At 43.9% G+C, this 68,619-nt stretch overlaps 1 protein-coding gene across 1 annotated transcript; it reads right to left on the reverse strand.

Moving 5' to 3' along the window:
- Nucleotides 1-6,751: 6,751 nt before the first annotated feature.
- mchr2b (melanin concentrating hormone receptor 2b) lies at nucleotides 6,752-40,552 on the reverse strand. The gene is made up of 2 exons (XM_029257318.1): nucleotides 39,965-40,552; nucleotides 6,752-7,400 (listed from the first exon to the last, which is right to left on the reverse strand). The coding sequence occupies exons 1-2, from the start codon at nucleotides 40,360-40,362 to the stop codon at nucleotides 6,752-6,754; spliced, it is 1,047 nt and encodes a 348-aa protein (XP_029113151.1). The 5' UTR covers nucleotides 40,363-40,552.
- Nucleotides 40,553-68,619: the final 28,067 nt, after the last annotated feature.

Here is a 68,619-nt window from a genome sequence, read left to right on the forward strand (position 1 = left end):
GTTGTACATGCAGTGCATGGGAGTCACTGTCAGACACAGAGTGAATAGATTGAGGGCGTTTGAGGACACCTTTGAAGAAAGCTGTGGAAAAAGCAGAGATGGCAAACAAGCAGTCCACAGTCTCGCCAGTGGTTCCAAATTGGCCAGCGGCGTTTCAAGTCCCATGGGGGAGCTCATCTAGGGCAGCATGAAGTCAAACAACTATTCAAGCAAGGCATGCACGCATGTTTGTCTGGCTGTTTGTATGTGAGAACATCACATGTTCAAGAAAAAGCAAGAATTACAGCACAATGGAAAATAATTAGTTTAATTAGCCTTTAGCCTACAACCTTTACCTAAGGAATGAGATATCAGTCCAAGAATAGGTGAGCTTCTAGTATCCAAGCACTTGTGAGAGCCATTCTCTTGAAGAACACTGAAAAATGTAAAGAATCACTCTGTAAAAATGTGAGGAGCATGAACTAAATTCAGTGGATATGTGTACAGAGTTATGATTTATTGATAACTACATTTACAGATTTATATATATATATATATATATATATATATATATATATATATATATATTGCTACAATTGTTGATACAAATACTATGTGGTGCGGTCAATAAATTCCAAGACTGGCCACTGCATGGTATTCCTTCAGTTAAACCATCAACGACCATGAATATACCCTTCTTTCATACAATGGGCTTATTATTCAATACAAAGGCATTTTGTTACAAGGTCCTTTATTCTGTGCTATGGTATTGCCACATGTATTAGACATTTTGGGACACACTTAGTGTCTCAAAATCAAAATGTTTTTGTCCTGCAGTGGTGTCAATCTGATTATTTTCTGTAGTATATTAACCTCTACATGAAAACATTGACAACTTATGTACAGGTAGGGTTTCAGTGGTGTTGTCGGGACTCTCTTTTAGTATAACCACTGAATGTAGACAGATGTTCCATTGAGCAGTTTAAAATGATCAGACCTCTTCCACAACAAAACCAGCTACTGTATATAGTTCATTTTGTCTTTGTCCTAATGACAGAATCAACTAACCACAATCATTATGTAAGGTAAATATAAATCACCACGGAAAAAAAAGATTGAGTACTATGATTATTATGTGTCGCATTTCGGAGTGGGGTGACCGTGCTTCCTCTCGGGTATTTTCTTTACCCTTTGGTATGTTGCAACAACTCTAAGTGCCAATGTAAGTGTGGAAAAGGAAATAACATCCGATATTTAGGTGACAATCCACAATTAATAAAAACAAAATTATTACAGACTTCCCCAATGATGAATTTTCATCTGAAAACAACTGAGAACGTGTACTACAGAAACAAGCAATATTAACTAAACTAACTAAAAGCTTCTTTTTTCCAATGGTGCTGATTGATAAGTAAAAGACAAGTAACATTCAGGTTTTGTACAACAGAGCAGAGGGGTGTTTACTGTATGTATGCCATGTAAATGTCATCAACGAAGTGTGTGTGAAGCATTCAAAGTGTGGTCACTTTGAGACATCTGTTAATAACAGTACACTGTACCATAGTATTTGTGTGTTTAGGCAGTGATGTTGATCACTCTTGTTACAGCTTTACTGATGGCCTCGTTCATTCGCTGGCCTCAGAGGTGCCATGAAAAGATTTTTTTTTTTTTTAAAATGAGCACACAAATTAGTAAAAGATTTAGTTTTCTCATGTGCACTATTTTTTTTGTGTGCACACTTTACCTTTCTCATAGGCATTATTTACTGTACTATCTCCTGCACAGGTCCATCTATCTCCATCTATATGGGCATAACTATTTATTATTATTCCGTGACTTGCTTCTGTTTTATAATTTAAGTGTATTGAGTGTTTTTAAGTTTATTGTCAGCCAGTCGGTGCCTGCTGTGTGGTGGGTCTAGGGTTCTAGCCCTGCTTGGGATGTATTGTGACGGACTAGTGTCCCGTCCTGGGTGTGTCCCTTCAGCCTTGCACCCTGTGTTGCCTGGTAGGCTCTAGCTTGCTGGGACAAGCGGTTGTTGTTTTAGCATGTTAATATTAAGTTAAACATCACATAAATTAAATACACCAAAAGTATTATTGGTCTCAAGTGTCATAGTTTGCATATAACTGCTGGTGCAGAGTTGTGAGAGAACATTTACATTTACATTTATTCATTTAGCAGATGTTTTTGTCCAAAGCGACGTACAACTCAGTAAAAGTACAACTTATGCATTACATTAAGAGAAGGAGACACAGCTGCAGATGTGTAACTCAAGCAAACCTAGTTTGTTACCTACCACTTGCTTCACCAAGGTTTATCTTTTGAGTACGTGCATAAAAGAGTAGAATTCAGTGGTTGACTGTGTCAAATGCCGCAGACAGATCGAGGAGGATGACAACTGAGGAGAGGGAGGCGGCTCTAGCGGCATTTGCTGATATTTCCTATTACTGAGTCCTCTAAAGTTTGGAAATGTATATTAATTTGAAATTATATGTATGATATGATCTATTAACACGGCATGGCAATACACAGATTTTTTGGATGGTAACTTTATTTCATTTTATTTTTTTTGTATTGGTTCATAAAATGAAAATGCTTACTTTGAATCAAAGTTGCTTGATACTTGAGTATTTTTTGACATTATACTTTTTTGTTTTTACTGAAGTAAATTTCTGTATTTTTTAAGTTTACAGTACTTTTACTTGAGTAATTTGTTTTGATACCAGTCTTTACACTATTTTTATAAATCTTATAGATCATTGTATTTTTCATAAACAATGTAAAACATTGTTACCCTTTGTTCCTGAACATCTTGGAAGTTCAGAGTATATTTTCTCAGTATTTGCTGAACAAAAGAGGATGCTGAATTCCAGGAAGTACAAAAGACTGTGTTGTTTATGTCTTGGGTTGTTTCTCTGTCTTTAGTCTAAATGAAGACCCTGCTCACAGTGTTGATTGTTTTAAACTTTCCAGTTTTCCAGTCAAGGCCTCTAGACATTTTAACAGCCCAAAGCAAGTCAGTATTTTCCCTTCCTCATAGAGTTCTACAAGTCATTGCTGCTGCATGAAATGCTAATGGTGCTGCTGAAGAGCTGAGTGTCTGCCGCAATTTATATTTCAAGCAATGCAATAATGTGACTCTTGCATTTGTTTTCTTAAAATATGACTTGTAAAATGCTGTTTAATTGTGCAAGTAATACAGTATTAGCCCACTTCACCTTTTTTGTCTATCATTTTGTTTGAAGATGGTGACTTTGATGTTTATAAACACACAATTTATTGGGCAGCTGAAACACAAATTAACCAGATATTAGAAACAGGAAAGAAAATCGCTATTCTAACACACCAAAAAAAAACCTTTTGGGTGTCTTTTTCATAAGACAACTCACAAAGTAATTATATACACACACACACACACATTTTCAGAACTGCTTGTCCCATACAAGGTTGCGGGGAACCGGAGCCTACCCGGCAACAGAGGGCGCAAGGCCGGAGGGGGAGGGGACACACCCAGGACGGGACGCCAGTCCGCCGCAAGGCACCCCAAGCGGGACTCGAACCCCAGACCCACTAGAGAGCAGGACCCGGTCAACCCACTGTGCCACTGCGCCACAGCGCCCCCAGTAATTATATATATATATATATATATATATACAACAAAATACACATATACACACAGTACAATACAGTATACACACACACACACAGAGTCTAAAGCTGCTTTGGACAAATGGCTTCAGACAGTGTGTGTGTGTGTGTGTGTGTGTGTGTATATATACCCTGCAATAGGTACACAAACACACACTGCAATGTATATGTGTATACTCTCCGGGATAGGCTCCGGCTCACTGCAGCCCTGCTCTGGACAGGTGGTTCATGGAATTGGTTGGTTGGTTATGTTGGGTGTCTTTTACACAGTTCCCAAAAGCACTCAAGCACTTGTTCCAATGTTCTAGTCTCCTCCATAATTAGAAGCACAAGGTCAGCACTGAAATCTGGTATGATAATATTGATTTATTTAGCTATTAGGACTGAAAATGCTGCTTGTGAACAAAAACGTATACAAAAGAAAGTGTGGATGGCAATGAGATTTTCAAAAAGATAGTGTCTGTTTCCATGGCATTGTTCTGCATGACTTGCTTTTGATGTCAGTTCAGCATTTCAAAAAAGGCTGACAATAATAATGAAAATACGAGAAAACTTGGACAGTTACAATGTTATATCCTTTTATAATAACTCAGATAATTATTTTAAATTTTAATTTTATTACAGAGATCCAAACCAAGCTTTTTTATCTTCTCTTGCCCAATATTTCTTCAAATTATTTTGTCATGTTTGCAGATTTTGTATTGATGGAGAAAACATAAATTCATTTATAATATGTAACATAATATTTGGCAATTGTAAGAGGCTGTAATATTTTATGATATATGTATAAATATACTTAGTTGTCAGTGTTTGTAAAATAATTTGGAGAAAGCCGAGAGACTTCTTGCTCTGTTGAATTGCACCATAATGTTACGTGATTTGTGCTATGAAAAAACCATGCTGCAGAGAGTGAATTACAGTAATGCATGTCAACTGGCATTGCAGTCAACTAAGTATAATATATTACTGAAAATATTTACACTGCACAAAACATCAGCAGTAATGTGAAAATATAAACATTACACTTAAAGTGAATGCAAAAGTATTTTTTGCATTTTGAAAATGTATGATGACCAAACTCAAATAATTGTAAAATGTAAAACAGACAACTTGACAATAAATCAAACCAGGAAATTATTACATCTTTACTCCAGGCTCGTAACAGAACCATTTCAGTTTGTCTTCCCTAATACTCAATTATTATCTCAAATTAAATACATTTAAATTAATTTAATTTATTTTTCCCCTACTTTATGGGCTTGGTATTGAAAAATATAAAGACCTTTGGCTTAAACAGGATATGAGGTTGATTGTATTGTTTGCGTATAGCGTAACATTTTTTTCTCCGAAGTGTATTGCAGTTTCACTTGCTATGCTGCAATTCATCTGTTGTTTTTGTTGAATTTAGTTTTAAAGGGTTATGCTTTACGTTTTCAAATACAACAGAAAGGAAAGTTAACTCCAACATGTACATACACAAGTCATGCTTGTGGGGAGAACTGCAGCTACACGAACACTGAGAACAGCTGGCAGATGTAACCACAGGGCCACCTGGAGCACTGAAATAAAAGGGCAAATTATATATTAAATAGTTATTACCCTTGAAAAGCTTCAGTGTTATTCAGGATCACTGTCAGTGTAGAACTTGGTTTAGAAGTAAGAGGTGATATTCTCAGAGTAGCCAGTCATATTATTAAAATATGCATAAAAAACAGAATCCTATGCATACAACAATATATGATTGAACAATAACAAATCATTCCCTAAAAATCTGTTACAAAAGGACATTTTCTCTGTAATCTGTAGCTATTTTAACAGAATGACAGTAATTCTAGGCAGGTACAAGTGAACCTGATCTCAAATAATTTTCACACAAGTAATTGTTAATTTCTTTACTGTTGTATCAAATAAATATAGAAACACAAAACTGTAAACAAAGTTTAAGCTTTAATCATCCTACAGGTAATGATCTGCCATTAACTTACAGCATGTAAAAATGTATAATACTATAATCATTTTACTGTGCAGCTTTAATTCTCAAGTGTGCACAGAGATATTTGTATACATAGCTCATGTATTCTTGACCACACAAAACAGGAAAAAATACAACAATCATTCCTGCTAGAAATCACAGATGAAGACGTTCACCAGCGCACAGTAATCACAGCTTTCACAGCATTAGCACTTGCACAAAAGTACAGTGTATATTTTCGTTTATTTCCAGCTGAAGCGTGTTGCACACCATGTAGTTTGGTATGTATTTCTGTATTTTTAAATGTCATGAATGGTTAGATTGCATGTTTTGACACAAATGTGCCCCAAGTGATCTGTTTCAAGCTATCTGAAAAATTCAAGCAAACCGTACATATACATGATTTTCAATACAAAGTGTACATTCTGTTTATATTAGATAATGTATGTATACATTCACACATTCTGTTTAATACTCTTAGTCACTGTGTTGCATCTTTTTTGATGCAGTTCAAAAATAAATTTTGTTCTTTGAAAGCTTGAAAATCAAATCTGATTTCACTTTGCTGTGTGCGCTTTCCAGTACAATCTCCCAGTCACTGAATATGTTTAATGTATGTGACTCATTCTCTTTAATTTGTAGTTTTTCATGTTTGAATCCTACTCTGTAAAATACTTTATTATGTTTCTGCATGTGTCTGTGTAACTCTTCAGTTATATACAAAGCAGACACATCATGCAGACTATAGTTTTCAACACAGAAACTTTCATACTGATTAGAATCCAGTGCACATTACAAATGGCAACTGTTCAGATCTCTCCCAAGGCAGACAAAAATTATGAAGATGTACCATTTACTATGGTTTATATGCCTGCGTGAGCTGTTGTAATTGTCTGTCCCCACAGCTGCACTACCAAAAAAGGAAACAAAAAATGTGAATCAATAGACTACTCAAAGCATTTCTACTTATACACATGTGCATTTTTTACTGGACCTATTCTTTGGCTTCTGATATATTTTTGCCTTCCCAGTAACACCACATCACTTCCAGGTGCTGCTTTCTGCGCACTGTTCTCATGTACACAAAAAGCATGAAGCAATATCTACATTCACTTGTCCAGCAATGAGGAAGAGGCCAGAGGGATTTGATCAAATGACTGTGCTGATCTCATTGGAGTCAGCAATGACAGTTGTGCCACCCTCAGTCTTGACCACTGTGGTCTTCGAAGAGCTCTGGTTGCTGCTGCGGAACTCCTTCTTCCTGCAGATTCGCTCGCGGTAGTTCTGCGCAAACATTAGCAGCATGAGTGGGTTAATGCAGCTGTGTGAGTAGCTGAGACAGATGGTGATATTGTAGGCATAGATGAACGTGCTGGTTGGCTGAGCCACACTCAGGTTTACCACCTGGATTATGTGGTAGGGTGACCAGCACAAGAGGAAGATGGCAATGACCATGAGCACCGTCTTGGTGGCCCGCTTGGCCCACACCGACTGCTTGCGCTTTACCCGGCGCACTGAGCGAAAGACATGGTAAAGGGTGAGTGAGTAGAAGGTGCTGATGATGATAAGAGGGATGATGAAGCCAATAGTGGACTGGTAGAGTGTGTACCAATACATGTCCTGTGGGCCTTGTGGGAGGTCCAGGATGCACACCTCCATCTGCTTCCTGCGCACAGTTCTCGTGTACATCATGACCGGAATGGAGGACAGCAGGCTGCCCACCCACACCATGGCGTTGATGACAATTGTCCACCGAATGGTCCTCTTTTCTGAGGTGGGGTGGACAATGGCAATGTACCTGAAATACAGAAATCTAGTTCTAGAGCTTGTAACAGAACAGTTAATGCTGCAATAACCTTCACTTATTGAGTTTTACTAAAGTTTATCAAACATTAGAAAAATTAATATGCATCATAATAATGGAGAAACATCAGCAAATGAAAATCTCTCCACTGACTTCTCTTATAGCTTCATCTTACTGGGAAGAAACCTAATGAAAATATTTTCTTTACAGTATTAAAATATTCATACATACTTTATTGAATATCAATCAATGAAATAATCAGCAATCTATTAATTAAAACTGATTTTGAGGAGGAAATTAAAACTGGGGAATCTCCCTACTGCCACTGCGACCCTAATGGACAAGCAGCTATGAAAATGGATGGATGGATGGATGGATTGATGGATGGAAAACTGAAAATAATTCTGTGACCATAAAGGCAGGTAGGGGTCAGTAGGTTTGCGGTTCAATTCACACCTCCACCTGTAGTACCTTTTAGCAATGTACTTACCTTGAATAACTCCAGTAAATATCATAAATAAAATATAATGCTCAAAATACAAACTAGAAGTAAGAAATGGTTTCTTAATGCAATCTGATTTACACCAATGATTTGGTTTCAATAATTTGTTTTTGCAAGCTTACAAAGCCTTGCATCACCTTGAAAAAATGGCACACTATGAAATCAATATACGTATGAAAGCTTGTATTTTGTACAGCTTCTCAGAATGTAAAGGTAGTCTGCTGCCAGTAGTTTCAAACTGAATTCATTATAATGTAATTTTTATAACTTTACTATTTTTTTTTATTATTTTGACCAAAATAATTTTTGTAAAATTTACACAAAATTCCTGCAACACAACATACTCTATTAAGGATAAGGAATTACATTTAAGGACCTGTCCCTTTCTTTTGTATAAAATAACTGCTTGATATTACCTATGCTACATTCTTAATCCTAAAAAAATAAATCTTAAATTTTTCCCCACATTCTGTATCCATTTCAGGTAGCTCTTTGACAACTAAGCACATTATTTTGAGGACCTCACAAAACAAGATTAATAAATAACCATGATAAAACATAATAATGAATCTTTTAATTATGCATTTATAATTTCATGCGTTACATTATAGAAACTTTGTCTCACATTGTTATAATTACACACACACACACACATTTTCAGAACCGCTTGTCCCATACGGGGTCACGGGGAACCGGAGCCTACCCGGTAACACAGGGCGTAAGGCCGAAAGGGGAGGGGGACACACCCAGGACGGGACGCCAGTCCGCCACAAGGCACCCCAAGTGGGACTCAAACCCCAGACCCACCGGAGAGCAGGACTGTGGTCCAACCCACTGCGCCACCGCGCCCCCTTGTTATAATTATTGCACTGATTTTCAGACCCTAACTTTATAATATGTATGATGAGCATTATGCTAGGTGATATTGGTTGTACACACTTGTTAACCTAATGTAACCACACACACACACACACACACACACACACACACACACACACACACACACACACACACATCTTCAGAGCCGCTTGTCCCATATGGGGTCACGGGGAACCGGAGCCTACCCGGCAACACAGGGCGTAAGGCCGGAGGGGGAGGGGACACACCCAGGACGGGACGCCAGTCCGTCGCAAGGTACCCCAAGCGGGACTCAAACCCCAGACCCACCGGACAGCAGGACTGTGGTCCAACCCACTACGCCACCGCACCCCCTAAGGTAACCAATAAAGTAGTAATTAACAACAAACATAGAAATCTTATATTTGCAGCTAGTAGAGATAACTGGTATTATAAAATTTGAATGCCTTTTTCCTTCTTAGATTTTTTTCCTCTCACCTCTTTATGCCGGATTAGTCTTCAATAATGCAATCTTTGTACCAATATTTGAGAGTGCTAATTATGAAAAAAATTACTGTTAGAAATATGTTTTTTTTTGTTTGTTTACATTAACATTAATTCATTTAGAAGATGCCTTTCTCCAAAATGACGTACATCTCCTAGAACAATACAAAAAGTGCATTACACCAACAGAAGGACAGATTGGGAGCGAGGGTCCATGGGCGTAGTCAGGAGACAAAGCAAATGGTCAGAAGCCGGGGATCGAAGAATAGGAGCTAGGGACGAATGAGACCGGGACATAGATGCAAAAGAGACGGTTGTCTCAGTGAGATTCCATGAGCTTGAAAGGGTTGAGGAGGGTCTTCTAAAGGACAGCGCTTTGATTATCATGCAGTGCTTGATCTGCGTCAGGTGCTGTCGATTGTGGTGCGGGAGTGGATGTAACAGATGCAGACATTCTTGACTATGATCACTTTGTCACATACCCTCCTATAAACCAGTATACATTACATAAGTAGCTGCATATACATTTTTATTCATTTTTTAAATGTATTTGCTTATTTATGTTTTATTAAATAGATAACATATAACACATTTATCAAGCACATAGAAGATCATGGGAGAAGTGAGCCCAAAAGAGGTGACTTTTTAGACCCTTCTTGAATGTGAAAGGAGATTCAGCAGTTCTGAGTAAATGGGGGGGGGGGGGGGGCATTCCACCACATAGTATAAAATGTCATTGAAACTTTTTAAAATAGATTACTTTTCTGATTAAATATTTATCAGATATAACTCTACCTGAATCCATATTTATTTTGTATGAATCATCTAAAACAGAACAAATAATTGGATTACCTCTCTTACACAGTCTATCCTGGAAATAGAGGCCTTGAGGCAGCATACACTATGAACAAAATGCTGGTTTGTCACAGCACTTTTATTGTCTTTTATTAGCCTGAAGCAACATTGAAACGACTGCAAATAAAATTCTCCACAACCTTCTAACCTGCTGGTTATTCTATGCTATAACACGAAACGTATACTATAGTGTATAAACCTATAACACTTTATACACACAAAAGTGATATCCTGCTCAAAAGGTGCCACCGAAGAATCAAAAAGTGGACTACAGTAAGGAGAATGAGCTGGAGTGTACTGAAAGATTGCATCAGGAGAATATATTTAAAAGTGGATCACAAAGAGATGTGCAATGTTCATCAGCATTTGGTCACTTTCAGTTTGATTTATTTTCTGTGCCAGAGTTCTGTACTTTCTCATGAAGGCCAGATTATGCAATGTAAAATCTTGGGAGGGCAAAATGTTTTTTAGAGTAACTCTCAAATCTCAGCATTTACATGTAAAGAAGAAAAACCAAGAGTAATTAAAATACTTTGTATCAAAGGGTGTTTATTAACATTAATATAGATATATGAAATGATTACACACAAAAAAAATCTTGAAAAATCTACTAAGAGATGCCATGTAAGTGCATAAAAATGATCTGGCCTGTCTTGCCCTTGATAAATTGCTTTTTATTGCATTTTTATCATTTGTGATTTGTTAAAAATCACTCTTCATTTTAAGAGAACAGAACATATCCACAGGAGTACAGACTACCTAACAAAATGATCCAATCTCTGTCGACCTTCATTCACATTTTTACTTCGATTTGTCTTGTTCACGTGAGGTACACATCTGAAAACCAGTGCTCTGTTTGTCTTGTAACGAGATTACACTTGTTTGACTTAGCAAGAGCTGTAAAGTGTGCTTCATATTAAATAATAGCACTCTGCAGATACTGAATGAGGGAGGAACAAGTTCTCATTTTTACTGCATTCATGTGCCGAATGCTTGACTCACATACATATGGCATAACAAACACAGAAGAAAAAGCACTGAGCTTCTCGTTTTTGGGAACTAGACCTGGTCCATTTCTGCCCAAAACTGCTCACACCTCACAGATTGAAGTGCCTGCTTCAGTTCATATGGCAACTGGATGTCTGTCAGTTCTAACTGCAGGGAACCTTCATCCAGTGACCTGCTTTGTTTTTGCTGCAAACGCTCCTACCACATCAATCATAAATGGGTCCTTCAGCAATTACCGCACCTCAGTGGGAATATCAAAGGTGTAAAACCTTGCAGAAAAGTCAATTTGTCTAAGCATGCTGCTATTGCTATACTAATATGTGCAGATGACAAATCATTTATCAAGTCACACAGTGTTGGAAACTTAAATTTTTCCTGGTAGTAAAATCAATTGCAAACTAGTCCAGTTTCTTTTTAAATCCATGAAGTTTCCTCACAAGAGTTGAAGTTTATTCTCTTATTACTTATGACCGCCAAACACTTCTGCAAATACATGAAACAGTGCGATTAGAAGCAATTTTTAGCGTTAGAGAGCTGAACTCGCTACCTTCACTCTGCCACGAACAACATCATGACCATGTCCCACCTGAGACCGCACAGAAGACGCGATCTCGGAAATGGGGCTGCAGGGCCGACGTTCAGGTGAGAGCGAAATGCCACGGGCTACGACCTCCGATGCCCAGCATTTTCCTGTCCAACGTTCAGTCTCTGGACAACAAACTGGACGATCTCAGAGGGCAACTGGACCAGGCGGAATTTCAGGACGTTTTAAAAACATGCACTGAGCAACTGGCTATTGTCTTCAGGGACATATTTAACACCTCCTTAAAAAGCTCAACTGTACCCACTTGTTTCAAAAACACCACCATCATCCCTGTTCCTAAGAAGAACAAAGTGAGCTGCCTTAATGACTATCGCCCAGTGGCACTGACCCCTATTGCAATGAAATGCTTTGAGAGGCTGGTGCTGGGACACATTAAGGACACCATCCTAGACACTCTGGACCCACTGCAGTTTGCCTACCGCCACAACAGATCCACTGAAGACGCAATATCACACACACTTCATACCATTCTGTCTCACCTGGATAATAAAAACTGCTATGCAAGGCTATTGTTTGTAGACTGTAGCTCAGCATTTGACACTGTCATCCCAACCAAGCTGATCCAGAAACTACTAGGGCTGGGACTGAGTGCAGCATTGTGCAATTGGATCCTGGATTTCCTCACCAACAGACCCCAGCGTGTGCGGATTGGCAGTGATACTGTTGTATTTTTATTGTTTGAGTTGGTGTTGTTGGTGTTGTGTGGAAAGGTGTTGTTTATATTTGGTTGTCAACTTGTAATTGCTGATGAATGATTGGCATTGAGTTTAATTGTACAATTTGAAATGCGATTTATAGAACTGCCACTAGATGTCCATACGTTAATTACGTTCCTTGGTCTTTTTCCGTAAAATGAAAAAAGAAGTAGTGAAGAAGAGTCTGCCTCAGAGTGTACAAGTGGAGCGACGGATATTTTTGGTATTTTAATTAAATGTAATGTTTTATTAGAAACCCAGGAGTCGGTCTCGTCATTTGCGAACTTGAAAAGCTGCAACGTGGTTCGTGACAACAACATTTTTTGGTGCCGAAACCCGGGAAGAGGCGAACTAAACGGATAGCTCGTTGCACCTAGCCGCGAAGTAAAAGGTGAAAGAGAAAATGTCGGACCGACTACAGAGGCTGAAACATAAACGCGGAGTTTTGCAGGCATCCACAACGAAACTACTGCGGTCTCTAGAAGAAGAAACATGTAAGAACAATGTGAATTGTGACCGTTTGAGAGAGTTGTTGTCCATGCTCTCCATTAAGGAGGAGAATCTCCGCGAATTGGATAAAGACATAGAAGACGAAATACCAATAGACGAGCTAGATGCCGATGTCGCGAAAACCGCAGACTATCAGGACCACATCACTCCGTGGAAAACCCGTGCTGCCAGGCTGATTGAATGTCAGACTGAAGCGGCGGAGGGAGTAAGGGCGGCCCGGCGAAGTGATGTGAGTACGCATGCAGACAGATTAACTAATAGATCATCGGTGAAATTACCGAAGCTGTCTATAAGTAAATTTAACGGAGAAGTATGTCTTTGGCAAGAGTTCTGGGATCAGTTTGAAACTGCTATCCATGAAAACAGAGAATTAAGCAAAACTGAGAAATTTGCTTACTTGAAGTCATACCTCGCTGGACCTGCTGCCCGAGCTGTTGCAGGATTAAAGATATCGGACAGCAATTATGACACAGCAGTTGATATGCTGAAGGAAAGATTTGGAAGAAAGGACCTTGTGGTGAGTGCGCACATGTCCAAATTATTGAAATTGACTCCAGTAAAGAAATCTTCCGACGTTGAAGCATTAAGACAACTGTATGACGAGTGTGAGGTACAGATCAGAAGTTTAGAATCCTTAGGTGTAGTATCAGACACTTATGGAGGATTATTGTGCCCCATACTGCTTCAGATGATACCAGATGATCTTGCCCTTGAGTACACCCGCAAAATGAGTCCAGGTCATGAATGGAAGGTTCTTGAGCTTGTTACTTTTCTGCAACAGGAGGTTGAAAGTAGAGAGCATGCGATGCACTTGACTAACACAGGAACCATAACCAAGGATGCACAGGCTTCTCACAAGCAACACTGTAAAGTAGATGTACGGAGCGAGACAAGGGTCAGAAGGGCAAATGTGCCTACAGCCGCAGCTCTCCACACAGGCAGTTCGACCGCACCTCTTACTTGTATATTCTGTGATGGCACAAGCCACAAATCAGAAGCGTGCACGGATGACACAGTGAACACCCGAAAAGAGAAATTAAAGAAAATGGGGAGGTGTTTTATTTGCCTACGACCACGACACATCGCAAAGGTTTGCAAAACAAAGGGTGTGTCATGCACTGCTTGTGGCAGAAGACACCACGCTACATTGTGTGACAAGGCCCCCAACAAAGCAGAAGCCCCCAATGACACTGAAGGTTCTACAGATGCACTAATTTCATCCGTTATGCCCCGTATTGCAAACACACACACGAAGGGTCAGAACACTGTGCTGTTGCAAACAGTGAGAGCATGGACTGAAGGACCCAGCAGACGGAAGGCGGTGCGCTGTTTAATGGATGGTAGGAGCCAACGAAGTTTCATCCACGAGAAGCAGATAAAGATTTTGGGTCCGCCAGTTCAAAGGAGGGAGACTCTAAAGTTGCATACTTTTGGTTCTGAGAACCCGGTAACGGCTGTGAGAAATGTTGTAAAATTAGTGCTGGAGAATGTCTGGAATAAGGAACAGAAAATAGAGATTGAAGCCATTGAGACACCGCAAGTGTGCACTGCAATTATGAAGGTGCCTGGTGAACACATTCAACACCAGCTAGAGAAGAGGGGCCTACCACTAGCAGATGTCTCAGTCGATAGCAGGGAGGAGCCAGAAATATCCGTACTGATTGGCGCCGATTACTACTGGAGGATATTGTCAGGAAGAGTAGAGCGAATATCAGAAGCCCTAGTAGCTGTAGAAACAATATTTGGCTGGGCAGTACAGGGACCAGTCTCTGCTTCAAATATGGGCGAGGTTGCTTGTATGAACATTGGAATAAGTGAATGCAATGAAGTCTCAAAGCAGCTGCGCATGTTCTGGGAATTGGATTCCCTTGGCATAACACAGGGAGATGGGGACAGCGCAGATGACCGCGAAGCTAAACAGAGCTTTGAGGAGTCAGTCAAATATATTAGAGGGCAATATGAGGTAGGGTTACCGTGGAAGCAAAATGCCCCACACCTCCCAGACAATTTCAGAATTGCCCAGAAAAGACTCGATGGACTGCAAAGGAAACTGAAAACAGATGTAGTATTGTTCAAGAGATACAATGATGTCATTGAGGATTATCTACAGCAGGGGGTGTGTGAAGATGTCCCAGAAGACGACTGTTCACAGGTGACGGAGGACAATGTGATGTATTACTTGCCCCATCATGCTGTTATCAGAGAAGACAAAATGACAACTAAACTGAGAGTGGTCTTTGATGCCTCCTCTCATGAGCGTGGCAGTCCATCTCTTAACGATTGTTTACTGACTGGTCCAAACCTTAATCCAGACCTTTTAAGCATTTTAATGAAATTTAGACTGCATCCAGTTGCATTCACAGCAGACATTACAAGGGCTTTCCTACAGATATCCATTGCAATGAAAGACAGAGATGCCTTAAGATTTTTATGGATAACAGGACCACCTGACACTGAGAACACAAGGCCACGCAAGATGAGGATGACTCGTGTCGTGTTTGGGATTTCTTCAAGCCCATTCCTGCTGGCAGCCACGATCCGGCATCATCTACAAGGGTACAGAAACAGCCATCCACATGCTGTTAACATTCTAGAAACCTGCCTTTATGTAGATGATCTGATTGCCAGCGCAGAGGATATCGACGAGGCTTATATGTTGACATCAGGAGCAAAGGAGATCTTGTCCACAGCCAGCATGAACTTGTGTAAGTGGACGACGAATTCCGCAGAACTGAAGGCTAAGTGGCTGAATGGTGGATTTGAATGTATGCCAGAACCTGAAGCACATGGTTGCGTGCTAAAGGTGCTTGGGTTGGTGTGGAGGCCAGATAGTGATGATTTTGTCTTTGACCTTAGACAACTGATGAGCATCTTAAAGGAGCAGGGTAACACGAAAAGAAGCGTCCTAAAATCATCAGCTAGAATATTCGATCCCATAGGTTTCCTGGTACCATTCACTATATGAGTTAAGTGCCTTTTCCAAGACATGTGGCAAAGGGGCTTAGGATGGGACGAGGAGCTGCCAGAAGACCTCAGTCATAAGTGGCAACAGTGGTGCATGGAGCTCCCACAGCTGCATCAGATTGCCATTCCGAGGTGGTACGGAGTAAGCGACTGGCAGAATGAGCAATCCCCACTTCTTCATATCTTCAGTGATGCCAGTGAAAGGGCATATGGAGCAGTTGCATACCTCCAAGGACGAACTAAGGATGGAAGAACTGTCACCAGTTTTGTTGCATCCAAATCGAGAGTGGCTCCCATAAAGAAACTAACTCTACCATGTTTGGAGTTGATGGGAGCTTTAGTTGGAGCTAGAGTAGGGAGCAACTTGTTAAAGATTCTGAACATGATGCCATCCCAGCTTTGTTTGTGGTCAGATTCCATAATAGTTATTCAGTGGATTCGTGGCTCAGCACAAAAATGGAAGCAGTTCGTTGCGAACAGAGTCACAGAAATACAGTCACTGACAGCACCAGAATCATGGTCACATTGTTGTGGTAAGCTCAACCCAGCGGACCTCATCACAAGAGGACAGATAGCATCCAAGCTGAAAGGAGATGGGTTGTGGTGGTCAGGTCCACCTTTCCTAACATCACCAACACAACCAGAATCAACAGTGGAAGGGTGTTCTGAGGAAGAATTGAAGTCTGAGATGAAGCCATGTCAAGTGACAGTCCAGCTTAGCAACACTGAAGTGACTCAGTCTGAACCACTACTACAACTAGAAGCATTCAGTAAGCTTACCACTGTTTTAAGAGTCACTGCTTGGATCAGACGATTTGTCCATAATTGTCGTGCTCAAGACAAGAAACGAGGAGACCTCACAGCAGAGGAGCTGTCAGAAGCTGAAAGATTGTGGATTCAGGAGGCACAAGGCAAGGTGTTTGCCAGAGAAATAAATGAATTGAATACAGGGCAGAATATTCACAAGGACTCAAAAAGCAGAGACCTTAACCCTTTCCTTGATGAGTATGGAGTAATATGTGTGGGAGGAAGGTTGCAACAGTCAAGACTGAGTGAGAGAGAGCAGCATCCATGGCTGCTACCTACCAACCACCGACTGTCTGACATGCTGGTTATGTGCTGCCACAACAAGGTAATGCATTCAGGGGTCAGGGACACATTGGTCCAGCTGAGAGAAAGATACTGGATCCCAGGTGCCAGACGGAAGGTAAAGAAGATCATATCTGCCTACATGATCTGCAAAAGGTTCACAGCAACCCCAGCTCAGCAGGTGACTGCACCCCTACCGAGGGACAGGATTGTTGAAGCGCCTCCATTTGAAATTATAGGCATTGACTTTGCTGGCCCTCTTTATGTGAAAACTCGGACCACCGTAGAAAAGGCATACATTGCATTGTTCACTTGTGCTGTGACACGAGCGGTACACTTAGAGTTGGTGTCAGACTTGTCCACAGAAAAATTCCTCCTGGCTCTAAAGAGGTTCGTGTCCAGGCGTGGCCTCTGCAGAGTCATCTACTCAGACAATGCTCAAACCTTCAAAAGGGCTGATCATGATCTCAGAGAACTCTGGGCAGCAATTAAAGAGCCTGAGCTTCAGGAATATTTTTCCTCAAACAGCATCAGGTGGAAGTTCATTGCAGAAAGAGCACCTTGGTGGGGTGGATTCTGGGAACGGTTAATCCGATCAGTGAAAACAAGCCTGAAAAGAGTGATGGGGAGAGCTTCACTGAGTTTTGAAGAATTGTCTTCGTTGTTGACAGAGGTGGAGGCTATAGTCAATTCAAGGCCGCTCACATTTGTGTATAGTGAGTTGGAAGACCCGTCCTGGGTGTGTCCCCTCCCCCTCCGGCCTTACGCCCTGTGTTACCGGGTAGGCTCCGGTTCCCCCGTGACCCCGTATGGGACAAGCGGCTCTGAAAATGTGTGTGTGTGTGTGTGAGTTGGAAGAGCCTCAACCGTTGACACCCGCACATTTTCTTGTTGGGAAAAGACTTACTTCTTTACCACCAAAGTCTTTCCACATTGAGAGTCAAGCCACCAACGTTGGCAAAGAGGAACTCACACGAAGATGGAAATATCGTCAGAGACTTCTGAATGAGTACTGGAAGCGATGGAGAACGGAGTATCTGTTAGACTTGAAGTCTGCACATGCCAATAAGATACCCCCTCCTACTCCACTAAAGGAAGGAGATCTGGTCTTGGTTGGAGACGACCGAATGCCACGACAGATCTGGAAAACTGGGATAATAAAGGAGCTGATCCCAGGCAGAGATGGACGTGTGAGGTCGTGCACTGTGCATCTTCCAGCTGGGACTGTGTTAAGAAGACCTGTTCAGCCTTTATATCCTTTAGAAATTTGATGGTGTTACGGTCTTCATGAGGGGGGAGGATGTTGTATTTTTATTGTTTGAGTTGGTGTTGTGTGGAACGGTGTTGTTTGTATTTGGTTGTCAACTTGTAATTGCTGATGAATGATTGGCATTGAGTTTAATTGTACAATTTGAAATGCGATTTATAGAACTGCCACTAGATGTCCATACGTTAATTACGTTCCTTGGTCTTTTTCCGTAAAATGAAAAAAGAAGTAGTGAAGAAGAGTCTGCCTCAGAGTGTACAAGTGGAGCGACGGATATTTTTGGTATTTTAATTAAATGTAATGTTTTATTAGAAACCCAGGAGTCGGTCTCGTCATTTGCGAACTTGAAAAGCTGCAACGTGGTTCGTGACAACAACAGATACCTCCTCCCCACTGATCCTCAACACTGGCACTCCACAGGGAAGTGTCCTGAGCCCAGTGCTATACTCCCTGTTCACACATGACTGTGTGGCCAGTCACAGCTCCAACACCATCATAAAGTTTGCTGACGATACCACCATTGTGGGTCTGATCATCAACAACGATGAGACGGCCTACAGAGAGGAGGTGAGGCTCCTGGAAGAGTGGTGCCAGGACAACAACCTCTCAATGTCAGTAAAACTAAGGAGCTGGTGACTGACCTCAGGAAACAGGATACAGTTCAGGCACCCATCTACGTAGGAGGTGACATGGTAGAGAGGGTCAACAGCTTCAAATTCCTCGGGGTCACCCTCACTGCCAAACTCACGTGGACTGAGCACACAGCATCGACCATCAAAAAAGCCGATCAACACCTCCACTTCCTCAGGCGTCTGAAGAAAGCCCGGATGTCCACTACAGTCCTCACCACTTTCTACAGGTGTGCTGTGTAGTCCGTCCTCACAGGATGTATTACATCCTGGGGTGGCAGCTGCTCCATACAGGACAAAAAAACCCTACAGAGGGTGGAAATCATCGGCACACAGCTACCAACAGTCAAGGACACCTACACTACATGCTGCCTCAGAAAGATGATGCGCATCATGAGAGATCATAATCACCCCGCACGGGCACTTTTCTCTTCCCTGCCGTCTGCAAAATGGCTTAGGTCTATTTGAACCCGCACAGCTAGGTACAGGAACAGCTTTTACCCCACTGCTGTAAGAGTATACAACACTAACCAATGTGCCACCTTTAGTAACTAGAGTTGGACTGCTCCTCCCAAGCACATTGGTAAATTACCCTGCCACTTTAAGCATTCTCATTCTCTCGTGAGTTCTCTGGCTGTCAACTGGTATTATTGTTATTACTGTTACCATTATTTGTTGCTTTTGCTGCTCTTGTTATTTACTGTCATTGACACTGTTTTGTTTGTCATTGTTTTGTTTGTGCAATATTTCTATTGTCTTTGTCCATAGTCTGTGGAGAAGCATTCAGGAAGATTTTCATGATACATGTCCATGGTACTTGTATCTATGACAATAAACTTGAAACTTGAACTTGAAGGCAACTGTCCCTTATGCTCTCTACAACTTACCTCACCTTGCTTTTCCCACATCCTGTTCCTCTTCGTTCCCCACTCTGTTTGGTAACAACTACCTGCCATATTCCTCGACCATGACATCAGATCTCTGCTTCTGTCCTGTTCACCAATTGACTGACCATTTGCCTGTCCGCAATGAGAACAAGTCTAACCCCTTGGTTTTCATTAAACGATTCTGGATTTGGGCCCAGCTCCCTCCGTGTCCTCTGTGCGCCATGACATCAACAACTACCAGAAACATTTAGTTACAGTTATTGATGCACAAGGGGGTCACACCAGTTATTGTACGCAAAGGTTCACCTAATTTACCACACACGGGTATGGAATGTTGGATCATTTTCCTCAATAAATAAATGAACAAGTATAATGTTCTTGTCTCGTTTGTTTAAATGGGTTCTCTTCATCTAGTTTTAGGAATTGCGTGAAAATCTGATCATGTTTTATGTCATAAGTATGCAGAAATAAAGGAAATTTTAAAGGGTTTACAAACTTTCAAGCACCACTGTATGTTTTACACAGCAATCTGAAGCAGACTTCACTGAGCTATTAACTTGTTTTTGAGTATTAAACCCTTTCAACATTTGACATGTGGCTTGTACATGAATGACAGCCAACTTCAAATCTGAGCAAATTTTCAGGAAAATTTGTGTTTATAACATTGACAAATACAAAGCTGAAGTGTTAAGTTAAAATCATTTGGAATGTTTATGCAGAATCATACAGATAAATATGACTAGGCAGTATTTTTACTTTTTTGGTGACCACCAACGTGTAACTAAAGATTTTGCAGAGAAGGTGGCACTGTGCAAGATGTTAGGTTGTGTCTTTATGGAATGTAACAGCTATGTCACAGCAGTATTTCTAAAGACTGAAAACGTAAGTGATGAATTTGTGTAACTTTCCATTTTTGCCGTAATGAAAGCCAGGCTCATTCCTCAGAGGGGGTGGAGGTAGTGTGTAAATGGCTGAAGCATTACTTCAAATTGGAATCAGCTGAGCCAGCCCATAAGGCACCAGCTGGAAAACAATCAAGAAGTATGTGAGGCCTGGCCTCTGGGAAAAGGCTATGAAAACAGCCATAAATATGCAAACCAGGAAACAATGCACAATGCATTTTGCTGCAAATATTAACTGTGCCAGTTTTTTTTCATAATGTATCACATATGCAGTAAACTAAAGCAGTAAATTAAACCTATAGCAGTAAACTGGTTATTATTAGACAGCTTTGACATGCATGTAAATAAATCATCCATTAAAACACTACCATTTGTTTATGGCAAAGGAAAAAAGGTTATGATTATGTTTTGCTTGTGGTGTTTTAAGTTTGCAGTTCTTGACACCTGAAATTGTTTTTGTTTTCCTTTGAATTTCATGTCTTTTGTTCATCTTAGAGCCAGAAGGGTTTCTTTGTTATTCTTGCTATTTTGCTCTGTTACCGTAGATTTTTGTTCGGTATTGAAAAGAACCCATAAGTCTACCTATTGCTGTCTCACACCTTCAGTACACCACCATGTCACATGTATGCATGGATTGATCACCAAAGTACTTTCGTTTCGTAAAAGATGGAATACGTAAGATATCATTTTTGGACTTCTACTATGAAGTAGAAGCCCTTGCATATACTGACTGTGTCACGCCCCTCCTCTGCACACCCCTCCTCTGCACCTGTCGGCGATCATCATCAGGCGATAAGAGGAGCAAATCGCTAGAGGACAAACCGCGGAACCTACTTTGGACACTGCTCTCACACCACCTGCGTTCTCTAAGCCTTGTTGTTTCCCTGTTATCCCGCTCCTGTTCCCTCGGCTCTCTGACCTACTGCTCTCACCTTCCTGATTTCTGAGTATTGCTAATTCCCCTGGACAACGTCTGCACATCGGTTGACCCCTGCCTGTACTTTGAGCATTCTTCTGTCTCGCCCTTTAATCAATTATAGCACCTCTATGTGAGTCCAGTCTCCTGTCCCATCCTACGCAACAATGACAGAAGGTTCTGCCTCTAACCTGGACTCAGCAGTGCTGGATCACTTGCACCATGCTGTCTCTGCCCTAGATGCCCTGCTTGGATCCCACTAGCAGTCCCTGCACCGAATTGAGGAGACTCTCTAGGGGCTCGTCACCATTCTGGAGGCTAGTGGTATTGTGCAGACCACCACCTCGACCACGGAGCCCTGACATGCCGAATCACCCGCCGCTGCGACTCCCGTCCCGACGCACGTACCACCCCCAGAGGGGCTCCACCTAGCAACTCTGGAAAGATACGACGGCTCCCCCAAACACTGCCAAGGTTTTTTGATGCAATGCGAGCTTGTGTTTACCAGCTTGCCGTGTCTCTTTCCAGACAATGAGAGAAAGATTGCTTACCTGCTTTCCCTGCTCACGCCCCCGTTCCAGTGCGTACTCGGTTACCAGCCAGTGATGTTCCCTTGGCATTCCCAACAAAGCCAGAACCTGGTAGTGGAGGACTGATACAAGAACAGCGGCGACACCTGGCGTACGGTCAGGCAGCAATTCCAGCAGAGTTCCAACAGGTACAAGCAGCAGGCAGACCAGACTGTTCCCCTATTGCCACCTAGTCCTCCACCCAGGGCAAAAAGTATGGTTGTCAACCCAGGACCTCAAGGTACCTCCCCCCATGAAAAAACTGAGTCCTCATTTTATCAGCCCCTTCAAGGTCCTCCACAAGGTCACCCCAGTGATGTACACATTACTCCTGTCCCCGAGGTGGTGGATCAACCCAACCTTCCATGTGTCCCTGCTCAAGCCCTGTAGCACCTCCCTCCTTCAGGTTGCTACTCCTGTCCAACCGCCTCCTCCGGTCCAGGTTGTCAGGGGTCCCACATACAAGGTGAAAGCCCTGCTTGACTCCCACCTTAGACAGGGGAGGCTCCAGTTTCTGGTGGACTGGGAGGGGTATGGGCCAGAGGAACAGTCTTGGGTATCGACCCGTGATATTCTTGATCCCTCACTCATCTCTGATTTCCATACTGACCATCTGGATTGGTTGGCATGGGATTGTGGCGGCCGCCCGTCGGGGGGAGGGTACTGTCACGCCCCAGGCAATTACAGCAAGAAACTTTAGCTAGTTCCTGTATTAGTTATCTGTGCTGGTTACAAAAAAGTTACACTTTTAGTTGGCTTTATTTGGGATATAAATTTGTGCATACTTTTGTGCAAGCATATTGGCTTATGTTCTCCTTTATGAGCTTGGTAAGTCATTTATATTTATTTATTTTTTTTTTATTTTTTATTTATACCAGTCATGTGCTTCCAACTAAAAGCTTAAAAGTGACAATAGCTGAAAAGAAGACAATGGCCGGCAGAAATCAACTGCCTTGATAAAAATGTGCAAATATAGTTACTAAAATGCGTCATCTAGCTATGATGGTTGGACTTACCATTTTTCGAAGTTACGATGGTATCATAGTGATAGGCATTTGGTAGAATCAGTACTTCAGATTCTGAATTTCAATCTGTTCCCTCGCTTGCAATATGCGGTATGATACTCTCTCCTGATGCTGGGCAACGGCATCGAGCCGCAGCATCCACTCAACCATGCTCGCAGTTTCTGCAGCGATCATGTGAATAAGTGTAAACAACCACAAGTGGAAACAACCGATACTGTGTTGAAAGCATTTTTTTATTTTGTGTTTTCGCTTCCCGTCATGTCTATTAAACATCCATGTGTATCTCTTGCTTAATTTTGCCCAGCTGTAGAGTATGGTAAGTGTTCTGAGCATGTTTAAAGTAGGCTAGGCTATGATGTTTTGATAGATGCGATACTGTATTTTTTTTTTGACATAGCATTTTTCCACTTACGATGGGTTTATCTAACATCCTAGTTATTGACTAACCCCATCGTTAGTCAAGGATCATCTGTAGTCTGTTTTTTTCATTAATTTCAACTGCTTTAATATTTGCACTAGCTTTAAATAGCAGCTATTCTGAGGAATTTTGGTACTGCAAGAGGTAACCATGCTTGATGTAGAGTAATCGCTGAATTAATGTTTTTGTTACAGAAATGAACTTTTTACGATTCTTGATTTTTGGTAAAATAACATTTAAAGCCTGAACAGCAAAACCATGCAAATATAGTTATGAAATTTACCCTGAATGAGCTTGTCTCTGAGGAAAAAATTATGGTGATACAATAACAATGATGGATCAGGGCCTTGGGGTGGCGGAAGGGCTTGTGTGATCTAGAGATCTTCAGAGCTGTGTCGTTGGGAGCAGTATGCTCCTGGTAGGGTCTCCCAAGGCGAACAGGTCTGGAGTGAATATCCTGAGTAACATTATCTGAAAAACCTCCATGGGAAAAGTGAACAAGAGAACGTTCACCTGCCCGGAATAGGGTCACCAGGACCTACCCCTGGAGCCAGGCCTTGGGGTAGTGTTCCTAGGCGAGCGCCTGGTGGCCAGGCAGCCCACGTAACCCGGCAGGGCTCAGCCCAAAAAGGCAATGTGGGGGGGTCATGTGGGCCTACCACCCGCAAGGTCCAACATGGGGGTTGGGTGTGATGTGTATCTGGCGGCAGGAGTGGGCAGGGTGGCACGTGGCATCGCAGCCCCTCGTGACAGAAACTGGCTCCTGGCACGTGGAATGTAACCTCCCCGGGGGGGAAGGACCCGTAACTGGTGCAGGAGGTTGAGAGATACCAATTAGACATCGTCTCACTTCCATTCACAGTGTTGGCTCTGGAACCAAACTCCTCGAGAGGGGGTGGTCTCTCTCCTACTCAGGAGTTGCACAGGGTGAGAGGCGCCGGGCGGGTGTGGAGATACTCACAAACCCCCGACTGGCTGCCATGCAGTTCGAGTTTATCCCGGTGAGCGAGAGGGTCACCTCAATGCGACTTAAGGTCGCAGAGAGAAAAACTTTGACTGCTGTGTGTGCTTATGCACCAAACAGTAGTTCAGAGTATTCAGCCTTCCTGGAGAGGGTGGGTGGAGTTCTGGACAGAGCCCCACCTACAGACTCCAAAGTCCTGCTGGGAGACTTCAAAGCTCATGTTGGCAATAACTGGTAAATCTGGTGGGGGTGATTGGGAAGAACAGCTTCCTCGATATGAACCAGAATGATGAAATGTTATTGGACTTCTGTGGTACTCATGTTTGTCCATAACAAACACCATGTTCGAACACAAGAATGTTCATAAGTGTACTTAATACGAGAGCTCCTTAGGCCAAAGGTCAATGATTGACTTTGTAGTCGTTTCATCTGACTTGAGGCCACATGTTCTGGACACTCAGGTGAAGAGAGGTGCTGAGCTGTCAACCGATCACCATGTGGTGGCAAGTTGGATCAGATGGCGGAGAAAACTGATGGACAGACCGCGTAGGCCCAAACATTTAGAGAGGGTGTGCTGGAAATGACTGTTGGAGGACCCTGTCTGGAATAATTTTAACTCACACCTCCAAGAGAGCTTCTCCCACGTCCCGGAGGAGGTAGGGGACATGGAGTCTGAATGGACCCTGTTCAAAACCTCCATTGTGGAAGCAGCCAGGCACAGCTGTGGCCAAAAGCTTGTTGGTGCCAGCCAGGGCGGCAACCCGAGAACCCGCTGTTGGACACCGGTGGCGAGGGAAGCCGTCAAGCTGAAGAAGGAGGCCTTTAGGACCTGGTTGGCTCTGGGGACTCCTGATTCAGCAGACAGGTACCGGCAGGCGAAAAAGGCAGCAGTGGCTGCGGTTGCAGAAGCAAAATCCCAGGCATGGGAGGAGTTTGGAGAGGCCATAGAAAACGACTATCGGTCGGCTTCAAAGAGGTTCTGGAGAACCATCCAACAGCTCAGAAGGGATCGGAGGAGTTTCGCTCAGGCTGCATTTAGCAGGAGTGGAGAAACTCTGACCTCTGATGAGGACATCATTAGGAGGTGGAAGGAGCACTTTGAAAAACTCTTAAACCCGGGTGATATGCCTCCCTTACAGGAGTCAGGGCCAGAGGCTTTCGAGCTGTCAGAGTCCATTTCCCTGGTGGAAGTCACTGAGGTAGTTGGTAAGCTCCACAGTGGCAAAGCACCGGGGGTGGATGAGATCCGCCCGGAAATGCTTAAGGCCCTGGATGTTGCACGCATCTGCAATGTTGCATGGACCTCGGGGACAGTGTCCTTGGATTGGCAAACTGGGGTGGTGGTCCCTATCTTTAAGAAAGGGGACCGGAGAGCGTGTGCTAACTATCGGGGCATCACACTTCTCAGCCTCCCTGGGAAAGTCTATGCCGGGGTGCTGGAGAGGAGGCTCTGGCCGATAGTTGAACCTCAGATTGAAGAGGAACAATGCAGATTCCGCCCTGGCCGTGGAACAGTGGACCAGCTTTTTACCCTCTCAGGGATCATTGAAGGGGCATGGGAATTTGCTAATCCAGTCTACATGTGTTTTGTGGACTTGGAGAAGGCCTATGACCGTGTTCCCCAGGAAATTCTGTGGGAGGTGCTTCGGGAGTATGGGGTGCCGGGGCTACTGCTGCAGGCCATTCGGTCCCTGTATGCACGGTGCGAGAGCTGTGTCCACATACTTGGCATTAAGTCATGCCCGTTCAATGTGGGTGTTGGACTCCACCAAGGTTGTGCCTTGTCTCCACTCCTGTTTGTGGTTGTCATGAACAGGATATCAAGGCACAGTTGAGGTCATTCGGTCCACACTGAATTTGGGTCCAGCCTCCTGAGTGTCCTCTGTTCACCATGACACTGCAAGCATTTCTTCTAAACACTTCCCTTTTTAAGCAGATCCTGATAGTTACCTTAGCTACAGGTGTGGTCTCTCCAGTGCTGCAGATGGAACCCCATACAGGTTGTCCATGGTAACAGAGTCAGAGGATGTAACAGCTTATTTTTTTGTAGATCTTTTATGTTCTCTGTTCACTTCTTTCTAAGATCATAATCTTTCTGGGTTCTGTCTTTTCATCTGGACAATCAAACTCTTTTGTATCTTGCTATTAAGGATGTATTCAATCTGATTTTTGTGTGCTCCATCAGGTAATGTACAAGGGTGCAAATGGCCCTTTGGTTATTTGAAGAAAGTGTTAAACACAAATTTTAGAAGTGAATAAGTTTTTATTCTTCCATGTTTGTTATCATGACCCTTAGGTCTAGCTATTTTCTCCTTCTATTACCAAATTTGGCATTCAACTCTACAATAATGAGAACCACATCAGTTGTATCAGTTCTGGTTTGGGCTGAATCATAAAATCTGTTGACTTCTTTATCGCTCTGTTGTTGGTGGTTTAAAAAAACAAAAAAAAAAACAATCTTGATAGTCATGTTGAAAGGCTTTCCATGATGTCTAATCAGTACAACTTAGTCACTCACTGACTTGTATCTATTTACTGTGTTTATGATATTGTTTTGTTAAATGAGGTCTACGATATTTCTTTTCATTCTGTCATTCTGTCAACAGTATTTGGAATGATTTTTGGCTCTTTTCTGTAGTTTGTTGATTGGCTTTTCACCTGGGGGTATAATCTACCAGCATTATACACTGGTGTTCACTCTGATCCATCTATTACCATGGTTTCCTTGTAGAGTGTGAATGAAGCCTGCATCATTTTATTTCATGGAGTGTCAGATAATTTTTTGTTTTGACATGATCATCTATCACCAACACCATTGTTTATTACTGCTGTCTGATTTAGGCAGAGGACAATATTTTTCCCTCTCAAGAAAATTTCAGATAGTAAAAATTACATAAAATTAAATACAACCACTGTCACACCCTCCACCTTGGCGCAATTAAGAACACCTGCGGCAGATCAGGGGACGAGTGTATAAAAGGAAAGCGTGGAACCTTGTTCAGCCTTGTTACTCACTTGTGTTTCTTGCCTTAGCTATCCTAACTTCCCTGATTCCTCGCCCTCGTCCTTGTCCTCCTCCTCCTCCTCGCCTGCATCCTCATCCTCACCCTCGCCCTCTTCCTTGTTTCCCTGTGCCCGCTCCTGTATCTCCACAACTTACTGGTTTACCACAACTTCTCGCCTGTTTACTGGATTACGACTCTCGGATTCTCCCTTCGGATTTCGTTCTCACATCGGTGACCATTTGCCTGTTTATTCGACCATGTCTTGTGGATGACCCCTTGAGAAACCTTCCTGTGCTCCGCACTTGGGTCCGGAGCTTCCGCTCTGGGAAGCCATCCTTACAAATACTCAAACTCACACAGCAAAGTCAAATACAATGGATAAGCTAATATCTGGACAAAATGTTCAAAACTCTATCAAGATAACCATCTACAAACACAAAGAGGCCACCAAAATTGAACAATTAAAGAAAAGACACCAAATAAAATTCACAATCAATGATATAATGGCAGAAGGAAAAGTAAAAAGTTGTAGTTAGCACATCCCATGTTCTAACAAGAAGAATGCGTCAATATCGCCAACTTCCAATGTATTGTAAATGACCCACTTGTTGATTAAATTAATCAGCATTAAGCCCCAAACACACACACATTTCCAGAACCGCTTGTCCCTTACGGGGTCGCAGGGAACCAGAGCCTAACCCGGCAACACAGGGCATAAGGCCAGAGGGGGAGAGGACACACCCAGGACGGGACGCCAGTCCATCGCAAGGCACCCCAAGCGGGACTCGAACCCCAGACCCACCGGAGAGGAGGACTATGGTCCAACCCACCGCGCCACCGCACCCCCACTAACATGATTACATTTACATGTATTCACTTAGCAGACACTTTTGTCCAAAGCAACTTACAACAGATACTATGTAGTGTTACTAGCCCACACACCTTATTCACCAAGGTGACTACATTGCTAGATACACTACTTACAAGGGGTTACTCATCCATACATCAGTGAAACACACTCACTCCATGACATTCACACACTATGGGGGAACCTGAACAGCATGTCTTTGGACTGTGGGAGGAAACCGGAGCACCTGGAGGAAACCCACGCAGACACGGAAAGAACATGCAAACTCCACACAGACTGAACAGGGATCAAACCCACGTTCTCTTGCACCACCCAGGCACTGTGAGACAGCAGCGCTACTCGCTGTGCCACCATGCTTTGGCACCATATTTTTAATTAATTCAAATTATAATTAAGACTTTGTTTTACAAGACATCATCTTATGACCAGACTTGCAGGAACAAATCATGTTCTTTATGTGAAGCAGGCCTGTAATTATAAATGGGTAAACCTAAAAAGCACATATTAACTTATGATGTGGTTAAATGTCTTAGAACCCAAAGTCTGTGTTGTATCGGGTCTATTGTGAATTTGCTATTACATTATATTTGCATTTATTCATTTAGCAGGCCTTTCTCCAAAGCAACATCCAGTGAACTCTATGTAGTGTTATCAGCCCATGCACTTTATTCACCAAGGTGACTTACACTGCTATATACACTACTTACAATGAATCAGTCATCCATACATCAGTGGGAGACACTCTCTCTGTCACTCACACACTATGGATGAACCTGAACAGCATGTCATTGGACTGTGGGAGGAAACCCACACAGACAAAGGAAGAACATGCAAAGTTCACATAGACTGAGCAGGGATTGAACCCACATCCTCTTGCACCACCCAGACACTGTGAGACAGCAGCACTACTCACTGTGCCCCCCACAACAGCATACAAACATGCAACAAGATTTTTAAATACAGACCTGTGATTATAACAGCACATCTAGTTTTTCTGATAGAACCGTTATCTGACACAAATTAATAAAATAGCTGTCTGGAAAAATAAGAGTCACATAGGAAATGTGTTGATGATTATGGCAGGAAGAGTGGTGTGAATTTACATACTGTAACATTGAGGAGACCTGGGGAGAAGTGAGTTCAAATGAGGTGAATTTTTAGCAGCTATAGAAAACAAATAATTACAACCTTGATATCTTTTTCTAAAACAGCATGAGTTTGCAAGCAGCCAACTAGTGAGTAAAATAGTGTATCTAGTCTGTCTAGATCAGTGTCACCAGCCATCTGTCTAGTAATTTATCTAGCAGTGTAAGTCACCTTTGTGAATAAGATGTGTGGGCTGATAACACTACATAGAGTTCATTGGAAGTCGCCTTTGGGAAAAGTGTTTGCTAAATGAATAAATGTAAATGTAAAATTTGGAAAAAATGCACTGAACAGGGGGGTGCGGTGGCGCAGTGGGTTGGACTGCAGTCCTGCTCTCTGGTGGGTCTGGGGTTCGAGTCCCACTTGGGGTGCCTTGTGACGGACTGGCGTCCCGTCCTGGGTGTGTCCCCTCCCCCTCCGGCCTTACGCCCTGTGTTGCCGGGTAGGCTCCGGTTCCCCGTGACCCTGTATGGGACAAGCGGTTCTGAAAATGTGTGTGTGTGTGTGTGTGCACTGAACAGTGGTCACATGTCAAACTTCAGCAATATAAAAAGCCAAGCACTTAATATGATAGCTGTTAAGAACCACAGATGAACGACCTGGAAAATTAATAGGAACTGAACCAATATCTGTGACAGTTTGAAAACACAGCTAGTACTGATGGCAGGGCTGCTGTTCAGCAATTTCACTCATTCAAATACATTCAAGGATGATGAAAACTCCTGGTAATATGGTCTTGTAGGTCATTTTTTCATCATTTTTTTCTGGATCCTGATCAGTTTATATCTGATGGAAGCCAGGAGATGTCTTCAGCCCACATTTTCTGCTGCCATCTGTTAAACGCAATAGTGGTTGTGGTGTAATGTCGCAAGCTGTTCTGTTATGAGGAATGATGATTGTTCTGCATGGTCATATAATGGCCAGTTTATATGAAAAAGCTGCATGCACCAAAAGTTCCTATTAATGTTTCCATATTGCATAATATTGCCACTGTACATTAATGTTACAAAATAATCAAAAGCAGTTTCCTGAATACCAAGATCAAGTCAAACATACTGAATTCCTTCCCCAATGTTAAGAGCTAAAGATGAAAGAAACCTTTGAGGATGGAATGTGAATTATGCAGTGCAGAGTCCATTTGCACTGTTTCCACCCCTGAGAGATTATAAAGCTCTCTGTCTTTAAGAATGGTCTTGTCACCTAGCGTTCGCACACACACACACACACACACACACACACACACACACACACACACACACACACACACACACAGACCAGCACTTACATGTTATCACTGAAAGATTGACTGCAGCTGTACTGAAAGCTGTACTAAACTGTCTTTATCATTTTCTTTATATATTCATACAGTACATTCATATACTATTTCCTGTTGCCCCATACCTGGCTGGGAGCAACTATTTTTCAGCTGTTCAATCCTATACAATTTTCAAAGGCTGGTCATAGTAGGCTCAGTCAAAGTTTAAAGGTTTTGTGGCCCCATTTCTTACATCAAACTGCAATCAGGTTCTAAGGTGCTCCAGCATTTATTCATCTCAAAACTTGTCCTAGAATAGAACCTGACTGCCTGTGGGTCCCTTACGGTGGAACAGACACACAGACAACCCTAAAGGCCAAAGCTACACAGCACATGACTGTTAAAAACATGCGTGCACTTCTTTAGACCTTTCTAACGAAGGCAAAATCATCTTTGGATAAGGACACATCTACTATTAGAGGACATTTTCCAAAAGAAAAAAGCCATACTTTCATTGACAGACGTGTGTGTGTGTGTGTGTGTGTGTGTGTGTGTGTGTGTGTGTGTGTGTGTGTGTGTGTGTGTGTGTGTGTGTGTGTGTGTGTGTGTGTGTGTGTGTGTGTGTGTGGATAGTGTAGTGGTGAGATTGCTGCCTTTCACATGGGAGACTGGGGTTTGAATCCTGGTCATGGCCTACCTCTAGTAGGGGGTCCTAAGCAAGACCTCCTTATGCTTGGCTCTGCCTACCTTGGATAAGAGAGCAAAATAAAGAGAGTCATGCCAGCTCAGACATCGCCTGGATTAACAAGGTCTGCGCCAGATGTTGGGGAACCAGGACATACTGACAATAAGTGGGCTACTGGAACTAGAACAAGGCATGCATGGACAAGAGATGAGAATAGGGAACTGTTGGAATGCTACTACACAAGTAACCCCAGTGAAAGGGGTTACATGAAGAGGATGTGGGACCTATGGATACTTCGAAACCCAACATCAAGACTAACACCTAAACAACTAGTAGCTCAGTGTTCCAACATCCGCAAGAAACAACTGCTATCACAACTAGAGATTGATGAGGTACAACACAAATGTTACGGCAAGGGGGAGCCAGGACAGGTCGGGGGGAGATATCATCATCCCCACACTCTGAGATTGGGTACCAAGCCCCAAGAACAATGAGCCCTTGTAAGCTGAATGCAAGAGCAGCTGACCTAAGAGATAAGATCATGGCTAAGAAGGACAATCTGGAGCCCCTGTGGCCGATTACCAAGACCAAGTGAAGTACCTCCTGAAAGTCAACTAGAAGATGTGAATGCAGCACTACAAACAATCCCTACTGAGACCAACCAGCTGATGTACAACACAGCAACAGTGATCCTTGAGATGCTTGGATACAAGATGAATACCGAGCATAAGAAGCAGTATCCTTCATGGAAAAGAAGGCTAAAGGCCAAGATCAAGGCAGCACGAAGGGAAGTTAGCCAACTATCGGAACTGCAGAAAGGCGTGATGAAGGCCCTGCCTAAGAAGTACAGCAAGCTGTCTATACCTGAGGCCTTAGAAACTGCCAAGCAAAGACTCACAGCCTTGGCTAACTGCCTGAAGAGGTACACAAGAGAGATAGAGGGCAGAAAAATAAACCAGATGTTCTCCACAGAACCATCCAAAGTGTACTCTCAGTGGCAGGGTAATAACATGAGAGCATACCCACAAAGGTTGGAGACTGAGCAATACTGGAAAAACATATGGGAGAAGGAGGCATCACATAACAACGCCCAGTGGCTAGTGGATCTAAGAGCAGACCACAGCAACCTCCCTGAACAGGATCCAGTAACCATCACAGTGGCAGACATCCAAGGAAGAGTCTCAAGTATGAAGAACTGGACAGCACCAGGCCCTGACATGATCCACGCCTTCTGGCTAAAGAAGCTAACTGCACTCCATGAGCACCTGGCAACACAAATGAACCAGCTGCTAATGGATGGGACCCATCCGGAATGGTTAAGAGAAGGCCAGACAGTCCTGATCCTGAAGGACCCCCAGAAAGGAGTGATCCCATCCAACTATCGCCCGATAACCTGCCTCTGCACAACATGGAAGCTGCTCTCAGGTATCATAGCGGCTAAGATGAACAGGCATATGGCTCAATACATGGTAGAAACACCAGAGGAGCAAAACACCAGCTACTGGTAGACAGAACAGTCACTCGAGACTGCAAGACCAGACAGACCAACCTGTGCACTGCCTGGATTGACTACAAGAAAGCCTATGACTCGATGCCTCACTCATGGATCCTGGAGTGCTTAGAACTATACAAGATCAACAGGACACTAAGAGCCTTCATCAGGAACTCAATGGGACAGTGGAAAACAACCCTAGAGGCCAACTCCAAGCAAATTGCGCAAGTCACCATCAAGTGCGGCATCTACCAAGGAGATGCATTGCCCCCACTGCTGTTCTGCATAGGCCTCAGCCAGATTATCACCAAGACTGGCTACGGATACCGACTACGGAATGGAGTAAACATCAGTCACCTCCTCTACATGGATGACATCAAGCTGTATGCCAAGAGTGAACGAGACATCAATTTCCTGATCCACACCACCAGGATCTACAGCAATGACATCGGAATGTCATTCGGATTGGATAAGTGTAGCCGGATGGTAACAAAGAGATGGAAGGTAGTCAGAACTGAGGGGATTGTACTACCAGAAGGCAACATAGCAGATGTTGAGGATAGCTACAAGTACCTTGGAATCCCGCAGGCGCATGGGAATCATGAAGAGGCCGCAAGGAAAGCAGCAACCGCCAAATACCTGCAGAGAGTAAGGCAAGTCCTGAGAAGTCAGCTAAATGGGAAGAACAAGGTCCGGGCTATCAACACCTACGCCCTGCCGGTCATCAGATACCCTGCTGGCATAATAAGCTGGCCAAAAGAGGAGATAGAAGCCACTGACATCAAGACAAGGAAGCTCCTGACAATGCATGGAGGGTTTCACCCCAAATCCAGCACCCTGAGGCTGTACGCTAAGCGGAAAGAAGGAGGCCGAGGACTAGTGAGCGTCAGGGCCACTATCCAGGATGAAACAACAAAGATCCTTGACTACATCAGGAAGATGGCCCCGACTGATGAGATACTTAGTGAATACCTCAGGCAGCAGAAACCCGAGAAGGAGGACGAGGAAGAACAGGAACCATCATGGAAGGACAAACCCCTACACGGTATGTACCACCGGCAGATTGAAGAAGTGGCTGATATCGAAAAATCATACCAGTGGCTGGACAAAGCTGGACTGAGAGACAGCACAGAGGCACTAATCATAGCAGCACAGGAACAAGCTCTAAGTACAAGATCAATAGAGGCCGGGGTCTACCACACCAGGCAGGACCCCAGGTGCAGGCTGTGCAAAGATGCCCCTGAGACAATCCAGCACATAACAGCAGGGTGTAAGATGCTAGCAGGCAAGGCATACATGGAACGCCATAACCAAGTGGCTGGCATAGTGTACAGGAACATCTGTGCTGAGTATGGGCTGGAAGTCCCAGGATCAAAGTGGGATACACCCCCAAGGGTGGTCGAGAATGATCAAGCTAAGATCCTGTGGGACTTCCAGATTCAGACTGACAAACTGGTAATGGCTAACCAACCGGACATAGTAGTGGTGGACAAACAGAGGAAGAAAGCCGTAGTGATAGATGTTGCCATCCCAAGCGATGGCAACATCAGAAAGAAAGAACATGAGAAGCTTGAGAAATACCAAGGACTGAGAGAGGAGCTAGAAAAGATGTGGAAGGTGAAGGCAACAGTGGTCCCCGTGGTAATCGGAACACTTGGAGTTGTGACCCCTAAGCTGGGAGAGTGGCTCCAGCAGATCCCGGGAACAACATCCGAGATCTCTGTCCAGAAGAGTGCGCGGTCCTAGGAACAGCTAAGATACTGTGCAGAAGCCTCAAGCTCCCAGGCCTCTGGTAGAGGACTCGAGCTTGAAGGAGTAAGACCGCCCGCAAAAAAGTGGGCGAGTGGGGAATTTTTTTTATATATACATTAAAGGCCCATATGGAAACATTATGTATCTTGGTTATAGCTGAGATTAAAAGTAGACAAAAAAAAATACACTGCTTTTCAAAAGAACACACATATTCCTACTGAGAACTTAATTCTAAGGCAGAAAGGTGGCAAAAATTACATATATGGCAAAGAAGCTGGTTTAGTAGATGAAATCTCTGATAATGCAGATGTCAAGGCTGATTTTTGTTGTTGTTGTTGTTGTTGCTCAGTAATTGTGGTTTTTTCTATATAAACATTAGCACAGCATGGTTAAAAGGATGAAAAGAAGGAGGCAATTCTATACTGCAGTAACAATGGCCTTGAGCTTGGAGAGGGAGGTGACAGTCATAAATGATTTTCTTCTGAATCCTAGTGCAATATGTATTATGTGCTATATATTCAGTGGACCCCTCCGCGAACCGCCACTTTACCGAGGTGGAGGGGTTCGAGTGCCTGAATGACTCCAGGAGCTATGTTGCCTGGGGCAATATGCCCCTGGTAGGGTCTCCCAAGGCAAACAGGTCCTGGGTGACAGACGAGACAAAGTGCGGTTCAAAATCCCCTTATGACTATTAAATCAAGGATCTCGTTCACCCCGCCTGGTATGGGGTCACCGGGGCCCCACCCTGGAGCCAGGCCTGGGGAGGGGGGAGCTCGCATGCGAGCGCCTGGTGGCCAGGTCTATGCACACGGGGCCTGGCCGGGCTTAGCCCAAAGCCACTCTTCGGTGGGCTCACCACCTGCCGGAGAGGACATAAGGGGCCAGTGCGTTGTGATTTGGGCAGCGGTTGGGGCCGAGAGCCTGGCCGACCCAAACCTCGGGCGCCAACTCTGGTTTTTGGGACTTGGAATGTCACCTCACTGGGGGGGAAGGAGCCTGAGCTAGTGCAGAAAGTTGAGAGATACCGTTTAGATATAGTCGGGCCCACTTCCACTCACAGCTTGGGTTCTGGAACCGCTCTTCTCGACCAAGAGTGGACTCTCCACTATTCTGGCGTTGCCCAGGGTGAGAGGCGGCGGGCGGGTGTGGGCTTATTAATAGCCCCCAAGTTCAGCTGCCATGTGTTGGAGTCTACCCAGGTGAATGAGAGGGTCGTCTCCCTACGCCTTCGGGTCAGGGAACGGTCTCTCACTGTCGTTTGTGCTTATGCGCCTAGCGGCAGTGTAGAGTACCCGGCCTTTTTAGAGTCCCTGGGGGGCGTGCTGGAAAGCGCTCCCACTGGGGACTCTGTCGTTCTACTGGGGGACTTTAACGCCCACGTGGGCAGCGACAGTGACACCTGGAGGGGCGTGATTGGGAGGAACGGCCTCCCTGATCTGAACCCTAGCGGTGAGTTGTTATTGGATTTCTGTGCTAGTCACGGTTTGTCCATAACAAACACCATGTTCATGCATAAGGGTGTCCATCAGTGCACTTAGCACCAGGACACCCTAGGTCGGAGATCGATGATCGACTTTGTAGTCGTTTCTTCTGATCTTCAGCCATATGTCTTGGAAACTCGGGTTAAGAGAGGGGCTGAGCTGTCAACTGATCACCACCTGGTGGTGAGTTGGATTCGATGGCGGGGGAAAAAGTTGGACAGACCCGGCAAGCCCAAACGCATAGTGAGGGTCTGTTGGGAACGTTTGGCGGAGGCCCCTGTCAGAGAGGTCTTCAACTCCCACCTCCGACAGAGCTTCAACCAGGTCCCGAGGGAGGTGGGGACATTGAGCTCCGAACCGCCGCCCCGACAATGGACTATGTTCCACACCTCCATTGTCGGGGCGGCGGTTCGGAGCTGCGGCCATAAAGTCTCCGGCGCCTGTCGTGGTGGCAATCCCCAAACACGGTGGTGGACACTGGCGGTAAGGGATGCCGTCAAGCTGAAGAAGGAGTTCTATCGGGCCTGGCTGGCTCATGGGACTCCTGAAGCAGCTGACAGGTACCGGCGGGTCAGACGGAGCGCGGCTCTGGCAGTCACTGCGGCAAAAACTCGGGCTTGGGAGGAGTTTGGTGAGGCCATGGAAGAAGACTTTCGGTCGGCCTCAAAGAGATTCTGGCAAACCATCCGGCGACTCAGAGGGGGGAAGCAGTGTTCCACAAACACTGTTTACAGTGGAAGTGGTGCGCTGCTGACCTCAACTGAGGATATCCTCGGGCGGTGGAAGGAGTACTTTGAGGATCTCCTCAATCCCTCCGGCATGCCTTCCGTAGAGGAAGCTGAGGCTGGGGACCTGGAGGGGGACTCGTCCATTACCCTGGCTGAAGTTGCTGAGGTAGTCAAAAAACTCCTCGGTGGCAAGGCTCCGGGGGTGGATGAGATCCGCCCCGAGTTTCTCAAGTCTCTGGATGTTGTGGGGCTGTCTTGGCTGACACGCCTCTGCAGCATCGCGTGGAGTTCGGGGACGGTGCCTCTGGACTGGCAGATTGGGGTGGTGGTCCCTCTTTTTAAGAAGGGGGACCGGAGATTGTGTTCCAACTACAGGGGGATCACACTCCTTAGCCTCCCTGGGAAAGTCTATGCCAGGGTACTGGAGAGGAGAATCCGACCGATAGTCGAACCTCGGATTCAGGAGGAGCAATGCGGTTTTCGCTTTGGCCGTGGAACACTGGACCAGCTCTATACCCTCACTAGGGTGTTGGAGGGTTCATGGGAGTTTGCCCAACCAGTCCACATGTGTTTTGTGGACCTGGAGAAGGCATTCGACCATGTCCCTCGTGGCATCCTGTGGGGGGTACTTCGGGATTATGGGGTTCAGGGCTCGTTGCTATGGGCTGTTCGTTCCCTGTATGACCGGAGCAGGAGCTTGGTTCACATTGCCGGCAGTAAGTCAGACCTGTTCCCGGTGCATGTTGGACTCCGTCAGGGCTGCCCTTTATCACTGATTCTGTTCATTATTTTCATGGACAGAATTTCTAGGCGCAGCCAGGGAATGGAGGGTGCCTGTTTTGGTGGCCGCGAGATCTCGTCTCTGCTTTTTGCGGACGATGTGGTCCTGTTGGCTTCATCGAATCAAGACTTACAGCGTGCACTGGAGAGGTTTGCAGCCAAGTGCGAAGCGGCGGGGATGAGAATCAGCACCTCCAAATCCGAGACCATGGTCCTCAGTCGAAGAAAGGTGGATTGCCCCCTCTGGGTTAGGGGGGAGCTCCTCCCTCAAGTGGAGGAGTTTAAGTATCTCGGGGTCTTGTTCACGAGTGAGGGAGAAATGGAGCAGCAGGTTGACAGACGGATCTGTGCGGCGTCCGCAGTAATGCGGTCATTGTACCGGTCTGTTGTGGTGAAGAAGGAGCTGAGTCGTAAGGCGAAGCTCTCAATTTACCGGTCGATCTACGTTCCTACCCTCACCTATGGTCATGAACTCTGGATCATGACCGAAAGAATGAGATCGCAGATACAAGCGGCAGAAATGAGTTTCCTCCACAGAGTGGCTGGGCGCACCCTTAGGGATAGGGTGAGGAGCTCAGTCACCCAGGAGGACCTCGGAGTAGAGCCGCTGCTCCTCCGCATCGAGAGGAGCCAGTTGAGGTGGCTCGGGCATCTGTTCCAGATGCCTCCTGGATGCCTCCCTGGGGAGGTGTTCCAGGCATGTCCCACTGGGAGGAGGCCTCGGGGCAGACCCAGGACAAGTTGGAGAGACTACATCTGGAGGAGGTTTGCGGGGAGAGGGAAGCCTGGGGGGCTCTGCTTAGACTACTGCCCCCGCGACCCGTTCCCGGATAAGCGGAGGAAGATGGATGGATGGATATTCAGTGGATGAAAAAAATTAATTGGTCATATATTAAATAAGAAAAATACCATACAATTAAAATATACTTTCAAAAATCTGGAAAAAATGTTTGATTGTATGCTCCCCCCATTAGTTAAAAGACTGTTGTAACACATATCTCTATATGACAGGCCCACCTGGGTTTTTTAATTTATTGGCTAAATGACTAAAAGCAGAAACTTGTTTTTAACAATCTCCCAAAGCAACAGAAGAGGAAGGATGATATAATATAATTCTCTCATTGTATTTCATTTAAGCTTGGTTAAAAAAAAGCCCGCATGTTTTCTTCCCAAAGATTTTAAATCATACTTCATGCTTTTCTCTTTCTTTTCATCCTTCAGTGCACGCAGTTCTTTTTCCCAATGAGCAGAAGTTTAAGACATTTCTTAGCTAAATTTTGCAAATGGAGTTCATTTGCAAAATGCAGAACAGCCATTTATTAAAGTATCGAGTCCCCACTGTACAATAAGTCTTAAACAGGGATGCATTAACTGTACATGTAGTTACAAGAAGATTCGTACCCTCACATACACACACTGCCTGAAACTGCTTGTCCAAGGTGGGGTTGCGGCAAACCGGAGCCTAACCCAGCAACACAGGACAGGGGGCTGGAGAGGGAGGGAGGGAGGGGATATACTCAGGACGGGACATCAATCCGTCGCAAGGCACCCCAAGCAGGACTTGAATCCCAGACCCGCCAGAGAGCAGGACCTGCTCAAGCCTGCTGTGCCAACACAACCCCCAAAATTAGTACCTTTATGTTTTATTTTAAAATTACTGTATTACATTAGGAGGGGGTGCGGTGGCGCAGTGGGTTGGACCACAGTCCTGCTCTCCGGTGGGTCTGGGGTTCAAGTCCCGCTTGGGGTGCCTTGCGGCGGACTGGCGTCCCGTCCTGGGTGTGTCCCCTTCCCTCTCCGGCCTTGCGCCCTGTGTTGCCGGGTAGGCTCCGGTTTCCCGTGACCCCGTACGGGACAAGCGGTTCTGAAAATGTGTGTGTGTGTGTGTGTGTGTATTACATTAAAACTTTTTCAAAGTGTAGAGAACAACAGCTGTACATATCTTTTATAGCACAGTGCTGTTTGTGAACAGTAATGAGACATACTGCATTCTGCTACAGGTGCCAATTATATACATACTAACTGATAACCAGCAATAATATAAGTACTAACTGACAACCAGAAGAAGAAAAATTAGTCATGCTCAGTTCACATTAATGTTTTTCATTGTTTATATTGTTTTACAGCCTACATATGCATCATTTAGGTGAAGGATGAACTTTCAGGGGTCCACACTAGTGCTGTATCACAGGGACCCCGTGGAGAGGAAGCAGTCACCCACCTGTCTATGCAGAGCACGGTAACGATGCCCACCGTGGTAAACTGGTTACTCACGTCCACCACCATGACTGCCCGGCACATGAAGCTGCCAAAGACCCACTGGCGCTCACGGACCAGCTGGTGGATGGTGAATGGCATGACCACTAGGTAGAGCATGTCAGCGATGGCCAGGTTCAGTACGTATATGTCCGAAACCATCTTCTTCTTGCATGTGGCCACTGCATAGATGACCAGGCTGTTGGCAATCACGCCGATGGTGCAGATGATACCGTAGATGGAGGGGAACACATGCATGAAGGATGCGGCATCCACACCACTGTAGGACCATGCACTGCTGTTGGTGCACGAGCTCAGGTTGTCCGTGTTGTCACTTCTGCACATGGGGCCCGTGCCGTTCATTGCTCAGCATCCAGAGAACTCAGCAGTGCAGCAAGAGCAGGCAGCAGGCAGGATGGGTGCGCCTGTTAGAGCTGGCCCAGGGTGGGACAGGAACACATGTCCTTCAGAGCAGTGAACTCGAGCTGAACAGCATCATTCTGGGCCACTGCGCTTCTGTGACTGAAGTACTCTGTCCCACAGCCCAGTATCACTGGTGTCAGGAGTGTGTGTGAGCGTGTGCTGCAGGAGGGAGGCAAGGAGAGGAAGAGGGAAAAAGTTAAGACCAGCCCCCATGGAGAGTCTCCTCCCCATTGTGCCAAGTATAGGGTGCATTTGGAGCTCTGGTGTTAAAGTGTCTGGACCTCATTGTGTTTCACACAAAATGGCAGAGTAGGCCTATATATTGAAGAACAACATCAATTATAAAGAACAACACACAATCCAGTACAGTACATCACAGTAAAGTAAACTGAATTGTTACAGAGTGCTTTCCTGAAGGCAGACTGAGTGCTGCCACAGGTCAGACACAGTAACTGTGGACCAAACACACATGACTGATAAACACGTGGAACATGATGGAAAAGAAGAAGTATGTAGGTAAACGGAGGAAATACCACCAAGGTATCCCGTGCGATCAGAAGAGGAAAAGGTGGGCAGCCAGTACAACTATTTACACCAAGTACACCGCCATCTGCCGCACACACAATTGGTACGGACTATGTACAGACTGCGTGTCATGAGAGAGAGGATATAAAATCAGTGGAATGATGACTGTATGCTTTTTTATGCTCCAGTGGTCCCAGCTTTAAAGCTATCATAGTATTGTGGTGCGCAGCGCCGTGGGTTTGGATGGGTCAAAGGAGGACGCGGAAGCAGTGTTCATAACGAACGGTTTAGTCGAACACCAGCACAAGGGAAATAATGCTCTTGGTCCGAAGACCCCTTTTCCTCCAGGACCTGCGCTTACAGCCAGCCTTTCTAGCCTTTCTTAGCACCCCTAGGCTCTTTTTCTACACAGGGGCAGACACAGTCAACCCACCATTTCCCCCCGAAGTGGCCCCAGCGGTTACAGACATTATTTACAGAGTTCCCATAATGCAACTATTTACATTAACTCAGTAACGCGGGTCGTTACAGTATCTTTGGAATGAGGTGGCAGAAGGTTGCTCCAAATCCAGGAGAAACTGAGCAAAGTTGTCAGGCCAGCATGGAGAACATGCCCTGAAGAGTATGTCCAGCACTGTCAGTTAAACCCCTGATCTTCTGGAATCAAAATGCAGGTCTCACTGGCTATTAGTAAGGTGTACATATTTAAAACTGCAATACTCTTAAAACTGAACCATGGAACTTTGTAACAAATTTCATCTATAATTTTTTTTTAAACATGATATTGCAGATGTTTATTACTTTTATTTTGTTCTGTACTGTTGCACAAACATAAATTTATTATATTATGATGTATTTCACCATATTACACAAATGTCATAACTGTTCTTGTTCAGGGTAATTCCCTTGTATTTTGTATTTTTAAATTTGGTACTTACTTTGAGTCTTACCTGACCCTTCTTATGTTAATACTCAGTTACCCTGCATGGTCAAGTTGCATTTGCTTGTTTTAAACAATAGGATAGGGCAATGGTAAAAGCTTTTGGTAGTTTATAAAACTATTACATTAACCCATGGGTTAAATCGACTTTGAAGAAAAAGATCAGTTCTTCTTACCAGCCCATGACCCAGTGACAGAGTAACACAACTGAAAATTACCCTAACCAAATGGAAATTCAGCATAAAATAAGAAAGCTATTATGATGTAACTATCAATGAAATGTAGAAAAATACTTAATCCATTCTGAGTTGAATAAGTAAGGGAAATACACACACACACACATTATCAGAACCGCTTGTCCCTTACAGGGTCACGGGGAACCGGAGCCTACCCGGCAACACAGGGCGTAAGGCCGGAGGGGGGAGGGGACACACCCAGGACGGGACGCCAGTCCGTCGCAAGGTACCCCAAGCGGGACTTGAACCCCAGACCCACTGGACAGCAGGACTGCGGTCCAACCCACTGCGCCACCACACCCCCCAGTAAGGGAAATAATTTTCCCAAATTTTTTTTAATGAAAACTTTCCAACTCAGCTTCAGTTGCATGGCCTAGAAAAGATTAAGAACTTCTGCTATACACAGAGGGAAAAGCAAAACATGGAGAAGTGCATTGTTACAGGTTCTAAATCTGAATCCCTAAAAATTAATACTTCCTATGTTACCAGGTATCTAATTGTTGCAAAACTCTTTGACACCACATGTGCATGGCTCTATCTGACACAAGAAAATGGTTTTACTTAATGTAAAACAGCAGGTACCAGAATTGTAACTGGACATCATTTTCACTCTTAAAAATCCACTGGAACACAATGTGAGACCACCTGTTTATTGGGCCAGTGTTTATTTCATTAATTCATCATTGCTTAGTTGTCATGTGCACATGCAACTCATAATCTAAGATTTCTTTCATAAATTATTACCACTGTCTGGCGTTTAAATATGTCTGTGGACTACGAAAAACAAAACACAAAAATAAATTACACTAAAAACAAAATGTATTTTTAAATGTCTACAGTCTGCTTTCTCAAAGTGAATTATCTGAAGAAACAAGATTAGACTGTTTAAAACGGTGCACTTCAGCTTTGCTTATCTTTCAAAGATTACCTAGAATATTTTGTTGTGCATTGTTTCCCCAAATATTTATTTCATGAATGAAAGGAGGGGCATTCAAGAGTTTGAGTTTATACTGTCCCAAAGGCCTGAGTATTGCAGGAATAATGAGATTATCATCCAGCTTGGACCTTTGGTCTTGGATCTCAAACTCGATCCATTAATAAAGGTTTTTTTTTCTTCCCACATTTGTTTAACACTATTAATGCAGAACAAAAAGACACTCATAGTCAAATTTTGCTTTTATGCATGACCAGGACAAAAAAAATACTAGCACACTGTCAACTTCTGTTTCTGGTCTGCATCACATGTCTGGGTTATCATATGATTTCTAGATCTGTAAGATTTCCATTTTAGGCAGGAAATGATGCACTTTTTACTAACAGCCTGTAGTGAAGATATGTAGTGGCAAAGTTTTTTCCCTCTACATTCTGAATAAGCCACTTATTTAGCTAAGGTGAAATGAAATGAAGCTGTGTGGAACCTAATAAAAAGTGAAAAAAACAACAACAATTCTACTCAGGTTCTTAAGGTATTATACAGTAATAAAATCATGCATCTTTACTAATAATATAAGAGTGTGCCAGTTGTCAGTTTAAGGAACTTTGCAGGTGAAAAGTATCTTCTAATGCTAATGTCAGATGAATCTGCCTAATAGGCATCTGAACAAACCAAATATAGAATGGGAAAGTTCACTTAAATCTCATTGATTGGAAAATTTGTAAAGAACAACGCAAATTACCAATGGCTGGTTGGCCCTGTGTTCTTAATTTCATTAAAAGAATAATTCAGGCTCTTTATTAAGGGAAATGTGTGCATCCTGGGAGATGTGGCAATAGTCTGAGAAAATGTTTTTGCCCAGTTTCCAGAGCTCACACGTTATGGCTGCTGGTGCTGTGAATTATTTTTCAAATGTTGCTTGGATTACAGGAGTATCATGTCATGTCCGAACAATGATAAAGGGATTCCACTTGTGGATCCAGCCCCATATAGTGAATATAAGGGGGTGATACCTGTCACACAAGCCATTCCCACAATATAATGTCCAAGCCGCAGTAATAAAAAGAGATAAAACTGCACACTCTTGACATTCACATGGCTTTCGGTGTTATACAATATAATGGAAACAACTTTGTATCACATGACGAACATGTTCAGAATATAGAATTAATGGACCAGGAAACATTGCTTCAGTTAATAAAACTGTGATTAAAACTGTGGTGACTTAGTCCATAATACTCTTTTCCAATCACCCACTGTTCAATGCCTGTCTTCTTTTGATTATTTTAAACTTTCTTTTTATTTGCCGATTTCAGATGTTACTTTTTTTTCATACTCTGAGGCCTCTAAGGCCAGCAGCCCCAAGTTGTCTTTTCGCTGCAGATGACACTGGTATTTGGTATGTACTATTTAAGGAAATAGCCAGCTGAGGACCTGTAAGGCTTCTTTCTCAAAATATAGACTCTGATCTACTTATCATCTTGTGAAATTGTGCATTTCAGCCTTATGCTTTTTTTCTATCCTAGTTAGATCCACATTGCCCCCTTCTCTGAGGTCAGTACTGGAAACCTTTATATGAAACCTTCAGGTTCTTGGCAATCTGATACTTGGAGTAACCTTAATTTTGCAAACAATAGACTGAGATGTTCTGTAAGAAAGTTGTTTCATTTTGGCTATCTTTGAACCCAGAAATGAACTTCAGGAATGCTATTACTTTACGACACAAGGAAAAAAACTGACTTGTCTTGAACAGAATAGTGAGTTTCAGTTGTGCTAACACAATTACAAAGGTTTCTCTACCATTAGGGCCATTAACATTAGAGTTTACTATTATGACATTGAAGTAATGGCTGCTGAAATTATCTTTGCAGTCATATTTGAATAATAACTTACAAAACTGTCATTTCAAGCAGTAATAGCCGATTGCAACATTACTAATGATGTCTTGGCTGAATTTTTTAATCAATTTAATGGTACTTTCATTAAATAAGTCTTTCAGCTGGGAACCCCCATTGAGTCAATTCTTTCCAATCTGGGTGATTGTGAATGCTGTGTGTGTGTGTGTGTGTGTGTGTGTGTGTGTGTGTGTGTGTGTGTGTCAAAAAGTATTCCCAATAACCTTTTTAAGAAATATATGGTGGATATTTCTTGACTTACTCTTGTATTATTTGTCAGTTTACTTCTTTTCTGAGAGGGAAATTCTACATGTCCATGCTAACTGTAGGTGCTGGTGAAACTTTTAGAGGATGGGATGTTTTCCTTATTTATTCCATTGGTGCTCCTATGTAGGAACAACTTACCCATATTATAAGGCATATAGATGGCCAGTTCTTTTGTTGTTATACTGCTTATTTCAGCTTGGTCATATGAATATGAGAGTTCTGAAATGATTTAGATCTTATACAGCCTCTCCCCTACTTCTGACCCGTGAGACTTACGACCAAAAAAAAAATATACTGTATAAATTAAAAAAAATAAAGAAAAATATACGTAAATATAAAAATTACGCTTGATTGTAAGTCCACCAGTGCTAAGGGCTGCGTGCGTATGATAGTGACCCTCAGATGATATCCCGACTGCCACACCCACCACGCTGGGACGACAATGGAGGCGTATAGTCAACTTAATCTTGAGGGAGATTGAAGCTGACGTCCAGATGTGCTGGAGGCGACGGAACACGGCCGAAGCTTTCCCGATCCGGCACCGGACATCGGTCTCAGCGTCACCATCGTGACAAACAATGCTCCCCAAGTAGGTGAATTTCTCCATTGTCTCCAGTCGTGTCGCGTCAACAGTGATGTTGGCTGGCACACCTACGGGTCCGGTCTTCATGATCTTTGATTTTTCTGAGCTGATACGCAGGCTGATCTTACTGGCTTTGTGGCTGAGTCTCTCAGTTGTATTTTGGAGCTGGGTTTTGTCTTCGGCGAGCAGGGCCACGTCGTCGGCAAAATCTAGATCTGTCAAGCGATCTTGATCTGTCCAAGGGATGCCTGCTTCAACAAATGCAGTTGCCTTTTTCATGATGAAGTCAAGGGCAACGAGAAAGAGGACTGGTGAAAGGATACAGCCGTGGCGGACGCCGGTAGTGATCTCGAAAAAAGCTGTGTGCCCTGCATCGGTCCTTACACAGCATGAGGAGATTAGATACAGATCCTTAAAGACGGTGACGAAGGCTTCTGGGACGCCATAGACCTGGAGGATTGCCCACAAAGACTCTCGATGGATACTGTCGAATGCCTTTTTGAAGTCGATAGAGTTGATATAAATTGCATGGCGATATTCAACACATTGCTCGATGATATTTCGTAGGGTGAAGATCTGCTCGCAGCATGAGCGGTCATTACGGAAACCTGCCTGCTCTTCTCACAGCCGTTGGTCGATGGTGTGGCACAGACGACGTAAAAGAACAGCACAGAAAGGCTTCCCTGGAACCGAAAGGAGCGTGATGCCTCGCCAATTTGCGCAGTGGGTGACACTGCCTTTCTTGGGGAGCCGAACGATGACACCTTTCCTCCAATCCTCAGGGACTTTCCCCTGGCACCAGCAGATGTTGAATAGGCGGGTCAGCTGCACAGCCAGGGGCTGACCACCCGCTTTCATGAGCTCTGGGTCGATTTCATCGAGTCCAGCCGCCTTATTGTTCTGGAGCCCTTTGATGGCCATCTTGGTCTCTTTGATCGAAATATTGCCCATGTTGACATCTAGGTCGTTATGCACCTCTTCTACGGTGAAATCGTACGTGGCAGGTGGGTCAGGCTGGTTGAGGATGTCTCAAAAATGTTCCATCCACCTTTTGTCCGGTTCAGCTTTGGTCAGGAGAAGCTTTCCATGTTTATCTTTAATTGGGATGTTTGAATAGCTCCGCGATCTCATGAGCTCGCTAAAGATTCAGTAAAGCGTTCTGGAGTCGCCGCAATCCGCCGCATCCTGGACCTCTGCCCCCTTTCGTAGGATCCAGTCTTTCTTGTCTCGAGGACATGATCGTTTGACTCGACGGTCGAGGTCGGCGTATAGTGTAGTCGCGAGTGCTCGTTCATTCCCAGCGTCACCCTGCTCCCTACGCTGTTTCGCTCTTCGTCTTTCATCAATCAGTTGCCATGTCCGCATCACGGAGAGATGTCTGCCATCGTCGACTGATGCAGATGTGATCGATCTAATTAAAGGTGACGCCGTCCAGTGCACACCACGTCTTCTTGTGAATAAGATGATGTTGAAAGAAGGTGTTACCGATACAAAGGTCGTTATGGTCGCAGAACAAGATCAGCCGCTCGCCGTTATCACTCAGATGTTCCGATGATACAAAAGGACCAACGATAGACTCAAATCTGTTTTGATCACCACCCAGCTGTGCGTTGAAATCACCAAGGACGATCTTCAAGTCATGACGCGGTATTTCATCGAGAGTAGGCCGTAAAACTCATCCTTGTCAGTGTCATCGGCGCTGTCAGTCGGTGCATAGATTTGAACAATCGTAATTCAGATGTTCTTGGCCTGGAGGCATGCGGTGATTACCCTGTCACTCACAGGTTTCCAACCGATGAGGGATTCAGCCACTCATTTGCTCAGAACGATACTGACACCTCGTTCATGGCACTCTGTAGGACCGGAGAACAGGATGATCTTACTGTCACTGACCAATTGTCCACTGCCGATCCACCGTACCTCGCTAATTCCCAGTGCATTGAGATGATAATTGTCGAATTCCCAGAGGAGTTGGGCAAGCCGGCTGGCTTGGTAAAGTGTGGGAACGTTCCAGGTGCCAAGTCTAGTAATCATTTTTGCCTAGAAAATTGTATCCTTCTTCAGGCGTTGGACCCCATCGTTGGTTTGCTCCGACGCCGTCATCTGGCAAGGACCCAATTCGCTCGCAGGAATAGTAGCTGAGGAGATATTCGGCATTTCTTTAGTAGTATAGCTTTCATGGGGACGGTTCGCTAGCCAGATGCCCAACCCTCCTCCTTTCTCATCCGGGCTTGGAACTGGCAATGGCAAAGTTACCTGATACTTGTGTTTAATGACAGCATCTTGCATCTCATACATATCTGACACCTGACATACTGAAGTCTGCCCATTTAAGAGCACCAAATGGTATACAACAATTGTAATAATGTGTAATGTCATGTGCACCCTGTGTAGAATGGTCAAGGAAACCAGGAAGAAATATACTAGAGAAGCAGAGGCCATGAAAATAAATGGCCTGTTCTTCAAAGAACCATCTAGAGTGTACTCCCAGCTGCAAGGGAACAACAGCACAAGAGCAGACCCACCTGACACTGAGCAATACTGGAAGGATATATGGGAGAAGGAGGCATCACACAACTTGACAGTGGCTGGTGGACCTGAGAACAGACCACAGCAACCTCTTAGAGCAAGAACCAGTAATCATCACAAAGGCAGACATCCAACAGTGAGCCTCAAGTATAAAGAGTTGGGCAGCACCAGGACCTAACATGATCCACACCTACTGGATAAAGAAGCTAACTCCACTCCATGAATGCCTGGTAGCATAAATGAATGAGCTGCTAACAACAGGGTCTCACCCAGACTGGCAAAGAGAGGGCAGGTGTATTGGAAACAACAGCAGAGGGTCAAAGCAACAGCAACTGGTTGATGGAGCAACCACCCAAGACTCTAAGACCAAACAGACCAACCTGAGCACCGCCTGAATTGACTGCAAGAAAGCTTACAACTCAGTGCCCCACACATGGATACTGCAGTGCTTGACACTACACAAGGCCAACAGGTGACACATACAGAACAGCTACAAGTACCTGGGTATCCCACAGGTCAATGGGAATCACAACAATTCAGCAAGGAGGTCAGCCACAACCAAATGCCTCCAGAGAGTAAGGCAAGTCCTGAGAAGCTAGCTCAATGGTAGAAATAAGATCCAAGCCATCGACATGTATATCCTACCATTCATCAGATACCCAGCTGGAATAATAAGTTGTCCACAGGAGAAGATAGATGCCACAGACGTCAAAACACAAAAACTCCTCACAATGCATGGATGGTTCCACCTGAATTCCAGCACCTTGGGACTGTACAATAAGTAAAAAGAGGGGGGCTGAGGGTTAGTGGGGGTCAGAGCCACTAACCAGGATGAAACAAGGAGCATTCAACAGTACATCAGGAAGATGGCTCTGCAGGACAAACCGCTGAGTACCTCAGGCAGCAGAAGACAGAGAGTGATAAGGAAGAAGAGGAGGCATCATGGAAGACCAAGCCCCTCCACAGGCACTACCATCGATAAAGGGAGTGGTTGACATCAAGAAACCCTACCAGTGGCTGAAGAAAGCCCAATCTGAAGGACAGCACAGAGGCTCTGATCATAGCAGCACATGAAAAGGCTCTAAGCAGCAGATCCATGCAGGCCGGGGTCTATCATAGCAGACAGGACCCAAAGAGCAGGCTGTGTAACGACGCCCCTGAAACACTCCAGCACATAGTATCGGGGTGTCAGATGCAAGCTGGCCTATCTTCCTGTCATGATTTCTCGATCAAACTGGACAACTCACTCATTTTGCCTACCTCCTCGGCTAAGAGTCTGGGAGTGATGATTGTCTTTCTCTCAGCACATTGAAGCCACAACCCGGACCTGCAGATACATCCTGCATAACATCTGTAGGATCCGTTCTTACCTCGCAACTGACTCTGCCCAACTACTTGTCCAGGCCATGGTGACAACCCGTCTGGACTACTGCAATTCTCTCTTGTCTGGCCTTCCTGCAACTGCCATCAGACCCCTACAGCTGATACAGAATGCTGCTGCCCAAGTTGTTTGACTTGCCAAAGCGTTTGCATTTATCTCCTCTACTCATTTCTCTCTGTATTGGCTTCCTATAGCTTCCTGGATCAAATTTAAGACCCTGGTTATGGCCTACAAATGCATCAATAGAACTGCTCCCAGTGGCACAGTGGGATGGACTGGGTCCTGCTCTCTGGTGGGTCTGGGGTTCGAGTCCCACTTGGGGTGCCTTGCGACAGACTGGTGTCCCATCCTAGGTGTATCCCCTCCAGCCTTATGCCCTGAGTTGCTGGGTTAGGCTCTGGTTCCCTGTGACCCTGTATGGGACAAGCAGTTTAGACAGTGTGTGTGAGAACTGCTCCCAGCTAGTTACAAGGCTTCATCATTTGCTACACACCAACCAGACTGTTTTGCTCTTCCACATCTGCTTGCTTGGTGGTCCCACGCACGGAAGGTTAAGTACAGAGGTTCTTGGTTCTGGCTGTGTTGTGGTGGAACGACCTCCCCCTCTAGCTCAGAACTGTTGAGTCTCTGTCCACATTTAAAAAGGGTCTTAAAACTCATATCTTCCAGACTCACTTTTGCTCATGATCTCTTAAGTTCATGTAAAGTATAATTGTTCATGATCATGCTCGGGTCAATCCTTTTCAGAGCCACTCCTGCAATGTAACATAAATGCTTATATGTATCTCAAAAAAAAAGAAAACAAAAAACTACAAGGCAAGTAATTAGGAATCGTCGATATTCTGGTAAAGTTTTATGCAGCTACTTGTGTGATGAATGTCGGTGCATATGGTGAAGGAAACTAACTGTACTTAAGAGTCACACATCTGCAGCTATGTCTCTTTCTCCTAAGGTAATGCACAATTTGTATTTTCTATGAGATCTACGTTGCTTTGGAGAAAAATGTCTGCTAAATGACAATGAATAAATATAAATGTAATGTAAATGTAAGCTGGGACAGCATACACTGAGAGGCATAACCAAGTGGCTGGGATAGTGTACAGGAACATCTGTGCAGAACACAGACTGGAAGTCTGCAAGTCCAAATAGGAGTCACCACCAAGGCCGGTTGAAAACAGCAGAGGTAAGGTCCTGTTGGACTTCAAGTTCCAGACTGACAAGCAGTTGCTAGCCAACCAACCCGACATAGTGGTGCTTCACAAGGAGGAGAAGAGGGTAATTGTGATAGATGTAGCAATACTAAGTGACAGCAATATCAGCAAGAAGGAGCACGGGAAATTCGAGAAGTACCAAGGGCTGAAAGAAGAATTGAAATGGATGTGGAAGGTGAAGTCCAGAATAATCCCCGTGGTAGCAGGAGCACTCGGGGTTGTGACCCCCGAATTGGGAGAGTGGCTCCAGCAGATCCTAGGAACAACATCTGAAGTCTCTGTTTAGAAGAGTGCTGTCTTAGAAACAGCTAAAATACTGTATAGAATCCTCAAACTCCAAGGCCTCAGCTAGAGAGCCTGATTTTGAGGTAAGACACACACATACCAGAAGGAACAAGATATTTTTATTTATGTATACAGATATACACTGTGTGTATATATATATATATAGCAGCAACCCCCCCATGGAGATATTAAAAACAGGCTCAGAATGAAAGACATAGACTCTTTATTAACTGCATACATGCCTATCCAGCAGTCTTAACAAAGACACTCCAGACAGTACCAAGATATGCTGAAAACTGGTAAGTTCCCATAGGCCACTCCAAGCCCCTCTACCACACACAATGGTTAGGGGACCACCCCTAGAATTACTCAGAATTCCCCTTGTAACAAACTACACATAAACAGTAACAACCAATCACAACAGAAAACCAAACTATGTACAGCAAGAAACATTAATGACAACTATTTGCACCGAGCTATTTCAGCTCTTCTGAGCACCGTTACATATGTACATACTGTGTATATATACACATACACATGTATATATCGCACATTTAAACTAATGTAATCAACATTTTGGAATAATAGTTGAGTATGTACATGAACGTGCATACCATAAAATCCCTATTTAACGCCCCGGTGGCGTTATATTTTCCAAAAGGGGGGCGTTTATTAGAGGTCATGTGGTAGTGAAATCAATTATCATTTCTCTCCCTAAAAAGTTCATGCAAATATGTTAATACAGTTTAACAGTTGTCAATGTCAGTGTTTTTCATGGAAGTTTGATGTGTTCACATAGTTATTAATAATGTGTTTGTGGATTGTTTCATGTTATGGACTACGGAAGAGAGTGGGATTTAGAACTTGGTTGGTACCGGTAAGTTTTTTTTTTCATACTTTTCTGATTACTTGAAAAAAAAATATACTGGGTATTTTCAAAAATGGGTGGGGGTGTTATAGGGATTTCATGGTATGTCACAGAAATGTAAAAATGGAGTATGATCACACAGCTGTTGTATGAATGCACATAATGATGATAGATATTTTGCTTTCACATTTCTCATTTATTCATTTAGCAGATTTCCAGTAAACACCATGCATGCTGTGAAATCAGCTGCACTCCTTATTCAACCAAGGTGACTTACACTGCTAGATGAAATAATCAGTCATCCATACATCAGTGAAACACACTTTCTGTCTGTCGCTCACACAGACTACAGGTGACTTGTGAGTCACCAATCAATCCACCTGAACTTGGAGCATGTCTTTGAACTGTGGGAAGAAACCTCTGCAGACATGGGAAGAGCATGCAAACTCCACACAGACTAAGCAGGTATCAAACCCAGACCTTCTCACACCCCCCAGGCACTGTGAGACAGCAGCATTACTTGCTGTATCACCATTCTGAAATTCAGCTGTAACATTTGCCTAAATCTCTGTTAGTTTTACACACACACACACACACACACACACACACACACACACACACACACACACACACACACACACACACACACACACACACACACATTTTCAGAACCGCTTGTCCTATACAGGGTCGCGGGGAACCGGAGCCTACCCGGCAACACAGGGCTTAAGGCTGGAGGGGGAGGGGACACACCCAGGACGGGACGCCAGTCTGCTGCAAGGCACCCCAAGCGGGACTCGAACCGCAGACCCACTGGAGAGCAGGACCCAGTCCAACCCACTGCACCACCGCACCCCCCTCTGTTAGTTACAATAAAGAAAAAAAAATACTTTAATATTCTAAAGAAAGTTGGCATTTTAGCAATTTAGGAACAGAAAACATTGCCCCTAATTATGATCTGTTTTGCCTTTTCAATATTTTCAGAGTTTAAATCATATCTTCCTGATGATGAATGTAGACAAACCTCCTCATTCATTTAGCTGTCACTTTTCTCCAAAGCCACTTAGAATTATTGACCCTTCATATAGCTGTGTAATTTAACTGGAGAAATTCAAGGTAAGTGACTTGCTCAACGGTGCTACAACTGGAGGTGGGATTCCAACCTACGGGTCCAAAGGCATCATGCCAAAGGACTATGTTACCAGCTGTTCCTGTTTGCAAGAAGAAAGGAGCATGTTTACATTTATTTATTTAGCAGACACGCGGGGGTGCGGTGGCGCAGTGGCGCAGTGGGTTGGACCACAGTCCTGCTGTCCAGTGGGTCTGGGGTTCGAGTCCCGCTTGGGGTACCTTGCGACGGACTGGCGTCCCGTCCTGGGTGTGTCCCCTTCCCCCTCAGGCCTTACGCCCTGTGTTGCCGGGTAGGCTCCGTGACCCTGTACGGGACAAGCGGTTCTGAAAGTGTGTGTGTGTGTGTGTGTGTGTGTGTGTGTGTGTGTGTGTGTGTGTGTGTGTGTGTGTGTGTATGTGTGTGTATTTAGCAGACACTTTCTTCCAAAGCGACTTCCAATGAACTTTCTGTAGTGTTATCTGCCACATGCCTTATTCACCAAGGTGACTTACACCGATAGATAAACTACTTACAATGGGTCACTCATCCATACATCAGTGGAACAAACTCTCTCTGTCACTCACACAATGTGGGTGAGCCTGAACAGCATGTCTTTGGACTGTGGGAGGAAACCAGAGCACCCAGAAGAAACCCAACACGGGGAGAACATACAAACTCCACACAGACTGAGCAAGGATGGAACTCATGCCCTCTCACACCACCCAGGTATAGTGAGACAGCAGTGCTACTCACTGTGCTACCATGCAACTCACCATGTTTGAAATAAAAAATTCAACATTATGACAGGTAAGAAACTGGGACTAGGATGGTGTGACATGGGACCCCGCAGGACCATTGCCCTTTTGGTGACTGCTCTGGTATATCTGAGAGGGAATCGAAACTGCTGCCAGGTCACTGAGTGCCTCTCCATGAGCTGCTCGCACCGAGGGTCTCCAAAAGAATTGCAGCCCACCCTAGGGATGGTGCTCTATGGAAATTTGCACTCAGTGGAATCTTCAAAAGATCAGGAGTAGGAAGCCATGACTGTTCCTGCAGTTCATCCCTCCCTTTCACGGAGGCCACAGAAGACCTCTATGAGGATTAGAGGTCATGCAGGATTAGACGGCAGATGCGGAAGAATCGTCAGCTTCAGCAGGATGCAGAGGAGGAGCAATCGATGTACAACTGAAAACCTGTATTTTATTGGTCCTGTAAAGGGAGAACACAATCAAGGAGCAGCTCAGTCGATTCCTCCCTCAGTCCAGAAGGAACACACGTATTTGGGATGTAATCGATAATTTGAGCCAGGTCTGTGTTTCAGATAATTTAATCTGAAACACAGACCTGGATCTGGCTCACGCTTCACACAAGGAAACACACAAGCCTCTGCTGGCCATTTACCCAAAAACCCCCCATCTGAGCTCAAACTAAATAATATACACAGTAAATAAAAGCATTAGTGTTCAATCTCTGGAAAACAGAATCATTTATGTTCCCTTGTTTTGGTAATCAGCCTGTAATTTAGTCTACTTTTTTACACATGCGTGAGTTATTGTCATTAAATCCCAAGAAGCAGAGTTGGTAAAGGCCAAATTAAAGTAGTTAATGTACTGTTAAAGTAGAGTGCCTCCTTCAGAGGGTCAGGGCAAAGGCGTGTGTGTATAGTGCGGCTCTGTGTGATGTTTCTGTTTCTCCTGGCAATACTGGAGAACACCGTATATGCAGTAGTGTACCGTGAATTTGCTTTGAGCAGTGTGCTGTCACAGGATGTGGCGCCAGATGACAGTTCACATGATGTCTGTGGGCACTGGAATGTGGTCCTTCGCTGGTCACGTGGCAGCAGCAGAGCCCTAAAAGGAAAGCCCCCATCTGTGTATCGACTCACAGAAGCACAGAGCCAGAGGGCCGGGGGCCTGAACGTCAAGGCTTCGCTCCGAGAAAGATTTCCTGATGCCGTATGGCACGACTGCGCAATATTTTGCTCCAAAGCATGGCAGCATTGTGGATTCCCTTTACAATCAACCAAAGCACTAGAGCTTCGAGATAATTTTATGCATTTGCTGAAGACAGCGTTTCAAGGCTGAAAAACAATGGGTTTTATATGCCTCCACTTAATCCTCAATAAAACTCCTCACAATGATTGTGATTACATTCACATTAGTAGGGTTAATTCTTTCAACAGGCCAAGTACCTCCTAACTGATACATTTCACAATGCATCAGCACTGGAAAATTTATGTTACAATGGCGTACTTTGATTTGTGGCACATGACTCAAAATTGTCATATGCCACAAAGGACAAGGGAAAGATGGCCATAAACAGGTCAGGAGAAATGGAGAAACCTTTACTAAAACAAAAAGTTATACACACACACACACATTTTCAGAACCGCTCGTCCCGTACGGGGTCACGGGGAACCGGAGCCTACCCGGCAACACAGGGCGTAAGGCCGGAGGGGGAAGGGGACACACCCAGGACAGGACGCCAGTCTGCCGCAAGGCACCCCAAGCGGGACTTGAACCCCAGACCCACCGAAGAGCAGGACTGCGGTCCAACCCACTGCGCCACCGCACCCCCCTACAAAAAGTTATATTATTCGACAAAAGAGTAGCTGGCTCTTTGTCGGAATATCAACACTGAATGACAAAGTTGCCATCAAACCAGCTTGTCAGGCTGAGACGAAAAGACCTTGAGGGCCAACCTGTCTTGGATTCCTCCCAGCTCTCACAGATATTTTTATTTTATAATCTGCATTGAAACCCTGCATGTGTTGCTCTTCAGCTGCAGTGGAATGCAATGGAATCCACTGCATTTTCTATGAGGGCTTTTGCCGAGCTGGAAAAATAATCACTGTTCAGTCTTGGCAGAACGAAACTTAATTTGTAAAAGTAATTATGGAATTAAAAAAAGAACACAATAATGGAATCCATGGTCCTTGATGTAGGAAGGCTGGACAGAACCAACCTTGGAAAATTTCTCCTGAGAGCTTCTTTAGGACCTCAGTTTAAAATTATGCGTCAATACAGTTTACAAATTCCACTTTTGTACAATGCTGTATTTTTCCGCTATGCATGATATTTAGGAGGTAAAACACAGTTTAATTGGTTTTAGGGTTTTTTCTTATAACCGCCTGTACAAAAAATGAATTAGGTGGAGCTGATTATGTGCACATATTGCATATGTTTATAGCAGCTGAAGTACATCTCAACAGAGAGACAGAGAACACCAGTGTATGTGAATAACAATAAATTCAGCACAGAGGCAGAGGTGCTAGTGTGGCACCATCTAAGAATATCCAAGAGGTAAAAAAAGTGCAAAAATACACTCGAAGTACAGCGCAGGGGAAAAGTTAGCTTTACCGATGGAACACAGCTGGACCCTTTAGTCAACCATACATCTGTGAGATAGCTTCTGGTGTGAACCCCAGTAATAGAGTGGGAGGGATCATCGTACAGTTCATATCTTCATCATGAACAACACTAACAGGCACATAAATGGAGATAAATGATTCCAATAAACCTGTATCCTTTTTCTTTTTTTTTCAGAACAGATGTTTCATGGTGTCAGGGTTGGGCTTCCATTAAAGCACAACTGAGGGTTCACTGAAAATATCTCATGGAAGCTTATGAGAGTCAGACAAATTCTTTGAATTACCTGAAAGATTTTTTTTTTTTTTTTTTTCCGGGATACTAGAAGTATGGATGGGGAGAATTTTGACATCAACAGAAAGCCTGTTACTGTGAGTGAAACTCAAGTCATGCTTCGGCATCCACATTCAAGAGTATGTAACATAGGTGTCATACCCCAGGAACTGTCAGCACAAATAAACTGTTTTTCTACCTTGGAGCACTTTAACCATAGTGTATTCTCTTTTTTGGGCTACAATGACTGGTGACAGTTCTGTCAACAGATCCTTGCAAAAATCACAATTAGATTTGCAAATTAGACATGTCTGACCAGTTGACGAAAATATGCTGAGCAGACAGGGCTTATCCAGAAAGAAAATGTAGCACTATCTATCTATCTATCTATCTATCTATCTGCAGTCTGCAGTGAAGAGCTATTGAACGATTAAAAAAAAATCACCATGGTTTACCAGTGATATTTATATTTCCTGTTATATTATAACTGGCACTGTGTTCAACTGCATTTCAGGTCATTTTCATCAGCTCTCATTTTATCTTTAACTCTTTTACTCTGAATTAGTTACTCTTTTGCCAGGGGTATGGTGGTGCAGTGGGTTGGACCGCAGTCCTGCTCTCCAGTAAGTCTGGGGTTCAAGTCCCGCTTGGGGTGCCTTGCGGCGGACTGGTGTCCCGTCCTGGGTGTGTCCCCTCCGGCCTTATGCCCTCTGTTGCCGGGTAGGCTCCTGTGACCCCCTAAGGGACAAGCGGTTCTGAAAGTGTGTATAGTTACTCTTTTTCTACAATACCTGTATTTCTCTGAATTTCACTTGCGAACATGACTCAGTTCGAGAGCTGACAATGTGCTGAGAAACAGCAGGCTGCTGAAATAAGATGACAGATTGTGGTTTGTAGTATTGACCACTAGTGTGCAGAACTCTTTAAAAACTAAAGGTTCACATTTTATCATCAGTCAGTCAGTCTCCTTAACTGCTCATCCTAGTGAAGCTCTCAGCAGCCTGGAGACAAACCTGTAAGAATGACACACAAAGCTAAACCAGTGCACTGTGGACAGGACATTAGTCCATTGCAGTTTTATAACTGTGCTGTGTTGATTTTCAGTGTGTCCAACCTGATATTCAATTTGTCTTTGTTGGACTTTTCTTGACATTTGTTGGACAAGGAAACTACTCTATATCTTCTCTATATCAGGTACATGAGCAAATATTATGACTTTGAAAAGGAGGTAATGCACTTAATACTCAACTATATAGGCACATTTTCTCAATTTAAGGTACACTGAAGAGTCAGTACGTCACTTACTGTGATTTTTTTCACATGCAGCCCTCCAGCCAGTTCACAGTAATGATTGCTGCCCTTGGCCAAAGAAGGCTGGACACACCTCTTTCATAAGAAGGCTGGGCGCCGCTGTTCTGTTACGTTGTTTGCAGCATTTGCTCAACACATGTACAGTATTTTGGCCCTTCTTTAGCTGTTTGACTCTCTGCTCCACTGGCCACTCATCCAAATCATGTGTCCTGAAGGCCACATGTCATGTTTATAGTTATACTTTAGAGTCTTCCTTCCCAGGTGCACGTTGTTACTTGAGCATCATTGCTAGCAATGAGTAATCAGCATTATTTTTTTTAAAAAAAGAAAGTGCCATATTGTTCTGTGAGCCTTTTTCAGAGATGCTAAAAGAAACAGTTTGGGTGACAATGAGAAGCAAAATGGAAACATGTTACGTTGAGATAATTTTAGGTATCCGTGTCACAAAAATGTGTGGTTATTTAATTTCATCAATACATACACACACACACATTTTCTGAACTGCTTGTCCCACACAGGGTCGCGGGGAACCAGAGCCTACTCGGCAACTCAGGGCGTAAGTCCGGAGGGGACACACCCAGGACAGGACGCCAGTCCATCACAAGGCACCCCAAGTGGGACTCGAACCCCAGACCCACCGGAAAGCAGGACCCGGTCCAACCCACTGCACCACCACGCACTCCATTTCATCAATAGCACATTGTTATTCACATTACCCTAATGGTGATGTTGTGAGAGTGCCACTTGTTCCGGTGGCTTCTAGTTGACGTTTTCAAAGGCAGTAAAAATATGAGGAGCACAAGCAGTGTTGTGCAGTAAAGCCGACAGAAATGGCACAGGGCGAGCAGCGATGGACCCGTGCAGCATCTTGTGTGAACGCAACACGTCACTGGCGCCACCTCGTGGCCCATAGAAGACACACAGCTGGACAGACAGGCAGATTGGCAGGTGACGGTTACTTATTAACATAAGAATTACAGAATTAACATAAGAATATACAACTGAATGCACAGAGGTAATTATTTGGTACATTCCAGCTTTTGTCAGGGAATGTGTTAATCCTGGCCACACTCACATGAAACTCTGCTCTTATCCTTGAGCCCAGCGAACCTGTCTGTCTTCAGGAAGGAAAGACAGAGATAGACATAGAGAAGAAGACGAGAAAGAGAACAGTGTGCGAAAGTGACAACGCTATACATCCACACAGCAGGGGTGCCATGGTGATACAGTGAGTAGTGCTGCTGTCTCACAGCACCTGCGTGGTTGAAGAGGACATAGGTTCAATCCTCACTCAGTAAATGGAGTTTCCATTTTCTTCCCTGTGTTTGTGTGAGCTTTTTCCGGGTGCTCTGGTTTCCTCCCACAGTCCAAAGACATGCTGTTCAGGCTCACCCACATTGTGTGAGTGACAGAGAGAGTTTGTTCCACTGATGTATGGATGAGTGACCCATTGTAAGTAGTTTATCTATCGGTGTAAGTCACCTTGGTGAATAAGGCGTGTGGCAGATAACACTACAGAAAGTTCATTGGAAGTCGCTTTGGAAGAAAGTGTCTGCTAAATAAATAAATGTAAACATGCTCCTTTCTTCTTGCAAACAGGAACAGCTGGTAACATAGTCCTTTGGCATGATGCCTTTGGACCCGTAGGTTGGAATCCCACCTCCAGTTGTAGCACCGTTGAGCAAGTCACTTACCTTGAATTCCTCCAGTTAAATTACACAGCTATATAAAGGGTTAATAATTCTAAGTGAATTTGGAGAAAAGTGACAGCTAAATGAGTGAGTGTAAATACACCATGCACATAATCCAGGTAAGGAGGTTTGTCTACATTCATCATCAGGAAGATATGATTTAAACTCGGAAAATATTGAAAAGGATAAGGTGTATGGCAGAAAACACTACATAGAGTTCATTGGAAGTCACTTTGGAGAAAAGAGTCTGATAAATGAATAAACTTGCCTCTCATAAACAGAGGGAAAAGGGGTGACTACACTCACAAATAATGATCGCATATCTTTTGTTGTGCATATGAATTCAGGTATTAATTTGTCCAATTTATATTTTTTCTTTATTTCCCTAATGTAACTATTCATTCATTCATTCTTTACATTTACATGATACTGTACTTCACTCCATAGATGCTTTTCTCATAGAAAATACAATGTGCACATTACATTAGCAGAAAGAGAGACATAGATACAGATGCATGATTGTAAAGTGCAGTTAGTTTGTTTCTTTCCACCATATGAACCAATGTACATCTGAATATCAATTATTCCCAATTACATTCCAAATAGCTTTTTTTAACATTTAAATCACAAGTTGCTGGGTGAAGGTTTGTCCATTGTTCAACAGTTATGTTTGCAAAGTTATAGAGCATGAACATTTACACATTACATTTCATCACGTTACAAAATATTGTTCATAACATATTTTTTCCCAATGCTTTGGCAGTATAGATGTGTACAACTTGTCGTGTCAATAAAGAACACTAAAAAAAGAGATGGAAATTGAATTGAGAGAGACATAAAGAGCGAGAGAGAGAAAGAGACCGAGAGAGAAATAGAGAGAGAGAGACAGCTCTGAATCACACACACACAATCACATTTCTCTGTCCATCTGTGGATATTAGATGTGTACCCTCTACCAGCCACCGAACGAGTCCTTTCCCTTTAGTTTCCTTTGAGATTCAGCTGTTGGATGCTGACATGGACACCTTCTTCCATTAGAAGGCTAAGCAAACATGACCTGAAGATGACAGTGTCAACTGCTTTCATGCATCAGTGATATACTCAGGAGTAGGTTTTAGATACACTTGCTCAAATGATAGATAGATAGATAGATAGATAGATCCAGCCTGGATTTTGTTGAGCAATTAAGAACAACACCTTTTTCCTGCTATGTGTCAGATGGAGAAGTTAGACTTTTAGCCCTTTCTATCTCCATTTCACACCCAGCACTAACAACCCCACCATTCCCACTTACACACTCCTTGCTCAGTGCTTCCATTACTGTCTGCGGTATGCAGCAGACGTACCTGAAGGTGACCCTGAGCCATGTGTGCACCAGTTTTCCGCTGTGTTTCTATGCAGCACACTGGTATAAGCCTGTGCAGTGGTCATGGTAACATTCCCGAAATTCACTGTTTAATTATTCTACCATGTTATTGTGCAAATTAAAAATTACTGTAAAAGACCACAGCTCTGGAGAGAGTCTCTGCAGTCACCAAGTAGTGTGGGGGGAACAACCAGGCACACCTTACAGCTATGTGTGTCTGTGAATGGAAAATTTAAGTAGTGCTTATGTAAAGGTGTGTCATTTTCTCATCAGTGTAATTGCTATGGTGTCTCTGAAGGCTGTCTGTGCCGCACTGTGCTGGTACTGCACTGTGTCGCACTGCGCAGAGGAGAAAGGCCCATCAAAACCATATCTATCCATCCATCCATCCATCCCAATGAATATGAGATTTGCATCTCATAATATGTTGTGTTTGGCTTGAATTAAGACACGTTATGGCAAGTTACAGCAAGTTGTCAACTATGGTGAGCTATACTTACTATAGTAAAATGTTCTGCTATATAAGCAGGGGAAATGTGGGGCTGCTTTCATAGATGTCAGTTTTAGTTTCGCTGGAATACACATTTACTGCAGTGAGCCGTGAGAAGGGCACTGCTGGCAGTGTGAGGGGTGGACCCACTGGCTGCTACTGATGCGAAACGGTTAGCAAACTAGAACACACATCAAGAACATACACAAATATTGAAAATTAAACAGCAGTAACTAATAGAATAGATTTTGTACACAAACAGAAAAGAAAGCAAATTGCAAGGCCTCATGGGATACACACTTCACATCTCCACTAACAGTGTGAGAGGTAGGCTACCCAGCATTTCTTCCCAGGCTGAACTCCTTTGGCTTCAGTTATTTATATTTATTTACATGTATTCATTTATCAGATGCTTTTCTCTAAAGCCACATACATCTCATAGAAAATCCAATGTGTTCATTACATTAGTAGAAAGAGACACTTATATGCAGACATGGGGTTCTATATTTACTCAACTTTCCTCCAAAGTAACTTACAATGTTAAGCCACTCATAACAATTTATCCATTTAAACAGGTGGGTAGTTTTACTGGAGCAATTTAGGGTGAGCACTTCGCTCAAGAGCATTACTGCCAGAGGTAGGAATCAAACCTGTAACTTATGGCTCTAAAGGCAGTAGCACTAACCACTGTACTACAAGCTGTCCCACTGTCACCTCTCTGCTCATCTTATTTTAAACTAACTGAAAAACACTTTTGCATATCAGATGTGCCATGAGGGGGCGCACCAGTTAAGAGCTGCCGTCTGGCCTGAGGGTTCTGGGTACGAGTACAATGAGAGCTGTGTGTCCGAGTGGCTGATTCAAGCACCTGTGTGTGGCTCGGACCTTCTAGGGGACAGAGGGGGAGGGGGTTGTGGTTATTGGGGGAGCATCTGGCTGGCTTGGCTGCTGCATCACTGTCTCTCAGGGTGGCACAGCATTTAGCATCACTACACACTGCTGTGACCGCAGGCAGGAGGAGTGCTCCTCGTTTCCTTGTCTCTCTGCATTTTCATCATGTGTCCTGCCAGCATCCGGCAGCGTGGCCCTGCAGGCTCCACGGGCCCCTCAATATTGAACCTGTCACTGCTAAAGGTTCAGTGGCATCATTTACCACATAATGTACAGCCCACACAGCCTTCAGTGAACTACATCAACTGGTCTCAGGTATGTAATGCAGCCTATTGTATGTGCTTTTGGACATGTAAATAAAAAAGCAGAGAGATGATTATCGTCCTACTGTGCTAGGCTTAAATTTACATTTTCTACAATGTAGAAACACAAAGTACTATATCTATTGACAGCATATACAGTATGTTCCTCAGCAATGCAGTAAATCAGTGGACAGGATGCTGCATGTGAATGACTGCACTGTTCGGCACTGAGAGCACCAGCCACACAGCTGCCTGCTTTTCAAATGGCCCAGTGGGCACATATTCCAAATTGAATTTGTATTAAAACCATTGTATTAATTTGTCTTGTAAAAAAGATTGTGCTGAACTGTGTGTGTTTTCAATTGCTCTAAATAGATTAAGGAATCTGGATACAGCAATGGTATATAAAAGACAATAAAAAAGGAGAACAATATTTGCACAATATTCAGTGTTTCAGAGCTGGACTTTCAATCAATACAGAAATACAACTGAACGGTGCTAGAAATCACATGTATAAAATGAATCCTAGTAATAGGTACTTACCTTGAATTGTTCCAGTAAAAATTACCCAGCTGGATCGAAGGGTGAATAATTGTAAGCAGCTTAATACAGCTCAATGTAAGCAGCTTAATAGTCGATTTGGAGGAAAGCATCAGCTGAATGAATGAATGAATGAAGTGAACCCATCTCACATAAACAGGGCCATGGGATAGATGATAGCCTCATCCATGTTCACAGGAGATTACACAACAGATGACATGAAAAATGTTTTTCATATTTTACTTGGGCCGTGGTAAAATGACACAGTGGCATGTCAGGTAATGCCAATGGAGTCTGCATGTTCTCCCTGTGTTCCCAGCTCAAAGACATGGTCAAGCACTTTTCCTCCCTCACCAAGGAAATTACACAAATTGTCACTAGGATCTAAATCTGACTCAGCAGTGAAGTTCTCACCTTGGTAAAATACCTCCACACATCATAATAGAACTAAGCTCACTGGGAAATTTTACAGATGAATTGTTCTTAAGAACAATTTTTGCTGTATAGAGTATCACAAAATAAGGAAAAAGCTTTCATTCAACACTGTAATACATCAGCATTTTTCAGCTGTGTTCCATCAGTGTCTTAACGTAAATAATTAATCTATCCACCAATCTGTTTTCAATGACTGCTTACTCAGTAAGGTTGCAGATGTTTCAAGCCAATTCTCAAAGTCATAGGGCATAGCTACAGTATGAAACACACAATATTTAGGGAGAATATAATATGCCTCTAATATGCCGGTACCTTCAGTGGAGCTTCAACATGTAGTAATGCTTGTACACTTATCTAAAAGGCTTCTTAAAAGTAGTCTTTTCAAATAGCCTTTTACATTATTAGTAACAGGTAATGAAATCTCTCACACACCAAAAAATGCCTGGCTGCACAGGACAGTGGGACTTAGGCTATACGTCTGTGAATATATGAAATAATGCAAAAGAAGCACAAATGTGCTGCCATGCAATGAGCCATAACTTAGATCAGCTCAAATCAGGCCCCTTTGAAATATGCTCCTGGTCTTATGGGATGCAAACTGAAACATCTGGTTGCATCAATTTTTCATCTCAAATGCAATCTTCTGGTGGAAGTGTACATCAGACACTGTATAAAACATTTACCACCTGCAAAGAAAAAGAGGTACTGTGAATGCAGCGAAGACACAGAAGTGTAAGCATATGTTCGTGGACCGCAGGACAGGCAGGAGATCCTCAGGAGACCCGGGAGGTGCTCTGTTCTCCTGATGAGCATCAAAGTCCTCTTAGCGAGCAGGGAGCATTTTTATCCACGGGTCTCTCATTGTTCACATGAGAAGGAGCTGCATACTGAATTCCTTCATATTTATTGATCAGTTACTGTCTCCGAAGGAACGTGAAATGCTAGTGTAGCTCCACATGACAGTATTATCAGTTTGTGAACAAGATCACACCTCTAATTTGTACTGACAACTTCCATACACAACTCTGCAGAATGAGTAGGTGTATGTTGGTATTCACTCCTTTTGAATGGCTCAACCTGCAGTTTAGATCATGTAACTACATTAATGTAGCAGCATTATTTTTACTTTAATGGAATAGAACTGTGGAACTGATAACATGACAGAATAAGAATTTACAGTATATTTTTTTCCACATGCCATTGCATATAGCTTTTCCAAGAAATGAATCTTACTTACAACTCTTCTCATTACCTTACAATTCAGTAAAATGTAACAAAACAGGAATTCACAGTACAGGGGACCACTGCATCTCCTTAGTGACTACTTGGGCAATAAATTGACTTGCTGTACAGATTACCTGTCAAATATGTAAATGGTGGTCCAAACTACTAATTTTGTAATTTTCAGAGTCTGTCACACACACACACACACACACACACACACACACACACACACACACACTTTCTGAACCGCTTGTCCCATACGGGGTTGCGGGGAACCGGAGCCAAACCTGGCAACTCAGGGCGTGGGGCTGGAGGGGAGGGGACACACCCAGGACAGGACGCCAGTCTGTCGCAAGGCACCCCAAGTGGGACTTGAGCCCCAGGCCCACCGGAAAGCAGAACCCGGTCCAACCCACTGTGCCACCGCTCACGCCCCCCCCCCCCAGAGTCTGTCAATATGAGTGAAATTCACCACACATTCTGTAAGCAGTTCATCTCAGCAGGGCTGTTGAATCCTAAGCACACTTACTACTGTACAGATATTATTCTAAGCTTACTTTGTGGGCTGAAATCCACCTGGAGCATCAGACATTTCTGCGCACATTTCTGCCTGCCTGTCGGACATCTCTGCATGGATGTCTGATCACCACCTCCAACTCAACCTATCCAAAACAGAGATCCTACACCTCCCAGCTGCCCTGTCTTTCTGTCATGATCTCTCGATCAAACTGGACAACTCACTCATTTTGCCTACCTCCTCGACTAAGAGTCTGGGAGTGATGATTGACTCAAGTCTACCTTTCTCTCAGCACATCGAAGACACAACCCGGACCTGCAGATACATCCTCCACAACATCCACAGCATCCGTCCTTCTCTCACAACCGACTCTGCCAAACTACTTGTCCAGGCCATGGTGACATCCCACCTGGATACTGCAACTTTCTGCTCTCTGGCCTTCCTGCTACTGCCATCAAACCTCAACAGCTGATATAGAACACTGCTGCCCGAGTTGTGTGTTGACTTGCTGAAGCGTTTCCATGTATCTCCTTTACTCCTTTCTCAGCATTGGCTTTCAATCGCTGCCCGGGTCAAAATTTAAGACCCTGATTATGGCTTACAATGCATCAATAAAACTGCTCCCAGCTATCTGCAAGACTTGATCATTCGCTACACTTTTCCTCTGCCCACTTGGTAGTCACACGCATGAAAGGTAAAGCATGAAGCTTCTCGGTTCTGGCTCCGTTGTGGTGGAACAACCTCCCCCCTCTGACTCAGACCTGCTGATTCTCTGTCCATATTCATAAAGGGTCTGAATTGTCATCTTTTCCAGACTCATTTTGCCCATGATCTCTCATGTTCATGTAAGGTGTAATGCTCATGCACTATAATTTTAGGATTATGCATGGATAAACTCTCACCCAGCTACTCCTGCAGTGCAACACAAATGTTTATATGCATCTCAAAAAAAATAAATAAATAACTAGGAAGGTGATCAGGTATTGTGGATATTTTGACAAAGTTTGATACAGCTACTCGTGTGATGAACATTGATGAACCAACGGAAAGAAATAAATTAACTGCATTGTATCATGCATCTGCATCTAAGCTTCTTTTTCTGCTTGTAGCGTCCGGACGGGAGTCCGACACGGACGCGCGTTGCTATTACGTCCAAACACAGACGAAATGTAAAATGACCTCACGTGCAGTGTGATGTTAAAAGTGCACTGTGCGTATTGTAAGACACTCGGTGAAAGTGAAACAGGAAACACGAGACCAGGAAACACACACGATGTTTGAACTACGGTGAACAGCGAAACCCTACTCTGTGAATATGACCGCAACCCCGAGACGTGACGAAATACCGGACTGGAACACTGGACCAGGACTGAAGAACAAGAGGCAGGAACTGACGGGACGGGCACTCGGGACTGGAACATGAACACCTAGGAAACAGACTGAGGGAACAAGAGACTACGAATCGCCAATAAAGCACAATAGAACCGCTGATTAAGAATCCGCAAGTGGTTCTGCTCCGCTGGCTCCTTTTATACCTCCGTGTCCTATGGGACTGTGAGGTGATACGTGAGCGTTACCTAGCGGCACTGAGTGGCGCCGCCTCTGACCAGGAGGGGCAGTGACCCCGTGGGACGTGACACTGCTAATATAAATGCTGACATTCTATTTTTTATTAGATGTACGTTGCTTTGCAGAAGAGGGGTGCGGTGGCGCAGTAGGTTGGACCGCAGTCCTGCTCTCCCGTGGGTCTGGGGTTCGAGTCCCGCTTGGGGTGCCTTGCGACGGACTGGCGTCCCGTCCTGGGTGTGTCCCCTCCCCCTCTGGCCTTACGCCCTGTGTTGCCGGGTAGGCTCCGGTTCCCCGTGACCCCGTATGGGACAAGCGGTTCTGAAAATGTGTGTGTGTGTGTGTGTGCTTTGCAGAAAAGAATCTGCTAAATGAATAAATGTAAATGTAAAATACGACTCTTAAGGTTTATAGCAAATTTTCCTTGAGGAAATCAATCCCTTCTTATAAATGATATATGAATATCATATATATGATTCAAAGTGAAGGCTCATTTTATGACAATTCAAAGTTACATACAATTGCAACATGCACAACAAGCTATTCTATTTATTATGTGAAAAGAATAATGACAACAGTCTATCATTTTATCCCTGGTTTGGGACATAAAGCTTCAATAACAACACAGTAGGTGAGAATCACTGTGTATTTGAACACTGAAAATCATTTCGACAGTATGTATTATTAAATTAATGTTTATTCTGGTGCCCTCTCATCTGCTGGACTATTTCCTTGTCTTGAAGCGTGAGCAAATTTTGATTTCAGTGAAAAATGGGATCCTTTTCCAGGGTATAATAAAGCACCTTTATGGTTGCTCACACTGACTGAAGGAGTAGACATTCACAAACTCAACTACTTCTTAACAGGAACACAGAGAGAGGAAATAATTATTTGACTAGACTACATTTTACTAGAGTATCTGTGGTTTGACTTGTGTTGGCAGTCCTCTTCACTTGCTGCCTTCCGGGAACTTCATGAAATACAGATCAATAAAATTTTTGGCTGGCTTGAATTGATTAAATGAGGAATTCTGATTTTGTAATGAATGCAGATGTAGATCAGTTGTCTTTCAAGGCACTCCGCTCAACATCACTTGGTGTGTGATCAAGACGAAGGTGTCATCAGTTCCTCCGAACAATGGACTTGTCTGTCTGTACAATGCTGGAATGAGGAGTACCAGCTGACTGCAGTATTCTAACATTGTTCTACATCTTGTTATTACTAGCACCAACCAGAACTTTCTGACCATCATTCACTGGAGTTAGATCCTTTGCTCCGTGATGGCGATCAAAGTAGAACTTACAGTTTTGTTTGTCTTTGCCATCGTCGGCCTGAATGACCTCTGGGCTAGTCAACATGGTTCTAAAAGTCTATCCAGACAAGGGAGAGGGGTAAGGATATTACAACCCATCACAAGCTGCTCTGGGCTGAATCCAGTCATAGAGTGGGGTGTGGAAC

The sequence above is a fragment of the Scleropages formosus genome, chromosome 13 (assembly GCF_900964775.1).
Source record: "Scleropages formosus chromosome 13, fSclFor1.1, whole genome shotgun sequence".
Taxonomy (NCBI): domain Eukaryota; kingdom Metazoa; phylum Chordata; class Actinopteri; order Osteoglossiformes; family Osteoglossidae; genus Scleropages; species Scleropages formosus.

What these genes read in the sequence shown, in the direction of transcription:
- mchr2b (XM_029257318.1), bottom strand. Translation starts at nt 40,362, where the DNA reads ATGAACGGCACGGGCCCCATGTGCAGAAGTGACAACACGGACAACCTG. An exon ending in ACCGTGCTCTGCATAGACAG is followed by an intron (nt 7,401 to 39,964) that starts GTGGGTGACTGC and finishes TCTGTATTTCAG; the next exon opens with GTACATTGCCATTGTCCACC.